The sequence below is a fragment of the Vicia villosa genome, linkage group LG3 (genome assembly GCF_029867415.1).
Source record: "Vicia villosa cultivar HV-30 ecotype Madison, WI linkage group LG3, Vvil1.0, whole genome shotgun sequence".
In the NCBI taxonomy this organism is placed as follows: Eukaryota; Viridiplantae; Streptophyta; class Magnoliopsida; order Fabales; family Fabaceae; genus Vicia; species Vicia villosa.
The window spans coordinates 39,402,562-39,472,940 of record NC_081182.1 but is presented as its reverse complement, the minus strand read 5'-3'; the positions used below and the strand labels follow the sequence as shown (position 1 = coordinate 39,472,940).

The 70,379-nt window shown below is 33.5% G+C and overlaps 8 protein-coding genes, 1 long non-coding RNA gene and 1 other non-coding gene across 12 annotated transcripts; 4 read left to right on the top strand and 6 right to left on the bottom strand.

The window, feature by feature from the left end:
• Window positions 1-7,006: 7,006 nt before the first annotated feature.
• On the top strand, window positions 7,007-9,291 carry LOC131655483 (F-box/FBD/LRR-repeat protein At1g78750-like). Its single transcript, XM_058925344.1, has 3 exons — window positions 7,007-7,209; window positions 7,355-8,298; window positions 8,438-9,291. The coding sequence occupies exons 2-3, from the start codon at window positions 7,363-7,365 to the stop codon at window positions 8,717-8,719; spliced, it is 1,218 nt and encodes a 405-aa protein (XP_058781327.1). The 5' UTR covers window positions 7,007-7,209; window positions 7,355-7,362; the 3' UTR covers window positions 8,720-9,291.
• A 6,246-nt stretch (window positions 9,292-15,537) lies between these two features.
• Window positions 15,538-17,111, bottom strand: LOC131655482 (aspartic proteinase nepenthesin-1-like). The gene has a single exon (XM_058925343.1). It carries the CDS (start codon window positions 16,950-16,952, stop codon window positions 15,588-15,590), a length of 1,365 nt encoding a protein of 454 aa, XP_058781326.1. The 5' UTR covers window positions 16,953-17,111; the 3' UTR covers window positions 15,538-15,587.
• A 2,857-nt stretch (window positions 17,112-19,968) lies between these two features.
• Window positions 19,969-22,071, bottom strand: LOC131655481 (uncharacterized protein At1g10890-like). Of its 2 annotated transcripts, XM_058925342.1 has the most exons (4): window positions 21,767-22,071; window positions 21,121-21,346; window positions 20,089-20,350; window positions 19,969-20,057 (listed from the first exon to the last, which is right to left on the bottom strand). In XM_058925342.1, exons 1-3 carry the CDS (start codon window positions 21,964-21,966, stop codon window positions 20,099-20,101), a joined length of 678 nt encoding a protein of 225 aa, XP_058781325.1. In that variant the 5' UTR covers window positions 21,967-22,071; the 3' UTR covers window positions 19,969-20,057; window positions 20,089-20,098. The 2 variants fall into 2 exon arrangements, with proteins under 2 accessions (XP_058781325.1, XP_058781324.1); XM_058925341.1 differs by having other exon boundaries at window positions 19,969-20,350; window positions 21,767-22,069.
• Window positions 22,072-25,402: 3,331 nt separating this feature from the next.
• On the top strand, window positions 25,403-27,237 carry LOC131655480 (uncharacterized). The gene is made up of 4 exons (XM_058925339.1): window positions 25,403-26,087; window positions 26,204-26,411; window positions 26,568-26,650; window positions 27,000-27,237. Exons 1-4 carry the CDS (start codon window positions 25,464-25,466, stop codon window positions 27,099-27,101), a joined length of 1,017 nt encoding a protein of 338 aa, XP_058781322.1. The 5' UTR covers window positions 25,403-25,463; the 3' UTR covers window positions 27,102-27,237.
• A 356-nt stretch (window positions 27,238-27,593) lies between these two features.
• Window positions 27,594-28,638, bottom strand: LOC131657908 (uncharacterized protein At1g10890-like). Its single transcript, XM_058927258.1, has 5 exons — window positions 28,625-28,638; window positions 28,257-28,530; window positions 27,936-28,099; window positions 27,837-27,900; window positions 27,594-27,602 (listed from the first exon to the last, which is right to left on the bottom strand). Exons 1-5 carry the CDS (start codon window positions 28,636-28,638, stop codon window positions 27,594-27,596), a joined length of 525 nt encoding a protein of 174 aa, XP_058783241.1.
• A 1,999-nt stretch (window positions 28,639-30,637) lies between these two features.
• LOC131655479 (uncharacterized) lies at window positions 30,638-32,178 on the bottom strand. Its single transcript, XR_009299788.1, has 4 exons — window positions 31,869-32,178; window positions 31,684-31,742; window positions 31,223-31,301; window positions 30,638-31,139 (listed from the first exon to the last, which is right to left on the bottom strand). It is a non-coding gene; the product is annotated as an uncharacterized LOC131655479 (long non-coding RNA).
• A 9,792-nt stretch (window positions 32,179-41,970) lies between these two features.
• Window positions 41,971-42,962, top strand: LOC131655478 (uncharacterized). Its single transcript, XM_058925338.1, has 3 exons — window positions 41,971-42,327; window positions 42,457-42,539; window positions 42,638-42,962. Exons 1-3 carry the CDS (start codon window positions 42,042-42,044, stop codon window positions 42,707-42,709), a joined length of 441 nt encoding a protein of 146 aa, XP_058781321.1. The 5' UTR covers window positions 41,971-42,041; the 3' UTR covers window positions 42,710-42,962.
• A 123-nt stretch (window positions 42,963-43,085) lies between these two features.
• On the bottom strand, window positions 43,086-43,157 carry TRNAH-GUG (transfer RNA histidin (anticodon GUG)). Its single transcript has one exon. It is a non-coding gene; the product is annotated as a tRNA-His (tRNA).
• A 722-nt stretch (window positions 43,158-43,879) lies between these two features.
• LOC131661064 (probable magnesium transporter NIPA6) lies at window positions 43,880-48,825 on the bottom strand. Of its 2 annotated transcripts, none has more exons than XM_058930469.1 (9): window positions 48,393-48,825; window positions 48,262-48,318; window positions 48,077-48,167; window positions 47,491-47,651; window positions 47,264-47,391; window positions 47,003-47,140; window positions 46,506-46,598; window positions 46,274-46,391; window positions 43,880-44,519 (listed from the first exon to the last, which is right to left on the bottom strand). In XM_058930469.1, the coding sequence occupies exons 1-9, from the start codon at window positions 48,511-48,513 to the stop codon at window positions 44,413-44,415; spliced, it is 1,014 nt and encodes a 337-aa protein (XP_058786452.1). In that variant the 5' UTR covers window positions 48,514-48,825; the 3' UTR covers window positions 43,880-44,412. The 2 variants fall into 2 exon arrangements, with proteins under 2 accessions (XP_058786452.1, XP_058786451.1); XM_058930468.1 differs by having other exon boundaries at window positions 43,884-44,514; window positions 48,393-48,823.
• Window positions 48,826-53,991: 5,166 nt separating this feature from the next.
• On the top strand, window positions 53,992-63,625 carry LOC131661063 (protein PSK SIMULATOR 1-like). The gene is made up of 12 exons (XM_058930467.1): window positions 53,992-54,521; window positions 55,424-55,740; window positions 55,847-55,939; window positions 56,045-56,135; window positions 56,560-56,638; window positions 60,686-60,783; window positions 61,021-61,090; window positions 61,418-61,521; window positions 61,795-61,911; window positions 62,378-62,454; window positions 62,593-62,637; window positions 62,751-63,625. The coding sequence occupies exons 1-12, from the start codon at window positions 54,252-54,254 to the stop codon at window positions 63,247-63,249; spliced, it is 1,860 nt and encodes a 619-aa protein (XP_058786450.1). The 5' UTR covers window positions 53,992-54,251; the 3' UTR covers window positions 63,250-63,625.
• The last annotated feature ends 6,754 nt before the right edge of the window (window positions 63,626-70,379 follow it).

Sequence of the window (70,379 nt, the reverse complement as noted above, 5' to 3'; positions counted from 1 at the left end):
AGTCATTGAAAATCTAGAATCTCACTCTAAAGACTTAATAGGTGTGTCACATCAAGTTACACACTATGTTAATTTTAAATATTTTTCACTTTTAGTTGTCGATAACTTAAGTGTCAGAGTATTTGCAGGTATCTTGATGTCAGCCTGAAACATTAGAACACAAAATCGCATATCGGAATTCGCCATCAAATTTATGTTCACCAGGTCATTTTTGAACCTCATCAATCTTCTTAGGATGAATTAAAAAATTAATAAATAAACTAATTCACATTAAAAGTTGTGTGAAAATAGGATTTAATGAGATGAAAGTGATGTGAAAATATTAATTTACAAATAATTAATTAATCACAGTAAAAAAGTAAAAATATATTCATATATTAAAAAATTGTTATTAAAAAAGAATTTTATATCTAAATAATTAAATACGTAATTAAAAATAGGGTTAAATATATTTTTGGTCCCTATAAATATTTCAAATTTTGCTTTTGGTCTCTATTAAAAAGTGATATGTTTTAGTCCCCATAAAATTATTATACACGCAGTTTTAGTTCTTGCTGTTAAACCAATTTGTATTTTAGAATGATTATTTTACAGACATGTTAAGAACGTTATGAAAAGTTTCTAGGAAAAAAACTCAAAATTTAATTTATAAGTCAAAATTTGCATTACTTTAATCATTATGTTTTAAAATTTTAAAATTCATATTTAATTCTTCTTATTTTAAAAAAATTTATAATTTGATAAAGAAATATTTTATAGTATTTTAAACACGTGTGAAAAAAATTTAAAAATTTAAGGGTACTTAAACAGTTTTTAAAATTTTAAAAATAGCTGGGACTAAAACTACGTCCACGTGCATAATTTTATAAGAACTAAAATATGTTACTTTTTTAATAGAGATAAAAACAAATTTTGGTAATTTTGTAGAGAAAAAAAACATATTTAACCTTTAAAAATATCATAGTAAATTTTTTTATTTTATCAACTGAAATTTCAATTCTTATAAATAAATAAATAAATTGTCACGAATTTAAATTTGTTCCTACAATCAGCATTCAGATGTTCTACTAAACTGACTTATAAAATTAAAATATATTTAAATGAAGTCGAAGAGATGGAATGGGTGTGATTATTGGGCAATGGTTAGGGTTAATTTTGTTAAAAATATTCACTTGGTATTTCAAGCTTACAAGGAATGAATTTTCACCGAACTAAATATAACTCTTGCTATTTTAAATAGCCACCATAGTTTTAAAGTGATGTTTGATAACATACATATATGGTAGCTCATGGCACTAAAAAAAATAGTTCATTAAATTTAAACAAAATATAAATATAAATAACATATAATTAATAAACAAAATATAAATTAAATTTAAATTTAATATCCTACATAAATTAAAATTAATATTTTACGCAATTTCAAATTTCAAATTAAAATAAAAATAATACTAGTCCTAAGGGTCTTCTGGGTCGGGAAAATCGTCAAGGTTAATACATTATCATTCTCTTCATCCATCGGTGCACCACCAACTCCTACATTTCCATCAAACATTTGATTACCGTTTCTTTGGAATTGCGTAAAGAGTCGCTTTTGCACCTCCATCTCCGTTTGCCTCTTCGTCATTGCCTCCATTTGCCGTTGTTGTTCATCCATTTGGGCTTTTAACGCTGCCTCACGTTACGCTGACTCGCGTCTCGCCTCACTTAGCGCCAATTGTCTTATTGTTTTCATCATTTGCGGTGTCAACTGTGACGTGATGATCCTTCCCCATATCTAACTCTCTGAAATAAACTCTATCCCACTTCTCAAACTCTCTGAAATAAAGTTTCTACGTGAATTTCATGTCGCAAACTCAAACGGTCATGTGGAGTAATTGTGTTTCATGCCATTACCTGCACCTAGTCAAGTCAAGGTCAGAGTTATTTCCCTCTTAAAGTGTTGCGACGTGATATACACGTCACAACTTGAAATTTGAAAATTTCAACTTTCAGTACGTTACAGGTTTTCATGTTTTTTTTTAATTTTAGATGTTGCAACGTGGTACTAACGTCACAATTTTTTTTAAAAAAAAGTATATTCTTTGACTCTCAACGTGATAATGTAGTTTTGATTTTTAAATATTAAAAAATAATAGTGACGTGATTCCCACGTTGCAACAGCACTCTTTTTGCCACATTGTATCGACATCAAAAAATCATGTCGTCGGGGAGTATATTTCTTGTAATGTGGCTTAGTAAAAATTTCTTAACTGCATTTACAATAATCAATTTTTGATATTTTCAATCAAACCTTTTTATAACTTACTTTATGACAAATAATAATATATTTATAAAATGTGAAGAATCACCGATGTACACCAAAGATAGTCAGTCGTTAAGCAATGAGAAATGTTAGAAGATAGCTAAAGAACAAAAAGATACAATAAAATATAATAAACAACAAAAACAAAGAGTATTAAAAAAAATTTACCACGATGATAAAGATTCAAATTGTTAAAAATTTACATCGATGATGTCATTAGATCTCAAATTACTAGATCCATTATTAACATATCAGATCTCATTAAAAGAGTATAAAAAAAACCTCAAAATCTACCTAAGAACCAAGATAAACATTCGAATCAACCTAAGAACTAAGATAAACATTCCATCCTCTATAGGCATAAGTAGAGTATATGGTTTTGAATTTATTAAGTAAAGATGCAAGAGTTCACTTTTGATCTATCCAAAAATAATTTTAAGACTGAAAAATACTCTTTTCCACTACCTATTTTGATGATTTTGTGACTCCCTTAAAGATGACATCATTGTGAGCTTTCCAACTGGACCAGACTACAGTGCACCAAATAAAAAGATAACCACCTTTATGTTGGATATGAGACTCCAAACACAAAAAGGGGTGAAGTGTGGAGGATTGAAAAACGTTGAGGAAAATCAAAGTTTGAATTCTTTAGGGAAATTAGAGTTTAAGTTCATTTGTAAAACAAACAAAGAATCAAGTAGTGGAATAAAAAAACGGATGGACAACGAGAAGAAAGAAAATAACTTAATAGTAAAAGAGATAAGAAAAAGAGAAAGACACTAGCAAATTATAGAGGTTCGATCTAAAAGAAGATAACATAATTCTCTCCCAAGAATTCTTCTTGAGAGTTTCCACTATCTTGAGATTTTTTAATAGGATATGCCCACAAACCTCCTTTTACAAAGATTCAAAATTTAATGGCTAACTTACAACAAAACTTGAAATTTTGACAGAATATCCTCTAAACCAAACATAGATTTTGTACGACAGAGCTCTGAACCGAGATGGAGTTTTATACTAGCTACCCTGCAAACCGAACAAGGATTTTACACAGGATAACCTCCGAACCAAGATGAGATTTTACACAGGATGATCTCGAACCAAGAAAAGATCTTACACAGGCTAATCTCGAGCCAATATGAGATTTTACATAGGCTAATCTCGAAGCAACGAAGCTTTTACATCGGCTAGAGCTCAGAAACCTTTATGGAGATTTTGATGACTGATCTTTACAATCCAAAAGATAACTTTTGAAGTAGGCAAAACTCGCGAACCAAACAAACATTTCCTAAGACAATTCCCAAACCAAACAAGAGCTTTTACTAGTTTACCACGCAACCAAACAACTTCTTATAGACGATATTTTATTCAAGAGATAACGCAATCTTGGATAAAATACAAATAAGCCCTTCACTAAGAACAAAAGATTCTGACTTAAATACAAGAACACTCTCAAAGCATTAAGGCAAAATTCAAGTGAGAAAATGAGAGATTTATAGAAATATATGAGAAAGTGTGAAAGTAGGATCAATGATAGTTTTCTAAGATGCTTTAAATGATAGAAGAGCTCTATATTTATAATAAAAAATGAGGTTTAAATTTGGAAACATTTTAAGGGGGAAATAAATCTCATGATCGATTATGTTAATCGATTATTTGATCCCAATATGGAATGTTTTAATTTCTAGTTGTTGTTAACCATTAAGAGACTTGTTCCAATCGATTGTGAGTGTTAAAATTGAAATAATTGATTATAACACTAGGTTTAATCTATTATTCTTTGTAAACAATACTTCCAATTGATAAGATTGTTCCCTAATTAATTAGTTAAGTCTTAAAAATATTTTTAGGTGATATTAGCAAATTGAGAGAGGCTTCTCAAAGGTTTTGTGTGTGTGTGTGGTTTTTCCTCCATAATTCCAAAAATACTTTTGTTCCTTTACAAGACTCTGATCACTCAGACAAACACGATCATGCGAGCTTTCATATTTCTTCTCTTTTACAACTCTGAAGCTTAAATTCTTTGCATCATTATCTTAATTAGACTTTAGAGTAAAACTAGAACTTTGAATCTTTAACTTGACGAGTCTTGATATATCTTCAACTTGATTACCATCAACAGAGAGTTGAGAGACCAACCCACCAAAGAATCTTGAAATAGAAGCTTTCACTTGAACATTGTTGGATGGCATATATGACTTCAAGGAGATAACCTGATGATAGAGGAATCTAAACAAGAGCATCCCCGTATGTACAAAAAGTTGATCCGAAGATGTATCTCTGTAAAATTCCCCTTAGTTCATTAATTAATTGGAAATCTAGAGATCCATCTCTAGAATATGCTCTGTTAGATCAAAGTAGAAACAAACAGAAACAAAAATGGCATAATGGAATTGAACTAACATAAATTAACTCCAAAATAAACATTACATAGGTAAATTTAACATTACAAGTTATTGAAAATAGGTTGTTCAGGATGTTGCAACATTCTTGTAATATTTTCGGCTGATCTTTGAAACGTTGCATCCACTTCAATCAAATTCTTTGTTGAGTAACGGTAAAATGTACTTCATGTCACATTCAAATCATCATTTGTCTTCAATTCAAGCATTATGAAATGTATCTTCCATTCGTTGTCTATCGAGGGTGAACGACACTCAAGCTTGACTTCTATCCAATTTTATATATTGCAGGAGAGTATTCAATTTTCTTTTCAGATTAACGAGATGTATGTCCTCAGAAATTCAAAGTTTAAGTGGAAAATTTTGTATCATTGAAATACACAAATGCAAGATGGGGATATATAGTCATTCTAGTTTGTGTAAGAAAAATGATTGAGAGACCATATTTATAAAAGATGTAGAGCAATAAGGATCTTACATATTTTATCATGTCTGCATGAAATACTTCGGAGATACATCTACGGCTCCGCCTTATTTTTTTAAAAAAGAAGGGTCTTTCCGAAGATTCATCTTTAGATGATCCCCTGTTTCTTTAACTAATAAAGGGGTATCCAGAGATGCATCTCTAGATCCACCAAAAAATTATGCAAAATAAAACCATGCTAATTATACAAAGCAAAATTTGAAAAACAAAAAATGTTCAAAAAAAACCACCTAATTTTATAACATTATGTAGTGCGTTACTTACAAAAACGCATCAAAAATTGAGTCACTATCTAAATATATTGATGGCTCAATCTACGACCTTTCAGTATTTTCTTCTCGTTCAATGTCACTCAACTTGATGAACTCTTCCATCCTTTCAAGAAAGTGATATGACCATGTTTCAACATCTTGTGTGAAATGTGTTGTCCACTCAGGTGATGTCTTTGGTATAGGACATCCCGATTTCAAATAAACTAGAACATAATGTTGTTTTTTTATAATCAACCAATAGACATGATGCATTCAGATGGATTATGAGGTGGCTTACTCCGAAGTGAAAAGAATGTTTCCGAGAAAACATATCATGTTAAATCAATGCACACCCTATCACAAGCCATTGCTATAAGATGTCTTATTTATGGAAAACGCGTCCATTTGTCAAACAGATCCGGACCACTAAGGCAAGGAACAAGAACATTGAGAATTGTATCATAATTTGCTTTGTTCCTGTATAGCTTTGTGTATGATTTCCCTATGCATCGTCATCTCTTATATAAGATGACGACGGGCAAATTGGTGGTCCTTATCCCTTACCGAGTAAATCTGAAATAGGTCAAAAACAATAGTTGCTTTCACTCTTCAATGAATTTGATTTTTGGTAACGGCGATGGATGAATTGGTTTGCTAATGTGCGCACCCTTGAAAACACTTTTTTGGGATTTTGGAGACGGAGAATCCGGAAAATGTGAGTCAACATGTTCAAAATATGAAGGATATCGTCTCGTGGAGTTGCCACTTTGAGTTGATTTTACCTTTTAGAGACACCTTTTGTTTTAACCGGTTCCGACTGGTGGTTTCAAATTCGTTGCTTCTGGATATGCAATCTTTCTAAGTTGCTATTTGATGTGCAATTTCATGATGTCATCATTTTTCATGAATCTCTCTTAGATCACTTTTCATTCGTTCATGATAGATATGTTTGATTTATCACCATTCCTCACACCATCATCATTAAAACGGAGTCGAGTCCAGTGAGTGCAAACTTCGTCCACACATATTAGTTTTTCAACATTCATTTTTCAGCTTCAAACTTGGATTAATGCAAGGAATTAGATATAAAATGAATGATCTTTTCCTGTAATTCTAGGTTGTTTTGCTCCCTTTGAAGTGATGAAATATAATGATATTTTGGTGTTAAAAAGTTGATTAACAAAGAGCAAAAGTTTTTCAAAGGTTTTGCAATGGAGTTTTTTTTAGCATGAAGAAGAAGCTCATATAAGGTAGTGCTTTATCAATTTTTCTGCTGCGCATTTTTGGAGATGCATCTCCGAAAATATCTTTGAGTTGATATTTTAATCAGTTATGTGAATAAGGAAAACCCCATGATTGAGCTAAGGGATATTTCAGAGATGTATCTTTAAAGACATTCAAACAGTATACGAAGATGTATCTGGATCCTATTTTTTAAAACTAAGGTGAAACTCAAAAAAGAAATAATTGACGTGATTTTGAGTGCGTCCGAAACTATATCTCCGAAACATTTTTTAATTTTCAATAGTATGATACACTTTTTATCCTATAAGGAGCATTTCCCAAATACTTTCGAAGTTTACATGAGCTATCATCTTGTTAAAATGAAAAGTAACAACAAACCCTGTCTGTAAAGCGTGAGTATAACTGTTGCTCACCACCATTCTCTCAACTGTTCTCTCTCGAGTTCCTTTTCATTTCAAATAAAAACCTCGCTGATTTTTCCACTGATTCATCGCAAATAACAGCTCAATCGCAACTAATCAGGTATTTTATTATTTTTCGTGTTTGAACTTTCATTTTCCATTCCCAGTTCCACTTTCTAGGGTTTCTGTATTCTATCTCCATTGCAATTTTTGAATCACTTTCTAAAACTTCCTTATAATTGTTTTATCCTTTTCACGATTTTTAGGTATTAGAATGTCTAATTTAGAGAATGAGATATTGATTCCACCTGAGACTAAGAAAGTTAAACTCAGCAACAGTGAACTTATAGACATGCTCAGCGATTTACCAGATTGCGTTATTCTTCACATACTTTCGTTTTTGAACACCAAAGACGCGGTTCGAACATGTGTTCTATCGGTACGATGGAAGGATATGTGGAAACGAGTTCCTGCTCTTATACTCGATAAATCAGACTTTGGAACTATCAAGATATTTGCCAAGTTTGTGTCTGAGGTTTTGTCTCTTCGTGATTCCTCCATCGCGCTGCAGTCTATCGATTTCGACGATAATTGTTGCTTGGAGCCGAGGTTTATCAAGAGGGTTGTGAATTATGCTATTTCGAACAATGTACAGCGATTAGGACTCTCTGCGCGCTGTAACATTGAACAAATTCCGCCTAACTTCTTTTCATGTCACACTTTAACATATCTTAAGCTTTCTCTTTACCCGAAAAGTGGGGATGATAACAAAACATTGTTTCCAAAATCTTTCAATTTGCCCTCGTTGACCAGCTTGTGTCTGGGGAATTTTGCCTTTTGTGCGGGTGATGATGGACGTATCGAGCCATTTTCAGCTTTTAACCGGTTGAATAGTTTGGTCCTTCAAGGTTTTGCTGTCAGGGGTGCACTGACCCTCTGCATTTCAAGTGCGACGCTTGTCAATTTGACTTTGAATAATCACTCTTTTGATTTTTTTGAAATTGAGATTTGTACTCCAAGTGTTTGTTCCTTTGCTTTTATCGGTAGACCATATCAGAAAATCTTTGGGAGGGGTCTTTCTTATGTTAAGCATGTAGATATTCATGCAGAAGTTTCGTCATTGGATATAGAGCCTCCTTTGTTACTACTAAGCTGGCTGTTAGATCTCGATAATACAAAATCATTGACAGTCACTGCAAGTACTCTTCAGGTACATTACATTGTTAGGTTTTGTGTCTTCATTGTTATATTTATCTTGAGATGTTTTTTCCTTTTTTAGTTCTAGTTATTTTCACAAAATTAATTGACTTTTGCGTAAGACTGATTTACTCTCCCACCTCATTGCTTAGGTTCTCTTCTTAAATTCTAATTTATTGAAGACCGAGTTCTTTTCCTTGGGTAACTTGAAGTTATTGAAAGTAAAAATAAAACCACTTATGTATGGATTTCGCCAGAGACTGATTGAAGCCAAGTTACAGAAAATTAGGCCACGGAAAGAAGCTGCTAAGTTACGAAAATCAATTAAAGCAGGATTGGAACCATTTGCACCCATTCCTGATGGAATAGTGAACTTCTTGACTCAAAATTCGCCATCGGCTGAAGTTGAAATCATTGATTGTTCATGGCGGTAAGGCGCATAATTACATTAGCCGAGTAGTGAAAGGTGACATACTTGTTTCAACTTGTTAGTTATCGAAGACAATGTTCATCAGCAGAACTAGATGGATGAATATATTACACGTATGTAGGTTGCATAAATTTGTTTCAGAATAGGTTATTGTGGAATACTCATTTGCGGGCACTACTTTTGTACGAAACAATTCCAGTGGACAAGGTTGTAATGGTATTCTGGACATATAGATTTGACTAGAGCTAGAGCAATGTCAAACTGTTTTTGCAGCCAGCTAGTTTTTCAAAACACCTACATATGTAAGGGAGAGTTGCATTTTCATTTGCATCTTGCTTAGTTTAATCATTTAAAACATTCTTGACTCGATGAAGCTACACATAATCATCTGAAGCTGGCTAGTATCTAAGCTGAAAGGTAACATTGTTTTTGCTAGTCTTTGATGATCTAGTGTTCTTTTTCATTACATGATTATGTTTGAGCTGATCCATGTTATGTAGACTTAACAAAGGTTTCACCTCTTTTGTTGTATTTCTTTGATGTTTTTTCTATTATTATGAAAGCTTAGTTGTATTATGTTTGGACTTGTATCCTGTTTGAGTAGCTCTTTTAAGAGGTGCACAAATAATTTATTTGCTGTGTAGGGAAAGTAGTTGTTTTCTATGGTTGCTAGTTACTTCAGATGTAGTTAACCAACAAGTATAGAAATTGAATTTAACTTTGAGGAAAGATTACAAATTTCTTAATGTAACACATCAATTTTTTCTTCTTCAATAAGTACTAATTGAATTAGTATTACAAACTAACTGACATTGAAGACTATGACTTTCAATGTTATGATATATTCACAACTCACACAACTACATATATAGGTGCTCCATCTAAGTTCATGTAACCTTTATTGAACTTTATGAATGAAACTTAAAATAATTTTTTGGTACATCTGTTAATGGAAGAGTCTTGTAGGTAACTTAATTATATCTAAGGTGCACATGAATTATGGATACATACATTAGTTTGGATTAAACTACATAAACCTCGAGCTTTCTAATCGTTCAGATACAAATATTGATATTTCTATAAAACTTTGATTAGAAGGTACTATGTGATTCATTATGTTAGGGGTTTCAAACAATGGTCGCCTAATAGTATTCATTATGTACTAATGGGATGCAACGATGATAAGATAATTAGTAAAGTTTGGTTATGATTGAATGTAACACTCAAATGGAGGGATCATTCGATTAGCATTAGCAAGTATTGAGATGTTTTGATATTCCAACTAAACATTAATATGTATACCTTGTTATTTGATTTTACAATTTTCCTTGAGAGTGAGACTGTGTTAATAAAATGCAGTTTGTGTGCCAGACTATGATATGGGAATCTCTTAATACACTCTTATATGGGTGAGGCAAACCTTGAAAATTCCAAAATATTTTTTGGAGATGCATCTTCGAACGTTCTCAATATTTTATTTTCAAGGGATTTTCGAATATGCATATGCGAAATAATCTAATATTTCATCTTTAAGGAATTTTCGGATATGCATATTCGAATTAATGGAGTGTTAAGAAAATTAGAATCAAGGTGTATTAATTGTATTATCTTATTATATACTCCCTCCGACCTAAAATAAATGTCATATTTCACACTTACACACAAATTAAGAAAATGTAATAAATAAAAGATAGAGAATAGAGATTTTACCGAAATATCCTTATTAATTATTGGTGTATGTGAATTAGCATTAATGTAAAGTGAAAAAACAATAAATTTAGAGTATTAATTAGATGGTATAATTGAATGAGAAAAATTAAAATTTCATTGGTAAATTGTTGATTGAGCGGGTGTAGGCTGTTGGTCCAGGGTTCGATCCTTGGCAGCAGGAATGTAGTATTTTCTTTGTAAACAAGTTGGTGGTACTTATAAACCATCAACTTTTTCAAAAAAAAAAAAAAAAAAAAAAGTGACAAATATTTTATGACAAATAATTTTTTTAAATATGAAATTTATTTTGGGACAGAGAGTACAATATATATATATATATATATATATATATATATATATATATATATATATATATATATATATATATATATATATATATATATATATATATAATACCTATAAATAACTAATATGTAATAAAAATATTACATAATGTTTTTTATATTAATGAATTAAAAGATACAGAAAAATAAATCTAATGTGGTCTCATTAAATACATATTATATGTAATAAAAATTATATTAATAAAAACATTATTATTTTTTTAATAATATTATCTTTTTTGATATAATACCAAAAAAATAATGTTATGAAAATCTGAATTCCTATGGGAAAGCTGATCACATACATTCTCGTAGAAAGTCGGCTAGTAAAGGCGTTAAATTTAACTCATAATTTGGATGTTATGATTGGAAGTCTTCTAGATGGAAGAAATTTAACGAATATAGGAATAATATCAGAAGTGTTACCTATGGTGATGGTGGCGATTTCGGTGTGCTCTAGTTCTAAAAAGAGAATCGGGAGCTAGATGAACCTAAGTATTCATATTGGTACCACATGCATGTTGAGTCGGTTGTTGAGTACATTTGCATTAGTGTTTCATGTGAATATGATCATTAGTTATGTGTTATTTGGATGAGAATACTTGATGTGTTGATATTGTTATGATTAGTGTGTATAATTAGATGGTACTTGTTGTTATGTGCAACAACATTTGCCTTACTAGTCGAATAGTTACCACCCTAGTAAGGCAAATGTTGTTGCACATACTTTGAGTAAGAAATATCTACATATGTCAGCATTGATGCTTCGTGAGTTAGAGTTGATTGAACATTTCATAGATTTTAGTCTGGTGTGCGAGATAACTCCTCATAGTGTAAATTTGGGGATGTTGAAGTTGATGAGTGGTATTCTTGAAGAGATCGGAGAAGGTTAGAAGATCGACTTAGGATTGGTTGACTGTTTGGGGTTGATTAATCAAGATAAAGGTGGTGACTTAAAAATCGATGAGAATGGTGTTATGAGGTTCAGAGACCAAGTTTGTGTACCAGAACTCAAGAAGAGTATTCTTGAGGAAGGTCATAGGAGTGGTCCAAGTATTCATCCTGGTGTTGCTAAAATGTATCAAGACTTGAAGAGGATGTTTTGGTGGCAAGGAACGAAGAAGGAAGTTCCTGAGTTCGTTTATGCTTGTTTGGCTTGTCAGAAGTCAAAAGTATAGCATCAGAAACCATTGGGTTTGATGTAGTCATTTTCTGTTCCTGATTAAAAATGGAACATCATTTCTATGGATTTTATGACGAGTTTTCTAAAGACATCGAAAAGGTGTGATTCTATCTGGGTTATAGTTGATAGGTTGACTAAATCGGGACATTTTATTCCAATTAAGATTACTTATCCGTTGCAGAGATTCGAAGAGTTGTATATTGAGAAGATTGTCAATTTGCATGGTATTTCGTCGAGTATTGTATCTAATAGAGACCTGAGATTCACTTTGAGGTTATAGGAGAATTTGCAGAAGGCTTTGGATACTAAGTTGCCGTTGAGTTTTGCTTATCATCCAGAAACACATGGTCAGGAAGAGAGGACTATTCAATCTTTAGAAGACATGTTCGGAGGTGATTGGGATGACTTTTTGTCGTTCATTAAGTTTATCTACAACAACAATTTTCATTCTAGTATTGGAATAACATTGTTCAAGGCATTGTATGGTAGGAGGTGTATAACACCTTTATGTTGGCATGAGTCTGGAGAGAATGTTATAATTGAAGCTGAGATCATTTAGCAGACGATTGAGAAGATCAAGGTATTCCAAGAGAAGACGAGAGCTTCGCAGACTCGCCTGAAGACTTACCATGATAAGCAAAGGAAGGAACTTAAGTTCTAGGAGAGAGAGATTATGTGTTTTTGAGAGTTACTACTGTAACTGGTGTTGGTCGAGCTTTGAAGCCTCGAAATCTCACGTCGCGTTTCATTGGTTCGTACCGAATCTTATAGAGGATATGAGAGGTGGCCTATTGGATTGCTTGCCAATCTTCATGATGTGTTTTATGTGTCTCAGTTGAGGAGATATATTTTGGATCTATCTCGTGTGATTCAAGTGGATGATGTACAAGTGAGAGATAACTTGACTATTGAGGCATCACCCATACAAATGGAGGATTGATAGGTGAAGCAGTTTCTTGGTAAAGAAATTGCCTTGGTGAAGGTAGTTTTAGGAGGGCTAGTTGGTGGAAACGTGACTTAGGAGATGGAAAGCCAGATAAAGGAATTCGTATCCAACTCTGTTTGCTTAAGGTAATTTTCGAGGGCGGAAATTCTTTTAAGTGGGGGAGAGTTGTAACACCTCAGTTTTTCGATTAATTGTTTTAAAGTGATTTATTTATATTATGTGCATTTAATTTAATTATTATGTGTTTAATTAAATAAATAAATGTTGGAGGGTGCATGGTTAGTATGGTGGAGTGTAGGGAGAAAACTAGATTAAATCTGAAATATTAGTATTTTATTAATTAAAATAAATTAAGGAAATAATAAGAAAATAGAGAATAGAAAGAGATGGAGAATTGTGAATTAGTAGAATATTAGGGTGAAGGAGTGAGAGGGGAGATTAAGTAGGGTGAGAACTGATTTTTAATTAGATTAACCTATTATTTAAGGTTAAGAGAGAATTAACCTAAAATCTATCAGTACATATGAATTGAGAAGAAAAGTGACAAGGAGGCAAGAATGAGACCATAGAGGCTAGAGGTAGAAGCAGAAGAACCCAAGTGTGAGATTCTGTTGCTGCTAGGAAAACAAGGTAAGGGGAGATTTCTTCTTTAATGGGTGTTTAAGCATGAGGGGTAGAATGATGAATCCTTAACCTCCAATAGAATTGGGTGTTCTGATACATGATTCTAATTTTTGCTATAAATAATTGTTTTTTATGCTTAATTTAGTATAACTCTGTGTACCATTATTTGTGCATAAATTCTGTTTTAGAGTTATTGATGAAAATATGTCATTGTTAATGTTTGAAGGTTTATGCATCATCTTGATAAGAAGAATTTTTATGTTGAATGTGTTAAAAGAGTGCAATAACATGTAGCAATTGATGCATGATTATTTAGTTAATTTTCTGTACTAATTTGGGTTATTAGAATAAAAAAATCAGAGCTTCGATAAGGCTCCAATGGTAGAAAATGATGCATGATTATTTAGTTAATTTTCTGTACTAATTTGAGTCAGTTGTTAAGTACATTTGCATTAATGTTTCATGTGTAAATGATCATTGGTTATGTGTTGTTTGGATGAGAATACTTGATGTGTTTATATTGTTATGATTAGCGTGTGTATGATTAGCGTGTGTACTTGTTGTTATGTGATATTCTAAGTATGCTTGTTTACATCGCTAAATTATGGAAGTGTATTCTCACCCCCTTTGCTTTAATGTTGTCCATCATGGACATCTTGCAGATAACCATGATTAGAAGTTGTTGTGGTGAGTGGAGGATAACTCATTGGAGTTATTTTCATTTAGTTTCGTTATTATTCTAGAAGTTATGCTCTGATTATGTAACATTGAAGTTGAGAACGTCTATTTTTTCTTGTTGTGATTTCGTTGAAGTTTTATATCATGTTTGTTGGAATTTGGAAATTGTTGAGAGTTGAACAAGACAACTCCGTTTTAATTATGTCATGAAAGTTATATCGTTATGAGACTAAATTCTAGAGTCGCTATGTGGTTATTACTTGTTCTGATATGATTCTGCCGCAATGAGCATAATGTATAGCGAGCGTATGGTGACATGTGTTGTATGTTCTCTATTATTTTGTCGCGTGTTGCTAAATGTTTTTTGAATTGTTAAAGGGATGTCTCAGTGACACCTTAAATTGTTGAGTAATTCTTAAAATATAAGTTTCGAAGTTTAGGATATTACATAAAGCCCGATTCAAGCGGTATTTTAAGAATTTTTATTTTAGTATTTCTTTTGTAATTAATGATTTAATCAAAATACACTATTGAGATTATTCAGCTGAGAGGATTTGAAAACTTCTCTTAAATTCCAACAATTGTACTTACAAGTCTACAAATCATTGATACATTAACAAAGCCTGCTGAACAACGTGTTTCAAGAACTTTAGTCGAAACTCAAGGTTGTCTTTCAATCTTTTTGATCTTATTGGAGAGTATTAGAATAGGTATTCACTTAGAGACTTGGTTAGTTAGTTATAGTTATTCATGTATATTTTGTAACTAACTCTGTTATTAAGAAAATTAATTATGATTTATTGTGATTGACTAATAGTAATAGCTAATTCTATATTAAGAGTCTCTTCTTGTAATTAGTTAATCAATAGTGAATTTTGAGATTCATTTGAGGTCAAAAAAGTTTTTTTTGATTTAGGAAAAGTAAAGTATAAGAGAGTTTTTTTTTTTTTTCTCCATTCACTATGATTGATTCTAGAAGCTCTAGAATATGAAACAAACAAGCTATAAGCTTAACTAGAGTCTTGACATTTAATCAACTCATTAGGCTTAAGTGGCTAATAAAAAACAAAAAAGTTATAAGCTTAACTAGAGTATTTTTCGTACCTATGAAGAAAAATTAAGGTGGGTGGGGTCGTTGAACAAACACATTATACCTTCCAAGGTGGTAAAATTTACGATAACACTATCATCCACTTATGTATACAATGCAACATGATCGATGAATATTACTAGGATTTGTAGAATGAAAAGTGAAAAAACATCATATCATTAAGCCAACTAAGAAATTCAATCATAAAAACAATACTAGTTCTAAAACAACATAGAAAACAAACAAAGAAACAAATAGATTTTGATGATTCCATAATAACCATATAACACAAACTCATCACAACTTATTACATTGAGTAGGAACAAAAGAAATAGTCTCTTTCTCAAGATCATGATTCACCAAAATATTCTGTTGTTGAACATTACCAAAGATAGACATTCCATTAGAAGCTCCCATAGCTAAACAAGCCACACCTAAACTCGAATCACCAATCATATAATTTTCACCCGCCAACTCCAAATCACCGCCTTTAAAATGAAAAACCAGTTTTGGAATTTCAACTTGAGTTTTCCCTGATGGAAGACTAAAACAAACATCTAATCCGGTCGAACCCGATTCATCGACCGGTAGATTCGTTTGCGATATAAACTCTTTCTTCAATGAACCAAAAGCATTTTCTTCAATGTAAGTAATGGTTGTGCCGGAATCAATAATCATGCCACCACTTCCATCATCACTAACCTCAAAAGTTGATTTCTCAATGGATAATCTTGTCTCACCAACCGAGATTCCTTCTAGTGAAAGATAGTAAAAAGATGGTTGTAATGGATTTGTAATGAGTGGTGTTGTGACATGTTTTGTGACATGAACATTTGCAACAGAACCTAAGAAAAGAACACTTTCTTTTGTGTCATCCATTGAGGTTAAACAGTACGAGAATCTTTGTTCTTTTAGTTGAGAAACCAAAGATAAAGAACCTCGTCCTAATCCAACTAACCCTGAAGCTTGTTCAAACCCTTCACCTTCATTGTCTTCGCCGCAACCAAAACCAATGTTTTGAACAGAAACTTTGTTTTTTTTGTTGTTTTCATCACCAAAAGTGAATGTTTCACTACCTAGAACACCTTGTGTTATTGAGTTATCACCGTATGAATAAACATAATTGCAACCGTTTTTGTTACATGAAGAGGAAGGTAAAGCGTTGCATAGGTTGCTACTACATGAGAGTTTTGAGAAAGTTGAGGATTTTTTTGGATCAAAGATTGGTGTTGGTTGTTTGTAACATTGTGAACAAGGCTTACATTGAGTCCAAATGAGGTCACTGCCTGTGTCTAGAACTGCTGGATAAGAAACTGGTGGTGTTCCAATGGATAATTCCATTAGATATTCGCCATTTCCTGCATGAATCGGTGCTTCGAACTGAGAAGAATCATGAGTAGTTGTTGATGATGATAACACCATGGCATTAAGTCTTTGTAGTCGGCTATGTCCGCGGTTGATGCCATGTTGAATTCGCTCGAATTTCGTCAAGTTTTTGCCCGAATCAACGTGGCGAAGAGCGACTCGGAGGCCGTGGTGAGATATTTTGTGAGGGTTGAGAGATCCTCTTGATGTTGAGGAAGTTGGATGGATGAAAAAAATGGTTACTAATAGTGTCACCAACGTGACACATTTTGAACAACTTTGTGTAGCCATGAACATTAGGTTACACAAAAAAAGGACTTATATAAAGAGTGAAGTTATGAAAATGTGTTGAGTGAGGGAGAAGAGTGAATATTTATAAGTTTTTTTGGTAGAGAAATGGTGTGAAAACTTGATAAATCACATGAGAAATGGGGGTCTTAAGTGTAACGTTTTTTAAAGGGTTAAGTAAGTGATTAGAGAGACGTAATAAAGGTTTAGTGGTGAGTGGGAAGTTAAGTTATGAGTTATGAGTGTAGTGTCGCAACAAATACCGGGTCTAGCGTTTTGGTAGGTAAAGATTATTATTATTATTTGCAAAACGTGGTGGCAAAATGTAGGCTAAGGTAAGATTGTTGTGACAAAAAAGTTTGGAGTCTCTAACACGTACAATTAAGAGAAGTTTTCTTGGATTAAACAAGGGATAACAATTTTGTGTTTTTTTAGTTTTTTCCTTTTTTTAAGATAAAAAATTTAGATAATTTGGATTTCCGACTTACTAGGATCATGGCATGTCTCAATACTTAAAAAAATATATTATTTATTAAGGATGTCTTCAAATCGGCAACAGCGGTTAGGGCAAATCTCAAAACTCAAAGAACATATTATTCACTAAAGAGCGGCGCTCAAAGCAGACCTCAAAACTTTAAAAACAAATTATCTATTAAATATGTTCTCACATCGACATCAAACAGCAGTTAGGACAGACGTTAAAACTCAAAAAAATATTATTTAGTCAAAGCAGGCCTCAAAATTCCTCAACAATAGACAGTGGTCAGGACAGACCTCAAAATTTAAAGAATAAATTATTTATCAAAGATGTTCTCACATCTGCACCAAATTGAGGGAATTAAACTCACGACCGACCTATCCGTATGTGAGTCAACTTTTTATTAACTTAATTACATAGTTTTTCATTTTTGTTGAGTGAATGGAATATTTCTTTAATAGACATCATTCATTTTTGATTGAGTGAATGGAATATTTCTTTGATAGACATCATTTTGGATAACTAATGAAATATAGGAGTATGATGAATCGGGTGAACCATATAATGAATACAAATCATTAAACCTATAGAAAAGTGTAGTGTATGATATAAGTTTGTATAATATTAATATTATGTTTAAGGGTAAAGTTATGAAGTGATTAGATTAGATAAGTTGGGTGGACAAACTGGTTTACTAATTTGCTACAAAGAATAGAGAGACTGAGTTTTGTTTCAATTCTACGCATCCATTGAGATGGAAAGAAAAAGGTAGGTTGGTTATCTTTTTTTCGTTAGGTGAGAAGGTCTTATAGACAAAGATATTATCCCAATATTGATGTAATTATATTTTATATCCCAATATAGTCAGATTGAATGTGAGAATATGTGATGTTCACATTTTGTTTTTGGTATAATGTGATGTTGATATTTATTTGTATACAATACTTAATGTAGCTGAATTCACATTCTACATTTACCATGTTGATCATAACATGTCTAGACAAAATTTTGGTGTAGGCCCTACCCACTTCATTGTTGCTTGCTCTTATGAGTTATGACAATGTAAAATAATCAATAGTAAATAGGAACAATTATATAAAATTGTCATATTTGTTCCTTCAATCTTTTTTTGTTTTTTTTTTTGTTAATCTGTGTAACAATGAGGAGGGAGTACAATTTAGGAACCAAAATGGTGATTTGTCCAAAAAGAATTAGATTAACTTCATCCCAGAGAGATTAATTGGGTGCAAACAAACCTAAGGCCCATTGAGTCCACCCTATATATATTAAATCTATCAAAATACCCTTTTTAGAATTGCAATTCCAATGGTGTATTTTGACACAAAATACACTACTAAGAGTATTCTTCAGGACCCCCGCATTTTATAACAGGTATGCATTAGGTTTGAAATTCAGGACCCCCGCATTTTATCTCAGGATCGAACTTCTCTAAATGTGAGTTAAGTTTGTTAGAGTTTTGCTCTGTCTTTAAATGTAGCCACTGCAAATAGACGATGGAATTAGTCTTCTTAAATTAATCGATTGCAAGACCATATACAAAGATTTAAAATAAAATAAAATAGAAAAAGGTTAAGGAAGAGGAAGACCGCCTAACATTATTCCAAAATTATATAGTAAAATAAAAAAAGGTAGCTCTCTCAAAAAAAAAAGTAAAAAAAAGGTAGCAGGTCTATATGACTATGAGGCATGTTTGACCAGTTCCCTTTGAGTAAAGCTATCCCTTACTCAATTATAGCATCATGTGAATATGACTATTGGTAGTACATGCCCATCTATGATCATTCTCACCTTACTCAATCACCAAATAATTCAAATTTCAATTACTAGTTTCCTACAAGTCTGCAATATTACACATCAAGTCTCCACTGCTTTTTGCTTTCAAACTTTCAAGTGGCGCAACTCTCTTACTTGTCTCTGCACTGAGGCCAAGTGAGGCAAATAGTGAATAACCCACATGGGGGAACTCTGGAAAATCAATACACTTCTCTACTGATGGGAGCTATGAGTATGTAAATCAGACTTGCATGATTTGAAAATTGGTTTTTGAATGAACTGAGTCAATGAGATACAATATAAATAAATACTTCCTCTGAACTTAAATATATAAACTAATATGTACATCTATTTGGTATAAATGTGGACCAAATACGTGTAATTTCATTTTTCTTCATATTTTTAAGTTCAGAGAAGTATATGAAATGCGGTTTTAGTGCTCTACTGCTACAATGCTTCTCATCACTCATAGTCTAGCACATTGCAAACTAGTACTTCAACTTTGATGGTTTTAATTCTAGGGAGTGGACCAACCAATTTTTAATTGGTCCATCAGTGCAATCAAATTGATATGATTGGGAGTTTTACAAGTCACTCTTGTAAGTGTATGTTTAATCATTGACAGCTATCTGCAGAATGAAAATTTCAAAACCAGTGAAAGAGGAAGACCATTTTGTCATGCAATTCAAATGAACCTCAAAACAGTAGTAACTCAAAACAAAATAAGATTTTTAAATTTTCTTTGCTCGTAAATTGTAATAAAAGTTGCAAGCCCAACTGTAGGAGCATCAAATTTTCATTCAAGATCAAGGTTTCCTTACAAAGGTACAGAATGACATTGCCTAGTAGTTTGAGGGTATAGAATGACATTGCCTAATAGTAATTACAAACCATACGAGTTAGCCCTAGATTTGTTCTTGCCCATAGAATTGTTTTGATAAGCATGCTCTTCCTCCTCAAGTTTCTTTCTCCGAGCAGACTCTTCTTTCTGTCTCCGAATCATCTCTAATTCCCTTTGCCGTTCCTCCTCCTTCCGTTGTAGCTCTAGAGCTTCTCTTCTCTGAGACTCTTCTACCCTCCTCCTATTCTCTTCAAGCATCTTATCCAGCTCTTCTCTCTCTTTACGAGCTTGTGCCTGCAGAATATTAACAAACACAACCCAATCCTCAAATGAGGACGCCAGAAAAAATAATAAAACATTATTAAGACTTCCGCCTGCACCCTAGAGGCCATACCTTAAAAGTAGCATGCACTTTTTTAGAAACAAATAATCATTGGTTAAGAAACTCATTCAATGGTAGAGACTCATTCAACACATTCACCTGATTATTAGTGCTAATGAGTGAAGAAAATAAATGTCAACAATATGGAAATTTAAGCTAATGTTTTGATACAAATCTTGAATCAAATTTGGAAATCCCGTTGTATATCCAAAAACCGATTCATGATCAGACTATTATTTGTCACCAATGTAGCAAAGATCTTCAAGGGGGTGTCTAGTTTATGATAGAACCCTAAAAGCAAGATAAGGAAACAGTATTCTATTGAATGTAAAAGATGAACTCAAAAGCTATACAATGGTGGAAATGAAAAATGAAATGATAAATCAGAGTTCTATCAAATCCTATTCCAGAGCTAGACCCCTAAACCAGAGAGAGATCTCTCTTAACTGTTTTCTAACAAACTTTCTCAATGAGTCTCAACTTCCCTTCCCTCTCTCCTCTTCTAACAAAAATTCTCTTAAATTAAGAAAATATTCTAACTAACTCTCATTAAACCAAGAGTCCTATCTCTGGAAATTATCACAGTTTCAACACTTGAAACCCACTCCAAATTTAATTTCAGAATCATCGAAAATTTGTGCATGATTATCCTTTTCACACAACAAGGGCACAGAATACTCACTTCTTTTCTTCTAGCTTCAGTAAGCGCTTCTTGCTTTTCTTTTTCAAGTTGAACTTCAACATCATCAAACAACTTCTTCAAGCCCTCTGCTACACGCCTCTCTATTTCTAACTTGACTTCCTCGGTTTTAAGCTTCTCCTCAACATTTTTTCGAACAGCTTCCTCTATTCTTCTTGCAGTCTCTTCTTCCAACAGTTCCAAATCCTCCTCGTCTGGACGCTTGTTACTACCAAATGCAAAATATTGAAAGACATAAATAACTCAACACTCATATTAATATAAAAGAAAGACTCACAAACAAGTAATAAGAGGTTTATCAGCGGCAAATTTTATTGTATGAATTTGCAAATAATGAATGGTGCGGAATGGAATATAATGGAATCCATTTCATCATATTTCATCCCATCCTTAATTTTCATTCCTCCCAATTTAGGATTTCTGCAATGGAATGGAATGTGATTAATCTGTTTCATTCCGTCAAATTATAAAAAATACACAAACAATTCTGTTACATTCCGCTCCGCTCCAATCGATTTTAAGATGTTACATTCCGCTCGGTTCGTTCTAGTCCATCAATCCAATAACAGAGCCTAAGTATGATTATCCTAAACAAATGAAATATGAAAAAAAGAAAGGTAAGGAATACCTTTTATTGTTTAGGGTTGGTGGATGGTCTTTTTTGTGTTTAAGAGTGGGAGTGCGTGATCTGGGCGGAGGAGAGGGTGAAGAAGAGGATCTGCTTCTATGTCTACGGCGGCGACGGTATCGGCGATGAGAAGGAGACGGAGACCGAGATCGAGAGTGTCTTCTTCTGTATGAAGGTGAACGTGATAAGCTTCGACCCATTCTCAAACCCTAATCACTGCATTTTCAATTCATTCATTCATTCAATGCTTTTAGATTCAATTGTTCATTTCAATATCAATAGTAATATTCTTCCATGAATCGTAGAAGATAATTAAATTATAAACTTAATCTCTAAAATATATTTTTAATTTAATTTATATATTTTAAATACTATTGATCTATTAATAATATTAATACGTACTAAAGATTGTACAAAAATCGAAGACAATTTGTTAGAGTTGGCAAAATCAATAGTTTTAAAAGTTACATTTATAGAAGAGACAATCAGTGTTTTAAAAACCGTACCGGACATCAAACCGACGAGAATACTAGGTCACTGGTTTATTGGTCAAACCACTGTGTCACTGGTCGAACCGCATGATTAAACCGGGTTAAACCGGATAACTCGGTTGAATAGACCGGTCGTTATAACAAAATTATATAGGTATAAAATATGTCGAACCGGATGATTCAGTCTCTACAAAATATAACTAATAATTAAATTTTTTAAAAATATCATATTATAAAAAAATTCACAAATTCATAATTTAAATTCAAATTTTACACATAGGTATCACACACAATAAAATAGTACATAATTATAAAATATAATTGCAAACAAAAATTTAATCGCAACATAATCTAATTGAATAATTTATAACAAAATAATTTCATTATCTACTAAATTTAATTTCAATAAAAGAAAAATTATTTCAATGTTGGGATCTCCTTTTTCAATATCAAAATCATCGATAACAAAATCAACCGCATCTGCAACAATTTTTTTAGTATTTTATTTATTTTATTTTTTATTTTAATTTTTAATTAAAATAGTCAAAACGATGTTGTTTTAATTAAAAAAAAATTTAAAAATTAAAAATGCATTTAAACCGCCGGTTCACAAAAACCGTCGGTTTTCCCGATTTTAGCGATTTAAACTGGTTTTGACCGGTTCACACCGGTTCAATGACATTCCCGATCCATCTATTGAACCAGACCGATTACCTGGCCGGTTCCCGGTTCGACCGGTCCGATTTTTAAAACACTGGAGACAACATTGTTATATATTTTTTCTTTGGTATATAGGAGGGTCTTGGCCCAAAAAAAACAAAGAAACTATAAAGGAATAATCCTAGAAACACAAACAGAATTTTTATCCTTCTCCAATGAGTTAATCATCCAAGAAGGCACTTCAGTGTAGAAATTGATGTCTCTTTTCAACTTATTACCTTCCCAAGCAAGTATGTGCGCACAATTATTTGCTTCCCAGTATATGTGATGGATTTCCACACTAACAAATTGCTTCATCAATTTAATGATACTCTCCACTAAGTTCCCCGCAGCCCTATTCTTATAGTTGCCTCTCTTGATACAGTCCACTGCGATCTTTGAATCGGTCTCTACCTCAAGGCTATGGAAACCAAGGTCAATAACCATATTTTTACCAATATAAATACCCTATAATTCAGCCATCAAAGTACTGCAGGTTCCAATACTCTTGATAAAGCCGCTTAACCAGTCACCGTGAGCAATTTTATAGGACTTTTACTAAAAGATTTAATGTCTTTAATGTTAAAAAAATTAAAAACATCGAAGGTAAATGGTATGAAAGTATTTTGATTGTAATAACAAGTTTTTTCGTATTTCACAACTTTACTTGCAGCGGTTTTGAAAGTTGTATGTCCTACAATAAAATCTTTGGTACTCAATTCTACCGGTGAGAAAATCCTAGTCAAATTAACATATGCATGTTACTTTCCTACCCAAACGTACAACAGAATATATGTTGGTCTAAGTGTCGATCTCTACATACATGGGTCAGTCAAGAAATTCACATTTGTTTCTTTTTTCACAGTTACTCTGATCTACTAAAATATATCAAATATGACATCATTGACAATCTCATGTCGGTACTTGAAGCCTATAAGCTCCTTAAAATGAATTGTTCCCTAAATGTATCTAAGCATGTCTTGCAATAAACATGGAAATTTTCATTAATAAGAAATAAGAGAATCATAAGAGATATCTAAGGACACTACGATACTCTACCGATAAAATGTGTTGGCCTATCCCATTAATAAAAATAGCAAGGAGAAACTTTTGAGTATGTGCTGCTTGTAAACAATCAAAAATAATTTTTGTCTTTTGGTCCTATCAAATGTTAGGTTCATGTCCTGAACACTTTTACTAAAAATGACACTCGTCAAAACACGTTGTACTTTAGGAGGGACAATGTCTTTGCTAGTAAAACTGAAAAATGTCAAGATCTGGAATCACAACACTAAGTTCATCGTTGAAATCAGAGTTCATATATTTATCACATTGTCTCTCAACATATGATTATGTAACACTTAATATTAGGTCTTAGAAGCCACAAAAGCATCTGAGACAACCTCTATTGTCGGGTACAAACTCAAACCTCAAACTCTAATGATAAAAAGGACACCCTCGTAGGTGCTTCAAAGATGAACACTGATGTGAGAGACACATGATGATAATGACAAGTATTGTAGGCTGAGTGCAGCTGGTCGATAGGGTTAAGTTTGTGACGAGTGAGTATATTTGCAAGCCTGATAAGTTATTCTCTCCTAAGAATGCATTTATTTTCTTGTTCATACGTTTTTACTTTCAACCTATTCAAACCCAAGCTCGAAAACATTGAAACCGTTGAATGGCATTCTAATAACCATCTCTATGTACACAAAAATTTTCGGATAGATATTTCCAAATCTTTTGTTGCTTGTCCTCTAATGCTTCAACAAAAAGGCGCCCACATGGTTGGTCTCATTGTATTGCTAAAAAGTATAGATGTGTGACACCCATGTGGCCAAAGGCTTTAAGGACTTTCAGCGGTTTTAGGGCAAGCTCGCGGTAGTGAGAGTCCCTATTTTGAGGGGATTTAAATGAGGAGAGAGCAAGCTCACGCGACGTGAGAAACTCTAAAGTCGATATATTTAGAGGCCACTTTACAAACAAAATTATTCAAACATAAATATTTTTTTTTCAATCACATTTACATTTAACCAGCAAACCAAAGTAAAAGTAAAAGTAAAGTAACACTCTCTCTCGGTCAGATTCTGAAGTCATTAGAGCATCTCCAATGGTAGTACTTTCCATTGAGTTCTCCAAGTGTACATAAATATAATAATTAAATATTCAAACAATTGGCCATGTCATAGTACAGTTGCATTGCAATGCAACTAGTAAAATATTGTGGTACCCAATCAAATTACTTTATGAGGTAAAGTTGTGGGACCCATTATAATTACACCAATAAAATAAAAATTAAATAAAATGTTTTGAGATGATATGGCTGGTGGGACCCATAAAGAACTCAAGAATGGATTGCACCATTGGAGATGGTCTTAGGGAATCTGCAACGTCACACGCTGTCTGTCGCAATGCATATGCAATTAAACACAGAACTCTGTCTTCAACCTATTATGTTTTTCTACAACAAGACACTTTCTCTAATATTCAAATCATAATACAACAGAATGGCTTTCACTTCAAAGAACAGAAACAAACCCAGAAAGTGTTGGGATCGTGAAGATGATTTACATGATTACCTCAAATACAAGAACACTCAAAATAAAAATCAAAACAAGTTCAAATACTTCAACAACCTTCTTCACAAATTTGTTATCAAACATCCAAAACCCGACCCAGAACTTATCCAGTTCACAGAGGGTTCAGCCAGCATTGTACAATCTCATGTCCTTCGTCTTCAAGAACAAAATAGAGACAACAATGCTGAAGAAAATCTCACAGAAGATGAAGTGGAACAAAACGGGTTTTTGTTGGACTATTTTAAGCCTCATGGACAATCTTATGTACTAGACATTGTTGAGGATGGTGTTTTGGTGAAATACGAGGATGAGATTAGGACTAGGAAACGGAAATGTGCGGTAAAACGCTCTGCTGCTAAAAATGGTGGTAGATCTAAGAGAGGACGCAAGAGAAAGAATATGAAAGGTGCATGCTTTGAAAAAATTGGTGAGCAAGTTGATACTCCATCTTGCATGGAAGTAAGCGTGAAAGAGGAGATTCAAGATTATGATGATGATGATGATGATAATGTTGAAGAAATTGACATGATGCATGTGGATCATGATCAGACGGTAAATGATTTTGGTTTTTACTACTGCATGCAATTGAAATTGGTGTTTTTTTTGTCTGTTTTGGTTTTGTTGGCTTTTGGTGTTGTTTTATATTTGAAAGGATGAACATTTTGTAGGATAATGAAGGCAGTGCAAGGAAAGTTCCAGAGTTTAGAGAAAGACTCGAGAGTGAACTTAATAGGCCTTACTGTGAGGAAGAGTGCAAGAAATTGTTGCAAGACTTTAATCTTCGAAAACGGGTTCAAAAGCACAAAATTCTGCGTGGGGTTGAAAAAATCTATGAGGGAGATCATGATGGAAAGTCTTATCATGATCATAACCTTGGTAAGTAGGATTTAGCCTTTCTCTTAGTTAGTATTGCTATACTACTTCTTCTATTTGCTTATACTCTATAAATGTTGAGGTTAATGTGCTTGCTATTACTATTTGTTTCTTACTTTGAAAATTAGCCACTATGAGATGTGTGATTCATGTTGCTAGATCTTGCAAAGCAAATAGATGCAGCTGGTGATGATCTTCCCAAAGTTTTGCGTCTTCTGCGTGGATTTTTCTTTTGGTTGACAGTAAGTATCTTGTTATACTTCTGCATTCCACTGCATGTTTTATTTGTTAGTTCTTCATACTGATCAATTGGTAATGTTATGTCATTGCATCTATATTTAACTTCTAACACATTTCAAGATGTTTTTGTTGATTAAATATGACTAGAGCTAGGAAGAAAGTTGATCGATAGCCAGAAATTTAGAAACTGAATTTACTGCAACCATGCTATAATTGTCATTGGATCAAAGTTATTATGTTCAAAAACTTGCATTTTGGTATTAGTTTAGAGTTATAGTTGGTAAATTAGTTAAAGGTTGTATGTTTGTGCACTCTGTTTGATGACATATATGGCGTGTGCTATGTAATCAGAATTTAACAGATGAAGGGGCGTTCTTGCCATGGAGAGTTCCGTTGGATTTGGATTTGGATGTACTGCCACAACATCAGGAAAAGGAAATGATGATAATTTAGTGTGTTTGGTTTTCTATGATGATGTAAGGCTGTATTTACAATAGGCTAGTTAGAAACGGGTGTATTATATCTGTCTCCAGTGTAATTAGCTTTAACATTTTTCGGTTTCATAGTTTAATCTTTAATGTGGTTTTTAGGATGAAGAAGTGTGACATATAGCCTGTAAGAACACGAAGCTCAAATTATGACCTGTGTCACTCTTCTTAAGGACATGTTCCCTTTGAGTAAAGCTATCCCTTACTCAATTATAGCATGATGTGAATATGATTATTGGTAGTACATGCCCATCTATGATCATTCTCACCTTACTCAATCACCAAACTATTCAAATTTCAATTACGAGTTTCCTACAAGTCTCCACAGCTTTAATATGCATGATTTGAAGGAAATCAGACATGCATGATTTGAAAATCAGTTTTTCAATGTGATACAATATAAACAAACACTGCCCCTTCTTAACATATATCATTCTTGTAAGTGTATGTTTAATCATTAACTATTCTGCAGAATGAAAATTTTCAAAACCAGTGAAAGAGGAAGACCATTTTGTCATGCAATTCAAATCAACCTCAAAACAGTAGTAACTCAGAGAAAATAACATTCATATGAACCTCAAATTTTCATTCAAAACAGTAGTAACTCAAAGATCAAGGTTTCCTAACAAGGGTACATTTGTACAGATAAGTTTGCGAGTATAGAATGACATTGCCTAATAGTAAATTAGTAATTACAAACCATACATGAGTTAGCCCTAGATTTGTTCTTGCCCATAGAATTGATCTGATAAGCGGGTTGTTCACTTATTCCTCCTCGAGTTTCTTTCTCCCAGCAGACTCTTCGAGTTTCTCTCTCTGAGCAGACTCTTCTTTCTGCCTCCGAATCATTTCTGATTCCCTTTGCCGTTCTTCCTCCTTCCGCTGTAGCTCTAGAGCGTCTTTTCCCTGAGATTCTTCCTCTCTCCTCCTATTCTCTTCAGGCATCTTATCCAGCTCTTCTCTCTGCAGAATATCAAGAAACACAACACAACCCTCAAATGAGGACACCAGAAAAAACTAATACTTTATTCATACACAAATTATCAATCTTCAGAAAATATCACAGTTTCAATACTTGAAAGAAACACACTCCAAATTTTATTTCAGAATTATCAAGAACTTTCCACTGGTTATCCTTTTCATACAACAAAGGGCACAGAATACTTACTAGTTTTCTTCTAGCTTCAGCAAGCATTTCTTGCTTTTCTTTTTCAAGTTGAACTTCAACATCTTCATACATCTTCTTCAATCCCTCTGCAATGCGCCTTTCTATTTCCAACTTGACTTCCTCTGTCTGAAGCTTCTCCTCGACATTTCTTCGAACAGCTTCTTCTATCCTTCTTGCAGTCTCTTCATCCAACAGTGTCAAATCCTCCTCAGGTGAAGCCTCGTTACTACCAAATGCAAAATATTGAAAGATATTAATAAATCAACATGGATGAATATAAAAGAAAGATACAGAAACAAGTAATGTAGTAATTTCTATACCCAGAAACCGTCATTACTTGGAGAAAGATTTGAACTCTTCAAGATTTTTTTTGAATAATAGTTCAAAGTGAATCATTTTGATACAAAGAAGCACCCTTTTTATAGATGAAAGGGACTGATAACTGAAAAACAGAAAGTAACTAGTAAAACAAACTAACTAACCTTTACCTAACCAACCTTAAACTACCAAATTAGAAGAACAGGAGGAACTCAAAGTTTAAGTAATAGTAATTTAAAATGACTTATTATAATTTATCTATTCACATAACTTTTGTGAAACCGGTTGAGATAACTTATGAAAATAAATTACGACGTTGATTGTTGTTATAAGGTTCTTAATATAAGAAAATATTTATTTTTTATGTATTTGGATTATACGTAATCCAAATACATTGATTATTTAATAAGTTTAAAAAGTAAACTTTTTGTTTATATTAAGGATCAGAGGGAGTACTAAATTGTTTTCAGTTTACTTTTGTCTCTCTAAATAGCTCATGGGAACACCTAATAATCTATATGAAAATAATTTAATTTTCTTTTTTATTTATTATAAAAACTACCACATATTGAGAATGTAATTCTTTGTGTAGAAACTATGCTGTATGTCGAAATGTCTTGTGTGTGTCGAAATTGTATAGTTGTCGAAGGAGTTAGCCTCGATAGGAATTTTGACTTTTATAATTTTAACTGAATTAGATTAGTTGGAGTTTGCTTAGTGAGTAAGCAAACTCAACCTATAAATAAGGAGTAACCCCTATCATTGTAATACACTAATGCAGTTGCATAATGAGAATAAAACTTCGGTTTGAAGGCAGAAAGAAACTCTACAAAAATATTCTTTTCTTCCTCCATTTTCACTGAAACCTTAATTTCCTCTCTTCCCTAATTCATATTTTCTTTTCTTTTTTTATTATCGTTGTGCAGCGGAATCATCTTGCAACCAAAGTGTGGTTGATTCACTCAAGTGAAGAGGGAAGAACAAGAGGCGAAATTGATCGGTGTGATTGATTCTTGTTTATCAAGATTGATTCGAAATTCCCGAACTTGTGGTTTAATTCCGACACCATTGTCGCTACGCGAAAAATACTACAAAGTCGTCATCGAAATTTATTTATTCCAACGGGGAAAGGAAAATATCGAAAAAAACCTCAAAAGAGAATGAAAATGGTGTCGCAACCAAATTCGAGTTTGGGAGTCGGTTACGCAAGGGGAGATATTAGTATCTTACGTCTGTTGTTCTAATCAAAAGGGTGTGTATATCCAAGGTTTCTTACTTTTAATTTATCACAAAGGGGAAAAATATTTATAATGTTAGTGTACCCGCTAAGGCATCGCACCTTATGCCTACATATTCATCAAGGAATAAAATAAGAGTCTTTGTAGCTCGTATATGTTAGGTTAGTATTTTTATGGAATAATGTAAGGTTACCTTTGAGCGATAAACATATGCATGCTCGCACTAGGGGTGGACATCGGTTTGGGCCGGTTCGGGTTCGGGCCCAAAACCCCAATCCGGCCCAACCCTCGGGTGACATCAACATGCCCAATTCCGACCAATTTAAGTCTCGGTTTTTTCGGATTCGGGTTGAACCGGGTTCGGGTAACTTGACCGGTTTATTTCGGTTTGCAATGGTAATTAGGTCAATATTTTTTTTTCATTTTTTAAAATTCTTATGTTAATGGGCCACTCAAATTTACAGCCCAATTACATTCCAATATGAGTTTTACTATAATTCAAAAAATGACAAAATAAATTGGTCTTTTATAAAATAAATAATAATTATTTGAATAAAAAAGTTTTAATTATTTCTAAGCAAATACATTCTGAAATTCTCAATATTACAATTTCTTCTCCATCTTAATAATAGCAAATAAAACTGGAAGACCAGACCCAAATTTTACATGGAAAAATTCAAGTTATTATAACAAATCAACACAATTAAATTTAAAATAAATATCAATAAATTGTCTTGATTAAATATAGACCTAAATCAACTAAATTAATATATAACATAACTTAATGACTTTAATCACTTAATAGTAAGATACACCAAACAGAAACAGATTCAGCATGAAGACAAATAAAAAACTATAACACAATAAATCAATAAAATGCAGTCCTTTCAAGTCCTTCAAAAAAAATTAAAAATCACATAAACACAAATACTAAGATCTTAAAAAATTTAAATGATCTTGTTCATTGCTCTAAGTGGAACTCCTTCCTTACTTCTACCTGTTCATAAGTTCCATGTAGAAAAAGATAATTTAAATGATCTTGTTAATTGCTCTAAGTAAAACCCCTTCCTTGCTTCTACCTGTTCATAAGTTCTATGGAGAAAAAGATAGAAACTTAATATATCAAACCCTTACATAATATTTCTATGATATTAACAAATAGAAACTTAGCATATTTACAATCATAGTAAATATTAGACAAACTCTTGGTATACATTTTTGCTCATGGTATGGATTTTTACTTTAATCCCTGCAGTATTGTTGTTGTCAATGGAGGGATCTACAAGGATGATTAGAAATTATGATTCAAAAACAATATACACCAATCTTTTGATTATCTGAAAGACAAAAACAAAGTTTTACCTCTAGGATGTTTCAAGAATTCATTGGTTCTTCATTATTATATCATCCATGAAAACTTTTATTATTATTATCTTTCAACCTGCAAGATCAAAACAAACATTTTTTAACACAAAACCATTATAGTCATCAGATCCATACATTACATATCAGATCCATACATTACATATTATAAGAACATCAAAACACAACCATTTTTAAACACAACCACATCAAAACACAACAATTTTTAAACACAAAACCATTATATTTCATCAGATCCATAGATTACATATTACAAGATCTTAACCCTAAATCACTTTTAGAGATACACAAATAAACAAAAACAAAAACACAAACCTTAAATTTAAACAAACACTAACTCTAAATCACAATAGTGCATAAATCACATAAACCAACTACTAGGGGTTTAAAAGTAGTCAAACAAAAACTCTAGATGTTAAACAAATACACAAAGCACTAACCTTTTTGAGTATTCAAGTGATAAGCATGCCCTGTCATGTGAGATTCATTGTATTAGCAACTGCATAAAAATCAAACAAATCATGAGCAAAGAAACCTATAATAATAATGGCCAAAAAAACATAATCAAAGTGAAACGGAGGTTTTTGATTTTAAAAATGTTACCTTTAAATTTTAAAAATGTTACCTTTAAATGAACTTTAACAAAAATTTGGGGTTTAGGGTTTGGGTTCCAAAAATTAAAATGGTAAGTAAGTGTGAGAATATAAAAGATTGTTTAAGAGTGACTAAAAATGGTGGAGAGGGAAACTGCAAAGGGCAAAGTCGCTGTGTATCTCCTTTCTGTGATTTGGGGATAAGGTTTGAGTTTGGTAGATGATTATTACACAGATTCAAACACATATCTAGAGTATGTGAGAGAGATGAAAGTAGAGAGTGGAGACTGAAGAAATGAAGAAGAGAAAACTGTGTGAAGAAGTAGAGAAGAGAGACTGAGAGTGGAGGCGACTTTGGCTTGGGAAGAAGAAGAATGTAACAATATATACTCTGACTCATGACTCAAACCCTAATCAATATAGTGATATTATAAAAATAAAAATAAAATATATTGTTAGACCGGTTCGGTTCGGTTTCCGACGGGCCGAAATTCATTGTCCGAACCCGTCCGGAAAAACCCATAACAACCCTATGTTGCTTTCCGAACCAACCCATGATCCGAACAAAACCGACCCGAATCTCACATTTGCTAACGGATCGGACGGTTACATGCGGGTGGTGTTACTTTGTCCACCCCTAGCTCGCACCACGGAGACTTATAACTTGTTTTTAGTTCGCGTTTAAGGGACCAAATCAATTCCTTTTTGAAAAGATAATATTGAGGTTTTTTATGTCAGTAGAAAAAATAATTTTTGAATTGATTAGATATTTTAACTTAAACTAAAGAAAAAGTGTTTTTTAGGATACATCAGATCTCCCGAGGTTGAGGGTATTGGAGTATTGCTCCATTAGTTTTTATTTTTATTTTTAAAGTGTTAGTAAGAAGAAGTGTTTAAATTGGTTAACTTGTTTAACTTTGAAAATTATTTGTAATTTGAATTACACTAAATAGAGAAATTGACTTATTTTTATATTATTTTCTAGATTTTTTATGGCTTTTTATGTTTTCTAATAATAACTAAAATCAAATATTAAAAATATAGATTAAGCCTAAACAAAAAAACTAAAAAAAAAATTGTATCGTGATAGAGTTTTTTTCTTCTTGTTGTTTGGATTCCAGGGTGATACAAGTCAATAGATTATGGTTAAGATTGTGGTATGACTAGTTTTTGTTGGTAGATTTGGAACGTGAAAGATTTGCTGCTTGCTTGGGAATTTTTTGTGAACTTTTCTTCTCTTTTTTCATGTCTCTTCGTGTGTGTTTTCTTATAGTGAAAGGGAAATGTCCAACAAAGAATCAATTTGAAAACAAATATCAATAAGTTTTGGTATTCATGTCAATAATCATGATTTCTATCTTGATCTTTGTTGTTGAAGCATTGCCATACACGTGGGATTTGAACTCCGGTTCTCCCGCACATGCGTTTTTTATTCCAATAATGCTATTTGTACACTAAAGTGTACACCTACACCGTATGTACGGACGACACTGTTCATGTACGGACGGTACTATTCACCGTCCGTACACGAACAGTGCAACATTATATATTTTTTTTTTAAATATTATTTTTTATAGAAAATTTTTTTTATGTTTTTTAAAAAAATATTTGACAATACCTGCGAATTTATTTCTGGATTTACCTACGGATTTGATAATACTTGCGGATTTACCTACGGATTTGACAATACTTGCGAATTTACTTGCGGATTTACCTACGAATTTGACAATACCTGCGGATTTACTTGCGAATTTACCTACGAATTTAGGTAAATCCGCAGGTAATTTCAAATGCAGGTAAATCCGAAAGTCAATCTGCAGGTATTATCAAATATTTTTTTTAAAAATATAATAAAAATATTTTTTAAAAATAATATTTTAAAAAATAAATAAAAACATAAAAAAAGAAATATTAATATAATATTGCACTGTTCATGTACGGACGGTGAATAGTACCGTCCGTACAGGAAGAGTGTCGTCCGTACATACACCAATTCGGTGTAGGTGTACACTTTAGTGTACACATAGCATTGATGTTTTTATTCTCACCTTACTATCCACTAGGCCTTCGAAATAAGATAACACTTAAAAGCACATGAAGGATGGGGCAAATTTGGTTTAAGAATTTTGATGTCAATCTTGAACAATTTGAACTTAAGTAATCATTTAGACAAATCTTCAATGCACCTCTAAATTCAATTTAATTTCTCAATTCAAAACAATTGAAAGAATAATGATGCCTTGAACACAATGAAATCTCAAGTCCAACATCTTATATCATAGCTCAATGTTTTTCCATTCTATTCACAAGGTATCTTGACTTGATGAGTTATACAAAGGAGTCATTGAAAGTAAATGCGGAATTATGACAAGAATTATGGCAAGAAGTAAATTTTGGTCTCATTTCTTAGGAGCTCATGAAATGCATGATTAAAACCTAGTGGATAACGCATATGAATGAGAAACAAAAGTCAATTAGGGTTTGAAACAAGAGGATAAATTTTGAAGTACAACAACCACATACCATGTGTCTTTAACAGGAGAAGAATTTACTGTTAGACTTTTTGTTGATTTTTAATAACTCACTCTTTTCTAGGTCTCTCTATGTTCTGAATTCTTTAAATTCACCTTTACTTTATTGTTTGCTCTTTGAAAATAATAAGAGTATGTTATCAATTATGTTTGATGTCTTATGTCAAAATATTGATAACATAAGCATCATTAACATGCCAAAAAATGAGAAAAAATTAGAAGAAAAAAATTAAATTTTGTTGATTAGAAAAGTTCAACGATACAAGAGAGGAAAAAAAAGCCTTTAAATAGGTCTAATACAAGGGTTAGTTTGAATAAAATTCTCTAATAACCATAACCGTTAAAAATAAACTATAAAAATAAAAAATAAAATACAAAGCAAACTTAATGCACTCTAACTGCCCCCCTCAAACTTGAACGTATATCTAACATTCTCGGTCTGGAAACTAAGTTGAAAAAAGGTCTGAAATAAATGGATTTGGCGAAGAGATCAGCAACTTGATTATGCAAATTAATTAGCAGCAGATGAACGATTTTTCGTGTATTTTGTCATTGACAAAATGACACTCAAGTTCAATATGCTTGGTTCATTTGTGAAATATTGGGTTATTGGAAATGTGAATGGCACTAACATTGTCGTAGAAAATGTTGATAGGATGAAGGATGTGGAAATCTGCAAGTAAATAAAATGTCCATTAAGTCTCATAAGATTTGTTGGCTAAGGCTTTACACTCAGCTTCTCATGACGAACGAGATACAACATGCTATTTCTTGAACTTCCAGCTTATGATGCTTGAAAACATATAGAAAATGAACCTAGTAGTGGATCTTTTTGTGACGAAGCTAGCACCCCAATTAAAATTTGTGAAACCAGTTAATTGCATGTTAGAGTTGTTGAAAAATAGACTAAGGGCTAGAGCATTCTTGATGTATTTAACAATCCTTAAGGATGTTTGCATTTGTGTGACAGTGGGCTTGGATAAATATTGACTTGCAGATAAAATATCAAATGTCATGCCTAGAGTTTGTCAAATATAATAACTTACCATTTAAGCTTATAAATTGAGTAGAATGAGTTAAAGGTTTTTCAACCTTATAGCCTAATTTGTTACTGAGATATATTCCGTTCGAGACCAGAAATGGAAGTTTTTGCCTCACAAAGGAACCAAAAAAGATGAGAGGTTGATAATTGTGGATCTTGAACGGTGGATCCGATCAATTTTACAACGACGTGGGGTGGACCTGCATGGTTAGCAGTCCAACGCCCTATTCAGTTCAAGGTTCAAGATGAGTATAGTGAAATTGGAGATCAGAGATTGTGTACCTTCTCATCTCATTTGAATTGTTTTTATATTTGGTTCGAGTATAGTGGGCTTGAGACGGACTAGACCTTTGTCAATTGGGCGGTCCAAAATAGTTTCCCTCATTGGCCGAGCACTGAAAAAGCCAGGGTAAACCTTAAGTATCATTGATCGGCCTCTGTGTCATAGTTTGGTTTGAAGTAGAACAGAATCACTTAGGATTAGTTTTGAAAAGTAAAGGGGGGACAAACACATTTAATGCAGTTTTATCACCGAGACGCTTTGTCACCCATTCTTGACACATGCAATGATGTGACCAACTAGGTTGTGGCGAAGTTTGTAGAGTGCTTAAGTACACTTGGTTTTGGCGTGTTTCCATGAGTGGAATTCTAGTCGTTGATCTTGTGATCCCTGTTTGTAGTTGATCTTGACCTTTTAGCTACCATTGCTTATAAATAGAGTGAGTTGAATATTTGAAAAGTTTTTGCAATCCTTTAGATTTAAAGTTTTCAGTTGCATTTCCAAAGAGATCTTTTTGTTCTTTTTCATTAAGAATATCACTTGGAATGGTTCAAAGCTTCGCTTAAAGCTTTCGTCTTTTTCATTTCTCCTGCTTCATCAATCTCTTTTAACCAAGTACCCCTCTAAATAAAGCTTTCACCTTCATCATTTCCTTCTTTTGGTTAGGGTGAGTGATAACACTGTCGATTTAGTAAGTGACTATGACGTGGGAACTTAATCTGGATCATCCCATGATTCCCATCATCTTTTCCATAGTAGTTATCACGTAGGGCCATAAATTATGTCTCTATCTAACAATTTTGGATCAGAAGGAATGTTTGAAAATTCTTTGGAGGAAGAAACTTCTTCTTCTAGGTCGTTAGACAGCCTTATAACAAATGTAGGCAGAGGAATAAATTGCGTCGAGGCCCCCATGCCTCCTCCTGTTATTTTGGAAGAGGAGGTGCAAGCCAATTTGTTAAGGAGTAAACACGCTAAAGATTTTATTCAAGTTCTTCTAAGGACTGAAGTTCGCGAGTCTAGAAACACAAAGGTGATAGGACTCTTGAGTCTTCGGGTCCGATAATATATGACGATTTATGACTAGGTGGATTCAAGGATAGTGGTTACTTTTGCGACTTTGAGCATTGAGGCTGCCGTAAGTGATGCTGACATTGTGGTTGGCGATCCTTCGGAGTTGCTGGTCCTTCAAATTCCAAGAGATAAAAGGGTATATATACTCATAAAATATCAGTAGATGTCATAACGACTTTTTTGATAACAACACTCCTAGGACTTTTCAGGGCCTTAGCAATATGCGTAATCACGCTCGTCTTTTTTATCAAATAGCGTATGAACAATTTAACATTTAACATAACCAAACAAATTGAATTAAGCAATGAATTTCAATTTAAAACATCTTTCACTCAGAAAACATTGAAGAAAAAAGTTCACTACTTACAGAATATCAAGCATTGCATTCTTATGAAATATAGATAAACGACATGCATTATTTAGAGTATCACAGACCAGGACCCAATCCTTTGAGTCAAGTGCAGCAAAGAATGTCTGTAACAAACCAAATAACTAATAACTATATTGACATAATGTAAGTGTTGAATTTATGTTATTTATAGATAAAAAATCTAGTTAAATGAATAAAAAGAAGGGGAAAAACCAAATGCCCATGGAAATATCAAATTTTAAACATATACAGTACCACATCTGAAGAGCAAACTATATATTTGAATAATCAATTTTAAAAAACAAATTCACTTCCAGCTCTTGCGCCACACAATAGATAAGCAAACCATGATTCATCAAACCATCACTTCGACGAACATAGCGAATTTGAGCTACGAAAGGCTCCTCCGCACCAATGATCCTAGCATAATACTCATCGAGCAGACGAGAAATTGACGCTCCCTAAAAAACCTCCAAAACAGCCCTAAAACAAGATAATGCTCTAACCTATAAATCCAAGAAAAAAAAGGTACTTAGCTTGAAAAAGGATAATGCTAGACCCTGAAACAAATATTTAAAAATCCGAACATGACATATGTAACACCCTATTTTTATTAGATTTTATTTAATTAGGATTATTTGATAATTGGTATTGCTTGTGTGTTTTATTTAATTATTGTTTGAGTGATAATTATTTAATTATGTGGTAATATGTTATTTAGCTAATTAATAAATGGTAGAATTATATTAGAATTAGCTATTGGGCTTAGTGGGAAATGGAAATGAGAATAGTGGATGGGTTAAGCCCAATGAGATAATGAGAGTTAGAAAAGAATTTTATTAGTTAACCTAAATTAGATAGAAAGATAGAAAGAAGAGAAGAGAAGAAAAAAGAGGCATAGAGAAGAGAAGAGGAGAAAGTAGAAGAGGGAGTAGATTCTTGAAGATTTGAGGAGTTTGAATAGAGGTAAGAGTTAGAATCCAAGTTCTTATAGTTTATATGATTGGGTAATGTATGTGTTTGTGTGACTCTCTCCAATCTTTGAAATCCCATGAAAATGTATGAACCCTAATATTTATGTGAAATCAATTAGATTTTTGTGGTTTGTTCATGTTTAATGTGTTGTATGAATGACCCATGGTTAGAAACATGTATAGGAACATTATATGTGTGCTAATTTTGCTTTCAATTGATGTATGGATTGTGTTTGGGTTAATGGGTATTGTATGAAGGGAATGGGGAAGAAAAATGGTGATTTTCTAAGTTTTACGCAGTGTAGGTCGACCTACACAGAAGCATGAGTCGACCTGAGCAGCCCAAAACGGCAGAAAATCCATTTTCCTTCAGCATGCGTCGACCTATGAAAGCTGTGAGTCGACCTATAGAGTCCTCATGTGTCGACCTGAGCTAACCCGAGAGGGATGGAAAACTTCCATGCGTCGACCTATAAATCCCTTGCGTTGACCCACAGATTTCCATTTTTGGCAGATTTTTGTAAAGACCATAACTTTTGATCCGTAACTCCTTTTTATGCGTCGTTCGAAGCGTTAGGAAGCTAATGAGATTGTCTATATGATAGAGTAGGGTTGGTTGGCATTTGTTTAATTTAATTATGATGTTAATTGAGAATAACATGTAATTACGTGTGTATGTTATGGATGAATCTTGTATGAACAATGTTCATGGATGCATTATGAGATGTTAATGTCATGAATTATGTGATTAATTGCTAAATGTTAATTGATGTTTGATATTGGATTGAATGTCATGTTGTGTAATGTTGTGCAAAGTTATAAATATGTTATTGTGTAATTTAAGAGGTAGAGAGATCGTCTTAAATGCATGAGTCTTGTTTTGGTGCACACGTACACAAGCATGAGTCTTTGAAAGTAGAAATGTTGGGTAATCTCGCGAAGGTTATTTACTTGTCCCAAATCTAGCGCCGAATGAGATTTGAAAGCTTAACGCAGAATGAGGCTTTTTAGGTGGTTATCTAGTCTATAGAGGAAAGACAATCGGCATGACCGGAAATGATAGCGGATGGGATCCACATGCATATTGCATAGAGTCACACTTGAGTCGCACGTGTCGGTGTGAATTGTGTTTTGTGAGATTTTGCAATATGATTGGCTTGAATTAATTATGTGGTGAGTGATGCATAATGTGGAGATTGTGTGATAATTGTGTACTTGATGGTATTTCCTTAGTGGAATATAATTGTTGAATTAGTAATTAAATATAATTACTTGAATGATGGAACTTGGTGATGTAATGATGAAGCATGTTAACTTTGATGTATGGTTATAAAGTTATGTTTTTATGAAGAGTGATGAATTGTGAAATGTATGCTTGTTTATGTTGCATTCCCCATTATTATGTTTTCTATAAGAAGTTGAATTCTCACCCTTCTGTTTGAATGTTATCCTCCGTTGGTAACGTGCAGGTTCCGACAAGTAGTATCTATTCCGAGGATTTAGCCGAGGAGCTCCTGAGTTTGTTATTGGATTAGGTGGCGAGTCATATGCTCTGATCATGTAACACTTTGGGGTTTTCTTTAGACTTATGCTTATGATTTGATATTACTATTTCCTATGTTTTGTTGGATATTCGGATATATTTGTTTAAGATCTTGGATATGTTGTTTAAGGCTATGTGGCCAATATTGTGGGTCTCAAATTAGCATGTTTGGATATAAATGTTAATTTGGATTTGATGGATGAATATAGTATGGGATATATTCATTGAAAGTTTTAATAGCAATTCAATTGTTTTCCACAAGCGTTTATGCATAATGTATGAAAGCATGAGATTTACATTGTGTTACAATATGATCTTTGCATATTAAGAATGTTGGATGTTTGTTTTAGGTTTTCATTGTGATGAAAATAACATGTGACACCCTTTTACTTATGCATGATTACTTTGTAAGACTATATATGTGTATATATATTTAGGGTTAGAAATGGGGTGTTACAACATACTAAATATTGATAGAAGAGAAAAATTACCATCATGGATGTAAAGATTGAAAATAAACAGGTCTTTCTTAGAATCAACAAACAACTCTAATTTGGAGGAAATAACTGGGAGTAAGACCTAAAGAAGCAGCAACATGGGAAGATTAAAGTAATCTCTAAAACATGAAACGATTTGTAATAGTAATACAAAGAGTAAGCATAACACAAAAGCGAATCGCATCAACTTTGAACAAAATTTTCATAACAACTTAGAAGTGAATGATGTGGGAAATGAAATAAGCATGAACATTCAACTAAAGACGATAATACCTCAGGGAAATGTCAAGAACCTGGATCTAGAAGGAAAAGCAGCTGTGAACCATTTCAAGAAATTAATATTTTTGTTGGCTGCAACTCAAAGATTAGAAATGTGAGTATGAATAAATAACTATCAAGCTTTAATAAATAATGTGAATCATAAAAACCTACTTACATTTTGTTTGCACCAAGTATGAGTTAGAATCATGGTAGTAGGTCCTTGAAGATTATTTTCCTATATCCAACAGAAGATTTCATAAATCATCACCTTTTCCCATTGTTGAGATTTTTTAGGCACTGAAAATGTGTATGGAATAAGCAGATATACATCTTCTTCTTCTGTTGAAATCGAAACACAACCCATAAACAAATCTATAGGAAAGAAGGAAGAAGAACAAATCAGTTGAAAATGGGTATAGTTTAGAAACCAAAAACACGTGTTAAAGCATAAAAATGAGGAAGAAAGTGGGAAAAGACACACTTACAAACAAATGATGAGGAAGAATGTAGTTCTTCTTCAAAACATCAAATGTTAAACTAGGAAAAAAGAGATATTCACCATCGCCAGAGGACACCGTCATCGTGCTTTCCTTCCTCATCTTCACAGTTTTTCATAGACCACCATCATCTCTCAACCATCATTGTTGAATCCACCATTTTTTAGAATAACACACATACCATCACCATCATCACAGGCTATACCATAGTTGTGTCTCCTCATTCTTTCCAGCCATACCTCCGCTCAAACGTCTCCACGGGGGACGCCGTGAGTCTTAAACTTTCTACAACATCGTATTCATTTTCTAATAATTTCTCATTGTTTATCGAAGAAGAATGAAGAGAGAAAATAGTAGAAAAAATAAATATCACAGGAAGAAGAGGAGGAAAATAGGGTTTGTGTTTCTCTTTCAATAAAATGAAAGAGAAAGAAGATAGTGGGTTGAATTTTGAAATTGGCCAATCACAAGATCACATGGGTTGAAAATGAAAAAACTCCACCACTTATCTAAAAGATAGTATTTTAATGGTAAATTTTTGTTGAATTAGTATATTACATATAGGGCATTTTATAGTGTAAATTCAAATAACATGAAAGGGTAAATTAGAGAGTTCTTGAGCATCTTTCAATCTTAATTAGTTAGTTGAAAAACAAACAAATTGAAATAAAGTGTCTGTATGAATGTTACTAATAATCATATATGGTTGAATTTAAATAAATAAATTAAAAACTTTAATTTCATATATTTTAAAGTATTTAGAATTTTATTTAAATAAATTAAAAGAGAAAAGAGTCCTGTCCCTACACACTGCAGTTAGTATAAAAACTCTCTCGGTCAGATTTTGTCGTCATTCAGTTTCTGACGTCATTCTCGGTCAGATTCTGACATCATTCAGGAATCTCCAACATCCCGGTCAGATTCTAACATCAATCGAGAATCTCCAACGTCACAAGCTGACGCAATGCATATGCAGTCAAACACAGTACTCTATCTTCAACCTATTCTGGTTTTCTATAAGAAAACACTTTCTCTATCATTCAAAACATAACACAATGGCTTTCACTTCAAAGAAGAAAAACAAACTCAGAAAGAATTGGGATCTTGAAGATGATTTATATGATACTCTATCTTGCATGGAAGTAAACGTGAAAAAGGAGATTCAAGATTATGATGATGATGATGATGATGAAGTTGAGATAATGGATATGGATCATGATCAGACGGTAAGGAAAGTTGCAGAGTTTAGAGAAAGATTAATGAATGAAGTTAATAGGCCTTACTGTGAGGAAGAGTGCAAGAGCCTATTGCAACATTTTAATCTTAGAAAGCCGGTTCAAAGCTACAGAAGTTTGCGTCTGCGTGGGGTTGAAAAAATCCACGAGCGAAATCATGCAAAGTCTTATCATGATGATTATCTTGGTAAGTGTAAGATTTAGCCTTTCTCTTAATTAATACAACTTGTTCCGTTTGCTTATACTCTATAAAGTTTGGAGTTAATGTTTTATATTGAAAATTTGGTACTATGAGATGTGTGATTCATGTTGTTAGATCTTGCAAAGCAAATAGATGCAGCTGGTGATGATCTTCCCAAAGTTCTGCATCTCTTGCGTGGATTTTTCTTTTGGTTGATAGTAAGTATCTTCTTTTGGTCCCTCTCTTCTGTGTAAGTACCAATGTCACTGGACCTTTGCACTCTGATTGACCTATATGTTGTGTGTTATGTTATCAGCATGTAGCAGATGAAGGGGCGTTCGTGCCATGGAGAGTTCCTTTGGATTTGGATGTACTGCCACAACATTAGGAAAGATGTTAATTTACTGTGTTTATTTTTCTATGGTCATGTAATGCTTATCAATTCTGTTTTAAGTAGGTTTGTTAGAATTGGGTGTGTTATATTATCTGTCTTCAGTGTAATCAGCATTAACCTTTTTTGGTTTAACTTCTTGCCAAGCTTGGTTTCATAGAATTTAATGTAGTTTTTAGGATGAAATGTCTTATAATTGCTTCTATATCTTGTAATTTTGAGATAATTAGTTTGTAATGGGGACACCATATTAGTGGGTACTATATCACTCTTAAATTATGTAACTTTTTAAGAACAAAATAAGTGCCATTTTATGGTTTCATTAATCAGTTTTAGTGCTTCAGAATAAATGAAAAAATAACAAAATTAATTTTGTGGCTGCTGGGATTCGAGCCCAGGTCTCCACGGCCACAACGTGGAATTCTTACCACTAAACTACAGCCACATTGTTGAATATCATTTTCTCTTATAAATATACAAAATAAGAGACTTATCCTTGATCAATATGTGTTTGTTTAAGCTTCTTTTTATAAGTTATTTCCAGCTCATGGAATGCGTATCATAATATTCTTATAATGTAAAAATAGCTATACATAAACTGTTGTACACTATTGATAAAAAAAACTCTTGTACACTAGTAGTTACTAAGTTGTTGATCATTTTACACATTAAAAACATAATTTTGTATAAAAAAAAAAACAGAATTATTTGTTGCTTATACTTTAACAATATTTTTAAAAAATTGTACATTTGGACACCTCTATAGTTTTGTTAAAAAGCATAAAAGACTCCATAAATAAAAATAATATAAGTTATTTTCAAATTTTGAAGATATAATTTGGTGTTTTTGATTAAAAGTCAACAAACCGCTTTATTCTTAAGAATATAATTTCAAGTTTTCTTTTTTACATTTGAAGTTTGCGTAGGCTTGATTTAAAATACTTTTTTATCTTTCAGATAATTTTTATATCTTTTGATAAATTTGAGTTACATTGCATTTAAATAATTTATCTGTAAAATTCACAAACACTTTTTTTAAAAATTCAAATAAATAAATTGTATCTTAAAATTGAAGTTAAATTTCCAGATCAAAAAACTTGTATCATATTATCTCACGATAAACAATTAGTCAACTAGATCAAAAAACAGTTAGATAATAACTTTTTTTTAGTCAACAACAGTTGTATAAAATCCATTAAGGTTCAATCACTAGAATATTGAAAATTACACTGACCAACTTATACAAATAAGCTATCTTTGCTTAAATAATTCGGTTGACAAAATGAAAAAAATAAATAAAAGGTGGAGGCAAAAGAAAATACAAAGGGAGAAAGAAAAAGGGTAAAAAAAAATTAATGTACAACAAAACAACTAATAACAAGTATTACAACAACTACTAACAATAGCTCCTCAGTTTCAGATTGATAGAAACCAAGCTTTCAATTAATAAAATCACATGGAAAAAAAAGCACTATCTCTGCTTTGCTGCACAATGTGATAGTAGATTCTTTTGAATCCATTCCTTTTGCTGAATGTACAAAAGCCAGCCACATTTCTGTTTCATGGTGTAACCGAGCCGAAGAGCACTCTGACAAAGAGAAAAATATGGCCCTGTCTAACTCAATTGATGAGTCTAATTTATTGTTCTACCAGTTTAAGAATTCAGTGTCACTTGAAATGGTCTTGCTGGATAATCGTAATTAAATTAAGGGGCGGTCCATCTTCTTCCTTCTGTTTCCAGGGTTCGCCATTTCCTTGTTGGATATACCATGATACTTTTGGAGACAGGGGACTGTACACATCTGCACTGATGATGAAAGAGTAGGGTTATATGCGCATTTCTGGAAACAGCATTAGTCTCTCTACTTCAACAAAACTAGAAAATAGTAAACAAATTACAATGGCGGAAACAGCACTAGTCTCTCAACTTAAACAAAACTAGAACATAGTAAAAAAATTACAATATAACCGCCAAAATTCATGATATCAAGTTTGGAAAATTAAATACCAGTTTAAGAATTAATAGTTGAATCCAGAAAGGAACTCATTAATATTTCTTTTTTATATATAAACCTGTTAATATTTCTCATTGAAACACTATTTATATACACGATACATATCATCTATATAGATAGATAGTCCTATCCGAATATCAAAAGATACTGACAAATTGTTCTATAATACATATCAATATCTCAACACTCCCCTTTAAGGTGGAGCGTATAAATCATATGCATCTATCTTATCACATATGTAAGTTATCCGAGGACTTCATGGAGATTTAATAAATGTATCGGCAAGTGGATCCTTAAAATTGACAACAAAAAAACTTTGATAACTCTAGAGAGAACTGTAAAGCAATATTGATTATCATATACAACATCTATTGGACCAACCTCACAAAAATGTAAAATGTAATTCTTGCATCAAGTGTTTCAAACACATATAAGCTCACATATAGCATAAGTCATAGCTCGATACTCTGCTTTTGTACTTGACCGAGCAACAACAAGTTGTTTATCGCTCTTCCATGAAACCATATTTTCACCCAAATGCAATAAGCAAAAGTATACATCACTCGAATCTCTTGCCCAATCGGTATCTGCTGAATACCCAACAATATCAGTGTGGTCTCTATTTAGTGAGAAGAGGTCTTTTTCCAGATGTTCTTCTGATATACTTAAGAACTCGAACAACTACATTCCAATGATAGTGACAAGGAGAGCTGAGATTAAGATGTAAAAACACCACAGATGGTGGATGGATGATGATGAAGGTAATATAGGCCCTGTTATTTAGATCTTGTTCCAAGTCTTTCTCGTAGTAAATGTTATGGCACGGTTGAGAGAGTGGGTAAGTTTATAGATTGAAATTAAACAAGAGGACAACCACTACAAAAAAGATATAATTCAAAGATGAAGATGGCCGGGGTGAAGCTTGACCAATACCTGTATAGTATGGAGTATTTTAGGAGCTGACAAGTTAAGACATAAGAGAGGGATTACCAACTACATGATGTGAAGCACCAAAATGTAAAATTCATGTTCCCACAGTGAGCAGTTTGTTACTGATTTCAAAAGTTTTGACAGAAATAAAGTTTGCTTTTGATCCAGTTGTTCCTATTTTTTTCCTCACTTTGTTATAAGACAGTAGTTTGTTTTGTCTTAGGTGCTTTGTTCATGGTAGTCTCACGGGGAGGCTATACTATTGAAATGAAAAAATGGTCCATTCTCAAATGGCTAGACGAGTCAGGACACTGGCACAATTTCTCACCAATTGCCAACATTTGGGCTATCTAAAATTTTTGTACATCATTAAATATCACTCGTACGCGGGTCTATATCATGTGGCTATTCATATTAAAATTGGGAAAGTAATGAACAAGAAAATATAAACATCTCACATTATAGAAAATTCGTATTAAATTTTAGCCTTTGGTGTAATTATACTCCAGTACGGACAGGCTACACAATACGGATAAAGTTTTCGGTTGCAATTCAATAAAAAGGCACACACAATTATGAGGACTAGGAACCTCACCGAAATGCATTAGGTCTTTACCTGAACTTACTGGAGGATCTGGTACTCTAGTACAATGCAAAACCGTTGTTCCGGATAAAACAGTGATGAAACCACATAGCTCTGATGCAATACTGCTTATACTTTGTCCTGAGTAGTCCTAAATGAGAAGAGTGGAGAAGACAGAAAAGTAGCAGATAGTTGAGCAATTGATCTAAAAGATGATTTCTAAGATGCGTTTTTCAATTTGTTACCATAAAAATAAAATACCAACCTTAAACATGATTGCGCTGGCTAATATTGTAAAAGAAGTGAACAATGCATAATAGATTGGAGAAACGACTGTTGTGTTGAAAGTATCCAATGCCTGCAATGCCAACCATACAAGAGTCTATCACCATAGAAACCCAGATCACAGACAATTAACAAGCCAGTTATGACAACTGAACAACATGAAAAGATCAACTGACTCAAGATTTACATGGATGTTATTTGAAGTAAAGGTTACATCTTGAACTTAAAAATTAGCTCATATCCAACAAAAAGTTTCTTAAATTCACATGCAATTTAATTTCGATGATAACTTCAATAAACTCATGTTGATGATACAAAGGCAGTAGCTAGACAAGTGACCACAAACCATATAAGATTATGGATCATCTCTTGTAAGCAAAAATGCTTCTTATACTAAAGAAAAGCAGATGATACACATAATTGAAAACCAACCGTGCCGAAAAATAGTCACATAAAAATGCTAAGAATGGTACTAACCATATTAAGGTAATTTAAATTTGTAACGATGCAGGAAATGCCGACCACTATAAAAATCCATGTTTGAAAGTAGACAAACTGATTTGAACCATCTAATGTCAGTTTAATGGCAATGCCAATTGCTTTAACACTCATGACCTGAGAGAGACAGAGAGAAGATATTTGGTCATTCGGATGCATAAATGAAAAGATCAACTCCACTAATGAGCTTTGCCAATTGTTAGAATGTACAAGATGAATTGGATAGGAAGAATCACTTACAGTCAATGATCCAATTATGGAGCATATTCCAATATAAACAAAGATATTAGTTTGGCCGTAGCGAGGTGCGCAGTAAAAAATCAAAAAGAATGACACAACCATTGCCGCGGCTATGTACAAGAGAAATGCTGGAAACCAAAACAACCGAACAGTAATATCATAATTTGGTTAAAAAATCAATTAAAAAGTAAAACAAAAAACAGCAAATAGCTTCAACAGCAGGATACCTGGTTGAACAGCCAAAAGCCATATCTCCAATACAGAACTAAGAGACCTTTCTTGGGGTGCATGGAGCACGATCTCAGTAGATCCAACAATGCATAAAAGACACCCAAGCATGCCCATTTTCAGTAATTTCTCACCCAACATGAAATGAGCCAACACAGCACTACACTAGCCATTTCCACAAACAAGTCGATTGAGTTAAATTCAAAGCTTAATAAACAAAAGAGGAAACTAAACAAGAAGAATCTAAGTGTATGTTTGGCTTCAATTTTGAAGGAAGCAAAATTGATTCCATAGGTCTAAAATTGATTTTTGACTTGTTGTGCACGTTCGGTATCACGGTGTATTCGTTAAAACCGCAGCGAGCCACCATGATTTAACAAAACCTACACTCTAGTAGTATAATTGAGTTCGAATCCAAAATACAAAATCTGGTTTTGATTTTGTAGTATTGAATTTATTGTTCATCTCACTTTTACAAAAATACATCAATAACATAAATCACTCCAAGTTGAATTCAGTTTAATTCTGAATCAATTCACTCTAAAATCAATTCAGTCGAAACCATAGACGCACGAAGTTGCTTACCTAACAATAATACTCAAAGCACCGAGTGGCGTAACAAGCACAGCAGGGGCATAAATGTATGCTACAAAATTCGCAATCTCTCCAACAATCACTGTAACAACAAGAGAAGCATAAAATAAAAATCAGAAACAAAAAAGGAAAAAGAAATTGAAAGTTGAAAATGGAAAGATGAAAATAGTACTGACTTGTAACCATTCCGATCCACCAAAGAGGCTGAAGAAGATAACCATATCCTCCAACACCTGAAACAGAAAATTAGTTAGATAACAGTAAGAGACAGAAGAAAAAAAAAAAAGGTAATCAAGTAAAAACTTACTAGCAGGAGTGCCGTTAAGGCCGGCACGTTGGAGACCTTTTTTCTTGATAATGAAACTGGAACCTATGAAAGCTCCGGAAACAACGGCCAATATGAACCCAATCAAATTGCTGGAGTACATCTATCTGATGAGATTTTAGCATTCGTTGAAGAATAGTTCGATTTCGAATTGGAACCCTAAACTAGAATTTAGATTTAGATCGTGAATGAATGAAGAAGAAGAAGAGATAGTTTCAAATTTTAACGTATGTTTTGGCACAAATGAAAATCTGGCTGGCGTCGCTCGCGCTGCTTCCTCTTTGCGTCTTTAGTGGGACGAGTTACTTGGAAATGGAGAGAGAGTTTTGTTTGGTTTGAGTTGCTGCATAGATTGTCTTGGTGTAAACGAGTGACTCCAGCACTCGCTCAAGACTTTTAGGTTGATTTGAAGTCTTAGAGGAAAAATGACAGGTTCTCAATACCCTCGGATAAAATGATTAATTCAAAATTTGACCCCAAAAAATATCTAATTTATTATTTAAAGAATAATTTTATATAAAATGGTAATTTGATTCAATTAAAATATTTTTAAAAAAATTAATTAAATATATTTTGGCTCTATATATATATAGTTTAGAATGAGGAATCAATTAATTCTCTCCCAAAAAAAGCCAATAATTTAAATGGTCGATTTAGATTCAATATAATAAAATTATAGCTTATACCTCATTCACATATAATTTATGCTCTTAAGATGGTTATTAAGATTTTTCTTTTTTATTAATAAATAAATTAATTTTCTTAATTAATTGAATTCATTTTACTCTATGTTCCTTCTTTTTCAATTTCCATGTTCAGTTTCTATCTTCTTCATCCCTACACGTCCATGTCTTTATTGCTGAGAAGAAAGTTTCTCTTTCATTTTTGGTGAAAAATATTCACCGCACACAACCTATTCACAACTGTTAGATTCAATTCGATCATAGTCTCGCTCCTGTCGCCACCACTTGAAGTGATTCTTAATCTTTATAAAACTTCTAATTTTTCGATCTTACCTCTTCAAGTTCTTGATGATCCAATTTTAATTGATGAGTTTTCACTTCTTCAAATTTTTCTTTGATTAGTTATATATTTGCATCGCATGAAGCTAATCTTGTTAATAAACTCAATTTTTAGGTCATTTTCTTTCTATCGCTGCATATGATAATTGTTCAGTATTGTCATTAAAATTCCATTGCATTAATTTCAATTGAACTTGCTTACCATAGGAGATTCAAATCATTTCAACACCTCGATCATTAGATCGTTGTTGGCAAACCAAATTAACATTAATTTGTTCAGATTTTCAGAAAGTTTGAATCTTGTTTATATGAGATTGCTCTTTGATATGAGAATTCAATTTATGTTTGTTTTGTTGATATTCACTTACTTCATTAAAGGAAAAAAGTTTTTTACATTGATTGTAGATGGATGAATTTTGAATAGCGTGTTTGCTGGATTTTTCTGAAGTTTACATTTTCTATGGAAGAGTTTTTTATCCAAATACAAAAGGCTATGTGCATAAGCGGTCGGGAACAAATTCTATAAATTTTTAAATTGTGAGTTGATTACTTAAAAGAAATTTATCATAATATAATTTTATAACGTACTCCCATAAAATTATATGTATTTATTTGTTGGGAGTATCCAAAATTAATTTCCAAGGTGGTTAAATAATTTCAGTATCATTAAATTGCTTTATAGATGTTAAATGTTATTCCTCTATATACTAACATGTGTTGTTTTATTTAGTCTATTTTGACTTCTCAATAATGGAATATTGTATTAGTATATAGGTAAGTGGTTTTGGCTATTTTCACTTATTAATTGTTTAGCCGACCATGAATGAGTTTATTTGTTGAATATTTCTTAAGGTGGTACGAAAATTTAGAATATCTGACCCTTTGATGCAATAGGGTATTTGTAGGGCCCCAAACGCTAGGTCAAGGTCTTCTATTTTGGGCTGGATTCTCAGATCCAAAACAGAAGATTGCCAGAATCCTACGTGACTAGGACAAGATTAACGTGTGATCTTCGTCCTGGATCAACTGCCCGTGATCCTCTGATGGTGGAAGACCGGTTCTTCCAGAAGGAAGTTGTCCACGTGTCCTTAGAGGGGCACGTGGGTGAGAAGCTCCCCAACGATCATGATAGATTGGGTCACCTCGTTGAGCCTTTCTTGCAGTAGCGTTCGAATGGACCCTACCCGACGGTGAGCAGCCACAGGCCTAGTCTAGAACAATAAGTTAAAAATTACTCTGTCGAGATGTTAGGAGTATGTTAGTTGAGTTATTCATGAATTACTAAGTAATAACACAACTTTACTCTATTAACGAATATTTTTGAGAAATTATATAATTATTAAATTTAATTATAGAATTTTTTAAGTTAAGTAATTCAAAGGAATTATAGTGTGGCTTGTTATTGGCGAAATTTCGATTTTGAGAGGAAGTTGTTTGAGTATGAGTTGTTTGTGAATTATTTTGTTGTTGTTACTTTGAGTTTATGATTGTTGTTGCAGAATCATGCATACATGTATATTAGAATTAGGCATAACTTCAATTCAGTGAGGCAATATTCAGAGATGAACCATGATAGTCTCATGTCCAGAGAGGGACACGATTCAGAGAGGAACTGGAGACATAGAATAAATTAGTAACACAATATTGATGTCCAAAAACCCGGTACCATGTGCATATTGGAGGAGGAGTTTTGTTCACTCGCATTATTATTATTATTGTTATTATTATTATTATTATTATTATTATTATTATTATTATCATCATCATCATCATCGTTGACGTTGTTATGTGAGAATGATCTTAGCATTATTATAACTACCATGCTGTTTATTTTCACTGGCAATATTTTTAAGGATTATTCTCACTGATTTTTTGTTTGTTTTGTGTGGCTTTGTGCAATTTTGTACAAATACTAAGGAAGAGTAATTGCTATTGTGAGTTGGAAGATGGTTTTGCAGCTCTCTTCTTTTATTTATTATTTTTGCACTATTAGATGGATTTTGCTCTGATCTGTAACATCAGGGAACGAGACATTTGATTGTTTTTAGTTAATGTTGGATTTTGTTAATTTCTTTAAGTTTTTCAATTGAATAAATTATTGAAGTTATGTCATGATTTGGGTTCTGTTACGAGTTGTTGACTTTAATTGAAGGAAGTATTGTATGTTTTGTTTGCGTAGCATCCTAAAGTGTGAAATCTCTTTTATGTTAAGAGTTAAGGTTTGGGGTGTTACACGATAGGCTAATTTTCAATAACGTTGATTTGACTTGATCAAACTCGATTTCCTTTGACGCGATTTTATATCCTAAAACGATACCTTCAATTACCATAAAATGATATTTCTCAGTTTAAAACTAGGTTCGTTTCAGTACATCTCTCCAAAAAAACATTTATTAAAATCACTACTAAAAATGGAAAAATCATCCATAAATACCACAACGGGAGATTCACCTATACCAGAAAATATAGAAAGCATGCACCTTTGAAAATTCGGGGAAATGTTGCATAATCTAAATGGCATCTTGCGATAGCCAAATACTCCTAATGGGCATGTGAAAACAATCCTTTCTTTATATGGGGGATCTACTAATCTTTCTAGCAATTGATCCATAAAAAATAATTTTTTGAGTAGCTTGGTTTAACCTCCTATAATGGTAAAATTACACCAAATGTCCTTTAAGTTTTTTTTTTGTAACATGTTGGTCCTTAAGTTTTTTTTGTAACAAATTGGTTTTTTAAGTTATTAAATCAAAGTGGCCTACAAGGAGAAAATACAATTAGGATGTTAATTGATGTATTTTTGTTGAATTAGGATATTACGTAATATATTCTAGATGATGGTTTGTGTATTTAGGATGCTAATTTATGCAACATGACACCACTTTATGTATTTAGTTGTACATGTTTTGTAACTTAAAGGACCAAGTTATTACAAAAAAAACTTAAGGACCAACCTGTTACAAAAAAATAACTTAAAGGACATCTGGTGTAATTCTTCCTTCTATAATCAATACACATCCGCCATCCGATAATTGTTCGATTTGAAATTAACTCGTTCTTTTCATTTTGAACGACGGTCATACCTCCCTTCTTTGGGACTATATGCATTGGACTTATCCAAGAACTGTCAAAGATAACATAGATCATACCAGCTTCAAGTAGTTTCAGGACTTCTTTTCTTACCACTTCTTTCATGGTAGGATTTAGTCTTCTCTGAGGTTGAACTACCGACTTGAATTATTCTTCTAATTTTATCTTGTGTATGCAATAAGCCAGGCTAATACCTTTAAAATCAGTCAAATCCCAACCAAGTACGTTCTTGTTATCTCTTAGAACTCTTAATAATTTTTATTCCTTAAGAGTTGATAATGAACTACTAATGATAACTGGTTGTAAGAGTTTCTCATCCAAAAAGACATATTTCTAATGCTTCAACAACTGTTTTAACTCAGAATCCTTCTATACTAGGATGAGACTTTGTTACTCATGACCACCTAATTCTTCAATTTTTCTAGTTGCATTATCAACCTGTGTTGCTTGAAGTTGAAGTAAACATTCTGCTACTTCCATATCATATTCATCTTCAACATGTTTAATTGAATTAATAGTAACTCAATGAACTATGAATGTGTTTCTGCTGCAGTTACCTCGTGAACAACTCCATCCATTATGTCAATTATATAAATATGAGGATTCTCTTTATTATGTTTCATAGCTTCAAATACGTTAAAGATAACTTTTTCTTTGTTGAATCTCAAGATTAACTCATGCAATTTCACATCAATGAGAGCTCAACGAGTTGCTAAGAACAGTCTCCTGATAAGTAGGGGTGTTGCAAAGTCTTATGGCATGTCAAGAATCACAAAATCCACTAGAAACAACAAATCATTCACCCTAACTAATATATCTTCAAGAAATGTGTCAAAGTCATCTTGACTTTTTGCCATTTCCCTATGGGGCTTCTTCGCGTGGTGATCGTTTCTTTTGTGGTGCTTGAGGAACCTGTGAAATTCCTTGATTTGCATTCAAAGTGAAATCCTAAGTGTAAGGAAGAGAAACCTGTTAATAATCCCAAGACTAAAGTTTAATAGATTTGGGTTTGAATTGAATGTGAGTTAAGTGAATTTTGAGTTGTAACATAATGCAACTTAATTTGGTTATGTTCGATTTACAAAATATAAATTACAAATCAAACCAAATCACACAGTTTTATTAAAAATGACCAAAACAAATGCAAACCAAATACAATTTTATTTTTAAATTTTCAATTTAATCCGTTCAATTATTAATTTTCTATTGGTTTAATTCGTTTTTGAACCTCCGATATACATCTCTTAGAACTAGTTTGTCAAATAATCATAATAAAATTTGTACCATTCAATTCCACAGCAACTTGTTAACTAAAAAAAATCATAACAAAATTTATTTTTAATTTAGAATCAATTGTATCATCATAATCAATTTTATAAAATCAATTATATATAGAATCAATTGTATTATCATAATCAATTTTATAAAATCAATCAACTATTCAATACACTTTCCAATTTTTTATCTCACTACTTGGCGCCTAGTCGTAAAAGGAAGGGTTACACAGAGAGTAGACTTTCGGTTTCGTCTGAAAATGATAAAAACCATGTGATACCCAAGTCACGAGCCAGTCTTCGTTCTCCTCGTTCTCTTCTTTCTTTCTCTTTTCAAACAAAATACTTTCAAACTCCTCATCAGTAGAATACAATTTCACTAAACACTCTTCTCTCTCTTCTTACTTACGACAACTACTATTATTCATTTCATTGACCCAAAATGAACGAATGAGATGGAAACCGGTGCGAATTCAAAGATTCAATTATTGGTTTGGTTTTCTCAACTCATGGGAGGTCTTTGCTCTAGGTCCGCCGAAGTTGACCGCGTCTTCGCCAGCTCCGATGCCGATTCCGATGCCTCTCATAAACCTAATACTAACAACAACAACAACCCCGCTGATTTCACAAGGCCGCCTCAAGTACGTGAGATCATGGAGAGAAATCCCGCCGGAGGCACCGCTGATGACGTTTTCTACGACGGAATCCCACGCTACGCCGCTAAAGTACTTTAACCGTTTCTCTATTATTTATATCAGTACTGAAACTGAAACTCTCAATCTCAGATCATTAATTGTTGATAATAACGTGAGATTAGTTTATTTAATTTCTTTTATAGATTTACAATCTGTTTCAACTGGTTAATTACTTAACTGTTTAGGAAGGATTTTTTGATGCTGGAAACTCGTAAAATTACTAAAGATGACTGTTGATGATATTTGAGCTGATTGTCTTGTAATTTATTTGGAAGTGCAGGTTTGTGTTTGGGAATTAGGGTTTATTTATTACTAATTAGGAGTTTTAAACTTGTGTTGTTTATTGTATTTCTATTTGTGTTTATTGTCACTCATCTATGAAGCACGAACATTGGAAAAATGACATTGCTACTGACACATCGACATCAGTAATATTTTTAAAAAATAAATAAATTAAACGTAATTACAAGTGATGATGTCGGTTTTGGACACATACAATGAAAGATACACACATTTTTCAGAAGTGTCGGTGCTACAGAGTGCTTGAGGCTCAAAATTAGGTTGCTTGTTGCAATAAGGAAGGATAGTGTTGTTCTTAAGTGTTTTAGATTCCAACTTGCTTTGTTTAAGTTATAACGTTTTATTAGATTCATTCATTCTCTTAGTTTAAGATTTTAGGAGAGTTGGTAATTGGCTTGTTAACAAAGAAAACTTCTATTCAATGGTCTAGTGTTTCGTAGCTATTCTTCTGCTTAAATAAAATGAATGGTAGTACAGTGTATAGTGGGTTTTTGCATTGTGTTTGAATAAGCCCTAAAGTGCTCTTGTGTGAGGAGGTTTGTTTAAAAGTATTCATTGGCTGGCTTCTGTCTAAAAACAATTATGTAGGGGGAAAATGAAAAATATCATCTACTAAGATCTTTCTATTTCAGGTGTCGGAGGTGAGTTCACGTTTGGGAAGAGCTGGATTGGGGAAGGCGGTGGAGGTTTTGGACAATCTTGGGAGCAGCATGGCAAATTTAAATGCTGGGAGTGGGTTTGTTTCCGGAGCTGCAATAAAGGGGAGTGAAATTTCCATCTTAGCATTTGAGGTTGCAAATACTATTGTCAAAGGTTATCAGCTTCTGCATTCTCTTTCCACAAAGAGTATTAGGCATCTAAATAAAGAGGTGCTTCTTTCAGAGGTTGTGCATGATTTAGTGTCAAAGGATACAGATGAGCTTCTTAGGATTGTTGCTGCAGACAAGAGGTAAGTATTGGATTACTTAATTAAATAACTTAAGTGTTTTGTTTTGTAATTCCGCTACTCCTTAATATATAAAGGTCAGTTGTATGTGATTTGGCTTTGTTGTCAGGCAGGAGTTGAAAGTTTTTTCTAACGAGGTGATTCGTTTTGGAAATCGGTCAAAGGATCCTCAATGGCACAACTTAGACCGTTACTTTGAGAAGTAATGTAAATTGTACTTGCTCATTCATCTAGCCTTTCATTTGTCTTCAAACCATATTTGGTCATTCATATATTCATTCTTAGCCATCTTTGTTTCAAATTTTAGGATTAGCAAAGAGTCAAATGCTCAAAGACTCTCAAGAGACGAGGCAGAATCAATAATGAAACAATTGATGAATTCAGTCCAATTTACAGCGGTGAGTGTATCCCCTTATGTCACTAAAAAAATACTTTGTTTCGTTTAAGGACTGATAGTTAAATTTTTGAAGTTGGAAAAATATGGCGAGAAATTTCTCTAAAACAAAGGAATTGTTGGTAAAAGTATTTTCAGTATAAAACTAATTACTCAGGCAGTTAAATTGAGTTTATATATGATTACTAAGTATACCCGTTTTTCAATTTTGTTAACCAATTGAGTAAGTGTTTGGTTCCAAATAGGAAATATTATACAAGACTTCTTTTTTTTTTTTTTGCAATTTTCCTGACCATGTATTATAAGAAATTGATTGGTGGTGTTGAATTTGTGATTCCATGTGTTTAAATCAGACTACACTCACATATTTTTGTGAGGGATTATTTTTTTGTATAAATTTTGGAAAATCAAATTTTCTGTGATCACAGGAGTTGTACCACGAACTTCATGCGTTGGATAGATTTGAACAAGATATTGAGCATAAGGGCGAAGAGGAGGATCAAAGAGGTAATTATGTAATATCATCAATGGGCCATGTAGAGTTGGAATAATTTTCTCAATATTTTTTCAAAAAGTAATTAGAATACGATCACTAAAATGTTTAAAAAGACCATGCTCTACCTATTGGGCCCAATTAACTAGTTAAATACAAATTATCACACAATATAAAATTATATTTACTACACTCCTTCTAAAGCTGGTCAATGAATATCTATCATTTCGACCTTGCAAGTAAGTTGGGTGAATCTTTCGGTTATAAGCCTTTTATTAACACATAGGCTATAGTTTTCAATCCATATCCAACTTATTTTGAGTCGAACTATCTCAACGTGTTTTGTCCTGCCATGGTTAACAAGATTATGAACAATAATGATTAATTTTCGTGATGACTTATTGTCTCAAAAAAACTTCATAGGGCCTTTACACTTTTTTTTGAATATTCTAGCACAATTTTCATCCATAGCTCATGATTTCCTAGTACTTCAACGGTTGATCAGACAACTACCCTTTACTTCTTACTCTTTTTAGTAACAAGGTTTTCATAAAGAAGTGTACAATAATCTGAAGTAGATCTTCTCTCCGTAACTCTAACTTGCTGAAACCTGCATAAGAAACATCAATGGAAGCCTTTACAGTTAGGTTTCCACCTCCTTTAAACCATAATAATCCTCTCCCTGTTAAAGCCCAGTATGATTTGGGACTAATATTTCAAAGAGAATGACTCAAGCAACTTCAAATTGTATTTTACCATATTGTAGAATTGAATAAACAATTAGGGCACTCATGGTTTATTCTTCATCAATATAGAATAAACAATTAGGGCACTCATGGTTTATTCTTCTTCAATAAAGGAAACAAACCACTTCACGTTAGGAATATTAGAAATAAGGTCATATTTCTAACATTAGATATCCAATATTACACTTTTAGTAAGAGTAGAAGGAAAAGCAACTCGATGGTGCTTAGAAAATTGACATATCTTTCATTTAAAAGACTCACCAATAAAAACAAGAATGGAAACACATACCTCATCAATAAAAAGTAAAAATGAGATTGACCAAGATGCTTGTGCTGAGTCATATTTGTAAGGTAAACAAATGAGACTTTAACTGAGACCGAAGTGTGGAAGACCACACGTTCTGACTAGTTTGTTCATCAGGCAAATGTTTCATAGCAAATCCAAACGCTCTCCTCGTTGCAAGATCTCCAAAAATACAAGGAGAATAAAACATATTATCGTACAATTCTGATTCCGGATAAGCTTATGGATAGAAATTAAGTTATGAGAGAGCGTCGGAACATGAATCACTTCTTGCAATTTAAAATGAGGTTGAAGTTTGATATTTTCAGAACCAACAACACAATTTAAAATGAGGTTGAAGTTTGATATTTTCAGAACCTACAACACGTGTTTAAGTACCATTGACAACAATAATGTAATGAGTATTAGAAGATGAGATACAATAATGTAATGAGTATTAGAAGATGAAATATAAGTAGAAAACAATTATGAATGAGAGGTCATGTTATCAGTGGCACCAAAGTCCTGAATCCAAGTATTATGATAGGTACGAAGAAGAAAAAAGGTGTGAGGCAGGGAATTAAGGTATGCACTAATATCTGATGTGAGGAAGAGAAAGAGGATGAATCAGTGAATCAGTGAATCAATGTAAGCATTAGTAACTGATGTGCAGGGAATTAATTGTGATATGAGAGAAAATAGATCCGAGCAATAAAAGGAGGAGAGCATGTAAGGAGTGGGCAGATTGGAATTTGACGGTTTAAAATTTTAGATACACTAATTGTTAGAAATCTGGTATGATAATCTTGGATATCTTCGAAGAATCGTGTTCGTTCACTTTCCGAACAAAGTATTTCGACCCTATTCTTGTCTGGGTTCACGAAATGACACACCTGTTCGGTAGAAACAGTTATGTCGGTTGGGAAACGACACACCTGTTCGGTAAAACGGTTATGTCGGTTGGGAAAAGGGTGCAACTATTCAAACGAATTTTTCGACCGGGGCGCTGCCCCGCACCCCGGCCGCTGACCTGGCAGCGGGACCCCAGCCAGGGCGCTGCCCCTTGGACCCCGGCAGGGCGCTTCCCCGCACCCCGCCAGGGGCTCCGTCCCTTGGACCCCGACGGGGCGCTGCCCCGCACCCCGCCAGGGGCTCCGCCCCTTAGAACCCCGTTTCTATTATTCGTATTCAATTGCACGTTTGGCTCTACGAGCGTGCACTCCGCACTACCCTAACTTGTTTCAAGCTTAATGCATAATTGCATCGGCTTACAGTAAATCACATTACTACCAAAATACATTGATGATACTAAAATCACCAACACTAATTTCATTAAAATCTATATTATCAAACCCGGCTGTTTCGGCCGTTATCTCGTATTAGTTCCTTCGTATCCTCTATTATACTAAATTGATCCTATCATATTATGAGTAATCCTATCATTTTATGACTTATGAGGAATATGATAAGTAGCCATGAGACATTGGGAACACGACTTTTTACCACTCAGTTGTCCGAGAAGGATAATTAGGAGACTCACCCAAGAGCATAAAGAAGGTCTGTAAACTATTCAAGTCATGCTTAGTGCTTACTAAAAGAAAAGGGGAATCTGCTGCGTCTGTTTCTGCCGCCAAGAAGGGGCTTCCAAAAAATATTGAAAAGTCAAGCAGCGCAGAAGACCAGTAGCACTAAAATACTACACCAAGCTAAACATGATCCAAAAACTGCAGAAGAGTGGCAAAAAACAGATGAAAGGGCTCCAAAATACCCACGAAAAAACATCCCAAACCCAATATTTGATCCGTCAAAGAAGATCAGAAAGGACCTCGTAAATGATTGGAAAAGCCGCACTGGAAAAAGAGATCAGGAAGGCAACCTGTGACCTACAAGTGTCAGAACGTGCTGGAGCTTGGGCAGCGCGTTAGGTGTCCATTCACCACGAAACTTTAGGGTATGCCCAATATCGGGGTTTGGGATGGTGATGCGAGGTTGGCCACGGAACTAAGCAAAACAATCACACAGCTGGTTAGAGATACAAAAGAACACAAACTGAGAAGAAGGCAGTGATCTAGTGTTAGCAATTCAGTGAAATGGTGAGCAAACAATGAAATTGTAAAAAAAAAGGGACTGCAACAAAGACAGTATAAAATGGAGCCGCAATGAATTCGACTAGAGTTTTTATGCTGATGCAAGACCCTCAAGACCGAGATCTCTAGATACCGTGTAGAATTTGAATAACTTTCTGAATATCATTTCAGAAAGTAATTGGAATAGAATCACTAAATTATTTAAATAGACTATGCTATACCTAATAGGCCTACTTAATGGGTCTAATACAATATATACAAATAGTTACACACTATAAAATTATATTTACAACAGGCATTGAGATAATATGCTACTCTAAACTTTAGCTTGTGACTGACATTTTTTAACCTAAAACCAGAGATCTTATAGAGTTATAATCATAAATGAAGAATAATTTTGATTTTGATTTTGATTTTTTTTCTTCCATAATTCCAGTGGTCAATTAGATTATGATAAATGTGTGGAATCCTGAGGACTGTATTCACATTGATCATTTAATTAGTTCTAGGATATTGAAAAAGATATATGTTAGTATTAAACAACTTTGATCCCTTTGAACTAGCCGGTCTCAAAGTTGGGTCCTAAGTTTTCAAAAAAAACTTTTGATATTCTGATACTAATGCCTTCTCAATTTGTCACCAAGTCTCCTTCAAAGTCATTCTTATTAAAGTGTAACAGTGTATGTAGATAGATTGCGGTTACAAAAGTACTTTACAAAAAAAAAAAAAACAAATGGAGCCAGAATAAAGTATTATTGTTGAGAATACAATTCTGAAATTGGGCGGTTGCTTCCTCTTACATATTTTTGAAGAAAAAGTTACAGGCTTACAGCTACCCATAAGTTTGACTTTGCAGTATATTGAGCAGTATTTGTTCATGTTACTATGTTAATCTCTTATCTCTGATATATAATTTGACTTTCATTATTGCTCTTCTTCTTATAGGTGATAACCTCGCATTCTTGAGAGCAGAAATTAAAAGTCAAAAGAAGCAAATTAAACATTTAAAGAAAAAATCACTCTGGTGTAGAAGTTTGGAGGAGGTAGGTAGCTACAGATTACTTCTTGATGTGTTCTTCTCATCCCTCAGTATCCTCCTCCATATTTGTTTAATTCTCTATTCAACTTTTATTGTGTTTGATCCACGTGTAAATTGGTAATACTAAAGATAGTATAGGAAATAAATTTTTATTTATAGAGGCAGGTTTTTCTTGTACATTTCATTCACAAATCAAAAACCGAGAAAAGATGAGTATAACTCGTAGTCTAATGGATTGCAGGTTGTTGAGAAGCTTGTAGACATCGTCCATTTTTTACATTTGGAGATAAGCAATAACTTTGGGAGTGCAGGTCTGTACCTACTAAAGCCATATAAAATGTTTGCTTCACTTGATTTATGTTGTTCTAGTGTCACTTAATGTAATAACTATTTGTTCTTATCAATGCGATGACTTAATTAACATTTATATTGTGAAAATCTCTGTCATGTTATTCTGTTTGCCTTATTTGGTAATCGATTAATTTTAAATTTGGTAGGAATAAAAAGTGTCTGCGTTTTGGGAGCTATTAGCAGCACTATGTGTTTTTAACCTCATCAAATATTGTTGCTATCAGATTGTAATGAAAGATGTATTCTGATTCACACTTTTAATGTTGTTTATCCATGGGTACCTGCAGATGGCCAAAAGCCAATAATTGGAAACATTGGCAATCGTCAAAGATTGGGCCCTGCAGGTCTTGCTTTGCATTATGCAAATATAGTACTTCAAATTGATACCCTTGTAAGTCAATTTACTTAATTGTAACTATTTCATTACATGACTGTTCTTTTACCTTATCTCAAATCAGGTGAAAATATAATTGAGTTTTTAAAAATGATTCTCTTATTGCTACCTGTCCACTTCTCTGTTATTTTCCTTATGTTACTTTCAGATTTCAAGTTGAATTAAATGTAAACTATGCTTTTCAATCTTTATTTCTTAAGAGGAGAAAATCAACCATAAATTTGTTTTGCATTGCCGAGCATTGTACCAAGTCCATGTTAATGCTTTCAGGTAGCCAGGTATATTGCTATGCCTGCAAATACAAGGGACACATTGTATCAAAACTTGCCTCCTAATATAAAATCAGCTTTGCGTTCCAAATTATCATCCATTCATGTTGTAGAAGAGGTATGATTGACCACTTATACTTTCTATTACTACTGCTTTGTTGAAAAATCAGACAAGATTATGGGTTTGGATTTTTTTAGAATAGATATAAAAATGCTTTAGGTTGAAGCACACTTCATATCTCGTCCACAACACAACTGAAGATGGATTTTAGTTGGTCTGGTAGTCAATGACTCAATTAGCCACCTGGTTAACATTATTTATAGCTACCCATCATAATGAATACTCATTAGATGCCCTTGATTTTGTTTCAGCCAATACTTACTCTCTTACAGGCCTTCATATTTTGGTAGTACTGTAGTTTGTTAGACTTGCAGTAAAGATCATACACAATTAGAATTCGCTTGACAAGTTTTGAGAAATAAATTTTCTTCTGCCCTTACACATACTAGTGAAGAAAATCTTTCTTAAATTTGTTTCTTGGTTTTTTCACTCTTTCTTTGTGGTTGCTGTCTGGGTTACACAGATAACTGCAGCAAATATCAAAGATGAGATGGAGAAAACATTACATTGGTTGGTCCCAATTGCCACAAACACATCCAAGTAAGATCTCTGGCCTTTTGTCAACTAACTCCTTCCCGGCCACGTGAAAAGCAATCTTTAATCATAAGTTTATTTACCTTACAAATATGATAATCTATTCTTTTTGACCTTTTCTTTGGTGTTTAAAAATTGGTTCAGAGCACACCATGGTTTTGGCTGGGTGGGGGAGTGGGCTAACACAGGGTAAGTAGCCAGTCCCTACTATTCTAGTTTGAATTAGAAATTCATGTCTTCCCCCTTTGTATTTTCTGTACTTTGAATCCTTTCTTATTTTAAATACTTCTTGGTCCTTGAAGCTCTGAGGTGGATAAGAAAGTTTTCCAGGGTGGTGCAATGCGAATTGAGACATTCCACTATGCTGATAAAGACAAAGTAGAACATTATATTCTTGAACTTCTCTTATGGCTTCACCGCCTGGCCATTAAAGTAAAGTCTGGCAGTGATGCTGGCAAAGCAAGGCCTACCATGAAATCCCCTGTCGGGGCTACCATGGAAAAGACAAATAAGCATTCTACAAATGCCCTCTTACCAATTTTAACAATGGATGAGCAGAACCTGCTGCAAGATGTAAGTAAGAAAACCAAAATGAAAGGAATCAGTAAGAGCCTGGACTTTGACAGTCTGAAGCCTACATTGAGTGAGAAGTGCAGACTGACCAAGAGCAGTAGTCTTTCAACAAGTAAAAGCAAGGGATTATCTTTTAATAGGATTTTGTCAAAAGTTCCTGTGATTGATTTCGATATTGACAAAGAGCGAGCGTTAAACGTGATCGACAGACTAGATGTGGTCAGATAATTGAAAATTTTACTGGTTAGCTTTTGAAATGAATGGAAAGAAGCAATAGTACACACAAACATGACTGGGATTTCTGGGGTACACATCATACTCTTTGCTGCAAGTGTTTAATGCCAGTATTTTTGCAGCAACTATGGTAGTTACCCTGGATTTTCTTGCTTCATTAGGGTGCATTGTTTTGGTGAAGTTCCACGATGTAGAGATACCATTGTCCACATGGTATTAAAGAAGTTGTTTCATGTTTGCATCAATGGGACTGCAGTGCTCACCTTGTTTGGGCATGGTGGAATTGCAGTTCAGTCTTGACATTGTAAATACTAAAATGAGAATAGTGTGCGCATCATTTTGCACAGCTTTAAGAAAAGATCTTGATCCGGGCCATTTTATTTCAGCTTTAAAAAAATAGATTTTTTCTTTGTATTTTTGAAAATAGATTCTCTAAAACCGTTTTTCAAAATATTACAAGTTTTTTTATATTCTTTTTTTCTAAAATGAAACATTAAATTTGACATCTTATAACATAAATATACATAATTGAAGACTAAAGTTTAGTCAAAATCATAATTTTTAAAAAAAGTTGTATTTCAAAAATGATTTTTAAGAAAATTTATTTGAAATAGCTTCAAAATTAAGTGATTTTTTGATATCTAATTTTTTTTCCATAAATAGATGAAATACCTAAAATCACATTCTAAGAATAACTATTCAAACAAAATTTTCATTTGAAGCTTTTATAAAAAGTTTTTTTTGAAAAAAATTTTTCACAAAATTTGATAACACTATAAAATAATTTTTAAATTAACCAAAACAAACGGTCCTATATATCAATGGTAATGGTAACACATTTCTTTATCACCTACTTTTCGCGAAACAATGATATTCGTTTTTTTTTTTTTTTAGATTTTAGCATAAGCATGCTCGTCCAAAAATATATAAAAAGAATCTACTAATTTATCTATTTAAGAATTAGAAATATTGTAATATTGTTATTTGAATTGATTAGATAAATAAAAATACTGATTGAAATAACATTAGTTGGAGCATTGTATATCTTTTAAAATTAATTTTAAGAAAAATAGAGGTAGATTAACTTTAGGATTAAGGATGTCAATTTGCATATGTTAACTGGGATTTCCGTGGGAATTATCTGTTTGAAGCTTTGAAATTGGAGATTTTCCTCCACGGGAACGGGATGGCGGAAAAAGTTCTCCCGATAACAATTTGGGGCGGGGATTGGAAAAGTTCTCCCGATGACAATTTGGGGCGAGGATTGAAAAAGTACCTTCTGCCCCGCGGATTTCTCGACCCTGAGCATATTATTTAAAATTTATATTTTATATATTATTTAATATATAATCACATATATAATTTAGACTTAATTGCAATTTTGGTCCTTCTATTATCATTTTTTTTTTTGAATTTTGGTCCTCCTATTTTAAAATTCGGAATTTTAGTCCCTTTATTTTAGTTTTTTGAGGATTTTGGTCCTCTTGCAAATTCGAAGACAATTTTTAATGAAATGGAACTCATATTGATGATATGTTCAACATAAATCTTAAATAAAATTAGCTTTTTTAAACAGTTCACTGTTGAACTGGCACTGACACATCATCAATATGAGCGTCATTTTATTTAAAATTGCCTTCGAATCTGCTGGGGGACCAAAATCCTCAAAAAATTAAAATATAGGGACTAAAATTCCGGATTTTAAAATAGGGGGACCAAAACCAAAAAAATGAATAATAGGGAGACAAAAATTGCAATTAAGCCTAAATTGCCTATAATTTAACATGTTTTTTTAATAAAAAAATATATTAATTTATTAGAAAATGAAGAGTCATTATTGGATGGATTTTTTTTTATTTTTTATTGTATAATGTATTATTTCACTACTCTAATTACCAAACCCTAGAAAAGTGCATCAAATACATACAAAGTACATGTCGTATTCTCCTTTTATTTTCTAAACTCTCTGTCTCATCATTCATCATCTCCTAAAGGGTTATTGTTGTTTTTTGCTTGTATATTGTGGCATTACATTATGGTTGTACAAGGGTGTGCATTGTAGCAACAAGTTCGGTTGAATATTTATTTTTTTTTATAGAAAAAAATATTAGAAATAGCTAGTGCTTTTGCATTTTTTAATTCTATAAAAAGGAAAAAAATAATGAAATACTAGTATTAGTGTTAGAGTTTTGATTAAAAAGTAAAGTAATTTTTTAAAGATTTGATATCTGTGGATCTTTGTGGGGATCTGTGGGGATGAGGGAAATATTCTAGAAGTGGGGCGGGAAGCAGAGAAGCATCCTCCGAACAATCCCTGCCCCGTTGACATCCCTATTTAGGATCTGTGAGATATTGGATCGAACTCTAGTATGGCCGAAGGATAGCTTCTTGGTTCGACAGGGTTAAGCATGAAGTCGAAGGTTGTTCACATGCTTGTGTCGAAGATGCTAGGGTTGTTAGCATGTTAAATTAGGTTTTAGTGTTTAAACCCTAATTTGTTAAGTTAGCTTGTTTATTAAGTTGGCTTGTGTAATGGGCCTTGTGGAAAAAGCCCATTAGTTAGTATGTTAGGTTTTATTATAAATAGCATACTAGTCTCTCATCATTGCTAAGCTGCAAATCCTAATTTAGGGTGAGAGAGGTTATTTGTTATTCTTGTAAACTTGTAATCCTGTTTTAAGAGAAAGTAAAAGAATAGCAGTTATAACCAATATTTGTGTTCTCCTCTTCTTCCTTGTCCTTTATTCATCCCTTATTTTATACTTTGTTCGTGGCATTGAATTCACAACAAATTGGTGCGGTGAGCGTGGAGAAGATGCCTTCAACAAAGTATGAGATTGAAAAGTTCACCGGAGTGAATGATTTTGGTCTGTGGCGCTTGAAGATGAAAGCCCTACTGGTTCATCAGGGTCGTTTGGAAGCGTTGAAGGGAGAGGTAGCCATGAATGCAGAATTGACGGCAGCGGAGAAGACGAATATGATCGAGAAAGCACACAGCGCAATTTTGTTGAGCCTTGGTGATAAGGTTCTCCGACAGGTACCAAAGGAGACGACGGCATCAGGGTTATGGGTGAAACTTGAAAGTTTGTATATGACCAAATCGCTGGTAAATCGACTCTACCTGAAGCAAGCTTTGTATTCATTCAAGATGATTGAAGACAAAGTATTGGCTGAGCAGTTGGATATGTTCAACAAACTGATTCTTGATCTTGAAAATATTGATGTGAAGATCGATGATGAAGATCAAGCGCTGTTACTATTGTGTTCTTTGCCTCGATCACATGCTCACTTCAAAGAAACTCTCTTGTATGGAAGGGAGTCCCTGACGTTTGAAGAAGTTCAATCAGCCTTGTACTCTAAGGACTTGAATGAACGAAAAGAGCATAAGCCTTCGATTGTTGGCGAAGGTTTGACCGTTAAAGGAAAACTCTTACGAAAGGATGGTAAGTTCGACAAGAAGAAAGGCAAAAGCCAGTCGAAGTCTTACAGTGGCGAAGCATCTGACATTCGATGCTACCATTGTAAGAAGGAGGGTCACACAAGAAAGGTGTGCCCTGAACGCCTGAAATATCATGGAGGTAAGGATAATGGCAACGCTGCCATTGTTCAAGATGATTTCGAATCATCTGATGTTCTTGTGGTTTCAAGCAGTGACTCTAAGAAGGAGTGGATTATGGATCAGTATTGCTGGGAAACAACAAGGCTTGCAAGATTGCAGGTGTTGGATCTGTGAGATTCAAGCTCCATGATGAGTCAATAAGGTTGTTGACTGAAGTCAGGTATGTTCCTGATTTGAAGAGAAATCTGCTTTCTCTTGGTGAATTCGACAAGAAAGGATATGTTTTCCAAGGAGAGAAAAGTATCCTAAGAGTCATGAAGGGTTCGAAGGAAGTCTTGAGAGGCGTGAAGAAACAAGGCTTGTATACCCTTGAGGCTGAAGTTGTAAGTGGTTCGACAAATGTTGCATCCACGAAACCTTTGTCGAAAACAGAAATCTGGCACATGAGATTGGGCCATGTCAGTGAAAGGGGTCTGGTTGAATTAGGGAAACGAAATCTGCTTGGTGGAGACAAAGTCGAAAAGCTGAAGTTTTGTGAACCATGTGTACTTAGAAAATCTTGCAGAGTGAAGTTCAACAAAGGCAAACAAAGAACACATGGATCCCTTGATTACATCCATGCTGATCTTTGGGGGCCTGCAAGGTGTCCATCACATTCAGGAGCAAGGTATTTTCTATCCATAGTAGATGATTATTCCAGAAAATTATGGGTATTCATCCAGAAGACTAAGGATGAAACTTTTGAGAATTTCAAAAGTTGGAAGACTCTGGTTAAAAATCAGACTGGCAGAAAGGTCAAGAGGTTGAGAACCGACAATGGCCTTGAATTTTGCAACGAGGCATTCGACAGTTTTTGTGCTGCCTCTGGTATTGCAAGGCATAGAACTACTGCAGGTACTCCACAGCAAAATGGTTTGGCTGAAAGGTTTAATCGAACTATTTTGGAGAGAGTCAGATGCATGTTGACTAGTGCGGGGTTAACGAAGGTGTTCTGGGCTGAGGCTGTTTCGACAGCAACATATCTGATAAATAGATGTCCTTCGACAGCGTTAGATATGAAGACACCTGAAGAAGTTTGGTCGGGACATCCACCAAATCTCGACAAACTGAGAGTATTTGGCTGCGTAGCCTATGCTCACATTAGACAAGACAAGGTCGAACCTAGAGCTCTGAAATGCATGTTCATGGGATACCTAGAAGGAGTCAAAGCTTATAGGCTATGGTGCCTAGAGCCAGGTCACAGGAGGTGTATCACCAGTCGAGATGTAGTTTTCAATGAAGCTGAAATGACTTTTAAGAAAACTGATGATGTTGATCGAAGTACAGAAACATCTGACGAAGAGCTGGAACAAGTAGAGATTCCTGTTGAGGTGGAGCATGTTGATGCTGAATTGCATATCCCTGATGAGGTCAAAGAAGAAGCAGAAGATGCTGAGGAAGTTGAGGAAACTGACGATGACTACCTATTGTCGAGAGATAGGTCGAGAAGAGTCATCAAGGCACCTCAGAGACTTGGGTATGCAGATCTTATAGCTTATGCCTTAATCTCTGCAAGTGAGGTTTTAGACGAAGAACCTAGAGACTACAAGGAAGTTATGAGGAGTCGAAATAAGACTAAATGGCTGAAAGCCATGGATGATGAGATGAAATCTCTTCATGATAATCATACTTGGGAACTGATCAATAAACTTGCTGGGGCAAGGTTAGTCAGCTGTAAATGGATTTTCAAAGTTAAGGAAGGAATTGAAGGAGTGACGTCGAAAAGATACAAGGCAATGTTAGTTGCAAGGGGTTTCACTCAGAAAGAAGGTGTCGACTTAAATGATGTGTTTTCTCCTGTTGTGAAGCATAGGTCCATTCGAATGTTGCTTGCCATGGTGGCATAGTTCGATCTTGAACTGGAACAGATGGATGTGAAGACTGCGTTCTTGTATGGTGATCTAGATGAAACGATCCTGATGAGGCAACCTGAAGGGTATGTCGAAAAGGGGAAGGAAGATTATGTGTGCAAGTTAAAGAGATCTTTGTATGGGCTGAAACAATCTCCTCGACAATGGAATAGGAGATTCGACAAGTTCATGGCACGCATAAGTTTCATTAGAAGTCAGTTCGACCACTGCGTTTACTTCAGATTTCGACCATGTAATTCATTTGTTATTTTGTTGCTTTATGTGGATGATATTCTCATAGCAAGCAACAATGTTGAAGATGTGACGAGGGTGAAGGCTGAACTCAATAAGGAGTTCGATATGAAGGATCTGGGAGCTGCTTCCAGGATTCTTGGAATTGACATTCGAAGAGATAGAAAGAAGTCGAAGTTATGCTTATCTCAAGAGGCATATCTACGAAAGATTCTCGAAAAGTTTGGTATGTCAAATTCGAAGCCAGTTGTGACTCCAACAAACCCTCAATTCAAGCTGAGTATTGATCAGTGTCCCAATACTGATGTCGAAGGAGCCTATATGAATAGCATCCCATATGCTAATATAGTTGGTTCTTTGATGTATGCTATGGTCTGTACTAGATCCGACATAGCATATGCAGTAAGTCTTGTAAGCAGGTACATGGCGAACCCTGGAAAGGCTCACTGGCAAGCATTGAAGTGGATTTTAAGGTACATAAATGGGTCTCTGAATAGAGTCCTAATTTATGGTGGAGCCTGGGGTGAAGATAGTAAATCAGTAATAGAAGGATATGTCGACTCTGATTATGCAGGTTGTATGGATTCCAGAAAATCTAATTCTGGATATGTTTTCACTATGTTTGGCACTGCAATTAGTTGGAAAGCAACACTTCAGAAGGTTGTTGCTCTATCAACCACTGAAGCAGAGTATATTGCCCTAACTGAAGCTGTGAAAGAAGCATTGTGGCTTGAAGGTTTTGCGAAGGAGCTGAAACTTCAAGGTCGAGGTATCACTGTTAAATGTGATAGTCAAAGTGCAATACACCTGTCGAAGAATTTAGCCTATCATGAGCGAACTAAGCACATTGATGTGAGGCTGCATTTCGTCAGAGGAGTAATCGAGCGTGGAGAAGTCCAAGTGCTGAAGGTTTCGACTGAAGACAATGCTGCTGATATGATCACCAAGACATTGCCGAGTTGCAAGTTTTTCCACTGTATGCAGTTGATAAAGCTGCACGAAGAAAGCTAGTTTGTTTCCTTGATGTTGTAGAGTTAGATCCAAGGTGGAGATTTGTGAGATATTGGATCGAACTCTAGTATGGCCGAAGGATAGCTTCTTGGTTCGACAGGGTTAAGCATGAAGTCGAAGGTTGTTCACATGCTTATGTCGAAGATGCTAGGGTTGTTAGCATGTTAAATTAGGTTTTAGTGTTTAAACCCTAATTTGTTAAGTTAGCTTGTTTATTAAGTTGGCTTGTGTAATGGGCCTTGTGGAAAAAGCCCATTAGTTAGTATGTTAGGTTTTATTATAAATAGCATACTAGTCTCTCATCATTGCTAAGCTGCAAATCCTAATTTAGGGTGAGAGAGGTTATTTGTTATTCTTGTAAACTTGTAATCTTGTTTTAAGAGAAAGTAAAAGAATAGCAGTTATAACCAATA

Coding starts and splice junctions, on each gene's coding strand:
- LOC131655478 (XM_058925338.1), top strand. CDS start 42,042: ATGGAAGTAAACGTGAAAAAGGAGATTCAAGATTATGATGATGATGAT. Junction 42,328..42,456: donor TTATCATGATGATTATCTTG/GTAAGTGTAAGA, acceptor TCATGTTGTTAG/ATCTTGCAAAGCAAATAGAT. Junction 42,540..42,637: donor GATTTTTCTTTTGGTTGATA/GTAAGTATCTTC, acceptor TTATGTTATCAG/CATGTAGCAGATGAAGGGGC.
- LOC131655482 (XM_058925343.1), bottom strand. CDS start 16,952: ATGTTCATGGCTACACAAAGTTGTTCAAAATGTGTCACGTTGGTGACA.
- LOC131661063 (XM_058930467.1), top strand. CDS start 54,252: ATGGAAACCGGTGCGAATTCAAAGATTCAATTATTGGTTTGGTTTTCT. Junction 55,741..55,846: donor ATTGTTGCTGCAGACAAGAG/GTAAGTATTGGA, acceptor CTTTGTTGTCAG/GCAGGAGTTGAAAGTTTTTT. Junction 61,912..62,377: donor CCATTCATGTTGTAGAAGAG/GTATGATTGACC, acceptor TGGGTTACACAG/ATAACTGCAGCAAATATCAA.
- LOC131655481 (XM_058925342.1), bottom strand. CDS start 21,966: ATGGGTCGAAGCTTATCACGTTCACCTTCATACAGAAGAAGACACTCT. Junction 21,347..21,766: donor CCAACCCTAAACAATAAAAG/GTATTCCTTACC, acceptor TGCATTTGGTAG/TAACAAGCGTCCAGACGAGG. Junction 20,351..21,120: donor CTGAAGCTAGAAGAAAAGAA/GTGAGTATTCTG, acceptor AATATTCTGCAG/GCACAAGCTCGTAAAGAGAG.
- LOC131655480 (XM_058925339.1), top strand. CDS start 25,464: ATGGCTTTCACTTCAAAGAACAGAAACAAACCCAGAAAGTGTTGGGAT. Junction 26,412..26,567: donor TTATCATGATCATAACCTTG/GTAAGTAGGATT, acceptor TCATGTTGCTAG/ATCTTGCAAAGCAAATAGAT. Junction 26,651..26,999: donor GATTTTTCTTTTGGTTGACA/GTAAGTATCTTG, acceptor CTATGTAATCAG/AATTTAACAGATGAAGGGGC.
- LOC131655483 (XM_058925344.1), top strand. CDS start 7,363: ATGTCTAATTTAGAGAATGAGATATTGATTCCACCTGAGACTAAGAAA. Junction 8,299..8,437: donor TCACTGCAAGTACTCTTCAG/GTACATTACATT, acceptor CTCATTGCTTAG/GTTCTCTTCTTAAATTCTAA.
- LOC131657908 (XM_058927258.1), bottom strand. Junction 28,100..28,256: donor AAAAGGATAACCAGTGGAAA/GTTCTTGATAAT, acceptor GATATTCTGCAG/AGAGAAGAGCTGGATAAGAT. Junction 27,901..27,935: donor CAGAGAGAGAAACTCGAAGA/GTCTGCTGGGAG, acceptor AGGAGGAATAAG/TGAACAACCCGCTTATCAGA.
- LOC131661064 (XM_058930468.1), bottom strand. CDS start 48,513: ATGTACTCCAGCAATTTGATTGGGTTCATATTGGCCGTTGTTTCCGGA. Junction 48,168..48,261: donor GTGGATCGGAATGGTTACAA/GTCAGTACTATT, acceptor TTGTTGTTACAG/TGATTGTTGGAGAGATTGCG. Junction 47,392..47,490: donor GCTTTTGGCTGTTCAACCAG/GTATCCTGCTGT, acceptor TTTGGTTTCCAG/CATTTCTCTTGTACATAGCC.